At 35.2% G+C, this 72,089-nt stretch overlaps 3 protein-coding genes across 6 annotated transcripts; 1 reads left to right on the top strand and 2 right to left on the bottom strand.

Annotated features, from left to right (window-relative positions):
* Positions 1-9,864: 9,864 nt before the first annotated feature.
* Positions 9,865-30,732, bottom strand: LOC145544460 (killer cell lectin-like receptor subfamily I member 1). 3 transcript variants are annotated; one of them, XM_081587368.1, is made up of 8 exons: positions 30,579-30,732; positions 23,406-23,851; positions 18,958-19,218; positions 15,807-15,905; positions 15,588-15,656; positions 11,586-11,737; positions 11,115-11,218; positions 9,865-10,301 (listed from the first exon to the last, which is right to left on the bottom strand). In XM_081587368.1, exons 3-8 carry the CDS (start codon positions 19,157-19,159, stop codon positions 10,190-10,192), a joined length of 738 nt encoding a protein of 245 aa, XP_081443494.1. In that variant the 5' UTR covers positions 19,160-19,218; positions 23,406-23,851; positions 30,579-30,732; the 3' UTR covers positions 9,865-10,189. The 3 variants fall into 3 exon arrangements, 2 of the variants coding, with proteins under 2 accessions (XP_081443494.1, XP_081443496.1); XR_014081439.1 differs by lacking the exon at positions 23,406-23,851 and having other exon boundaries at positions 15,588-15,686; XM_081587370.1 differs by lacking the exons at positions 23,406-23,851; positions 30,579-30,732 and adding an exon at positions 21,717-21,903.
* A 7,273-nt stretch (positions 30,733-38,005) lies between these two features.
* On the bottom strand, positions 38,006-48,140 carry LOC145544503 (killer cell lectin-like receptor 6). Of its 2 annotated transcripts, XM_081587422.1 has the most exons (10): positions 47,990-48,140; positions 47,480-47,599; positions 45,305-45,403; positions 44,332-44,451; positions 43,161-43,232; positions 42,873-43,024; positions 41,160-41,266; positions 38,444-38,449; positions 38,253-38,412; positions 38,006-38,154 (listed from the first exon to the last, which is right to left on the bottom strand). In XM_081587422.1, the coding sequence occupies exons 1-9, from the start codon at positions 48,021-48,023 to the stop codon at positions 38,289-38,291; spliced, it is 834 nt and encodes a 277-aa protein (XP_081443548.1). In that variant the 5' UTR covers positions 48,024-48,140; the 3' UTR covers positions 38,006-38,154; positions 38,253-38,288. The 2 variants fall into 2 exon arrangements, with proteins under 2 accessions (XP_081443548.1, XP_081443547.1); XM_081587421.1 differs by lacking the exon at positions 38,444-38,449.
* A 10,763-nt stretch (positions 48,141-58,903) lies between these two features.
* On the top strand, positions 58,904-71,869 carry LOC145544504 (killer cell lectin-like receptor 2). The gene is made up of 8 exons (XM_081587423.1): positions 58,904-59,172; positions 60,667-60,738; positions 61,041-61,136; positions 62,179-62,274; positions 65,287-65,385; positions 66,271-66,413; positions 68,970-69,076; positions 69,655-71,869. Exons 2-8 carry the CDS (start codon positions 60,669-60,671, stop codon positions 69,755-69,757), a joined length of 714 nt encoding a protein of 237 aa, XP_081443549.1. The 5' UTR covers positions 58,904-59,172; positions 60,667-60,668; the 3' UTR covers positions 69,758-71,869.
* The last annotated feature ends 220 nt before the right edge of the window (positions 71,870-72,089 follow it).

Genomic DNA, 72,089 nt, shown 5'->3' with positions numbered 1-72,089 from the left:
TGGTTGAGTTGATCTGCTGGCAGATTCCAAACGTATTTAAAGATGTGTGAGTCAGAGATGTCAGGGTTGCCTCCAAGATTTTTTGTCAGTAATTGTAAGAATATTTTTCATTAACTCTGATGGGGCATATTTGGAATTTGGTTTTAGATATGTTAGATAAATGTATTAAACATTTAGCTAGCCACAGGATAATATCACATGATGGTTTTTGTACATGGTTATCAAGTTCAAGTGAGAGGTCTGTACTGGGGATGCAAGTGTAGCATGAATCATTGCAGAGACATTGTCAATACTATGAAGCTGGGAGTGATCTTCAGGAAATCTAAGCCTGAACTTTTGCAGACACAAATGTTTAAGACAATGGGGAGAAGAGGATGATGAGGAGAGACCACTAAGAAGAAGTGGCGAAAGAGACATAAGGAAAACAACGAGGCAGATAGGATCATGGGATAACTTAAATAGAAGTGCTACTGAGATCATTAGCAGAATTTGAAAGTTTGGTGGCTTCATACAGATAATTTTGTTGTTTAAAAGTATTACTCACTATTGGTTAGATTCATGAACATTTAGAGAAAATTAAAATTAAGCAACATTTTATCCTACATATTGCAGCCTCCTCCCCCTAAAATGTAAAATCTATGTTCCCTAATCTCATTGCTCAATCTCACAGAATTTTAGTATTTTCTTTGCTATGAAAGTCTTTAAATTAGTTGCTCAGTCATGTCTGACTCTTTGTGACCCCATGGACTGTAGCCCATCAGGCTCCTCTGTCCTTGGATTCTCCAAGCAAGAATACTGAAGGAGGTAGCCATTCCCTTCTCCAGGGGATCTTCTTGACCCAGGGGTGGAACACAAGTCTCCTACATTGCAGGCAGATTCTTTACCAGGGAAAGAATCTCAGATACTAGGGAAGCCCAAAAGTCCTTAAGGTCAGTAGGAAAAGATTTTACTCTCATTTTAGTTATTTATGTAAAATTTTTATTGAAGTATAGTTGACATACAATAAGTTTCAGGTGTACAACATAGTGACACAACATTTATTTACATTGGGAATTGACCACTATAAATCTAGTAACCATTTGTCACCATACAAAGTTATTGCAATAATATTGACTATATTCCCTATGCTGTATATTATATCCCCCTTGACATATTTATTTTCTTTTTTTTTTTGACATATTTATTTTATAATGGGTAGTATGTACCTTTTAATCCTCTTCATCTATTTCAAACCCCCATTTCCCTCCCCTCTGATGGTCAGTTTGTTCCCTGTATCTGTGAGTCTGTTTCTGCTTTGTTTTGTCTGTTCATTTGTTTTGTTTTTTAGATTACATGTATATGTGAAATTTTATGGTATTTGTTCTTTTTCTGTCTGACTTATTTCAGTGAGCATGAAACCCTCTAGGTCTACCTGTTTTTTCAACAGTGGCAAGATTTTATTCTTTTTGTGGCTAAGTAAGTAAGTAATGGTGACTCAGTCAGTAAAGAATCCACCTACAACGTAGGAGCCCTGGGTTTGATCTCTAGGTCAAGAAGACCCCCTGGAGAAGGAAATGGCAATCCATTCCAGGGTTCTTGCTTGGGAAATCCCATGGACAGAGGAGCCTGTCAGGCTACACTCTAGCAGTGGACTGCGTTCCATGGGGTCACAGAGGCAGACAAGACTTAGTGACTAAATCACCATATGTATAATACATGCATCTCATATCTTCTTTAACCATTCATCTGTCAGTGGAAACAGGTTTCTTCCATAACTTGGCTATTGTAAAAAAAAAAAAAAAATATATATATATATATATATATACAATAAACATAGTGTGTATATACACTTTTAGAATTCTAAATTCTAATTCTTTTAGAATTAGTGCTTTCATTGTCTCGAGATAAATACCTAACAGTAGATATTCTGGATAGTAGGGTAGTTCTATTTTGTATTTTTTTAGGAACCTTCACGTTGTTTTCTATAAAGGCCAAAAGTGCCTGAACATTCCCTTTTCTCCACATCCTCTCCAGCACTTGTCAATTGTTTTGTTTTTGGAAAATGGTAATCTGACAGCTGTGAGGCAATATCTCACTGTGGTTTTGATTTGTATTTCCCTGATGTTCAGTGGCGTTGAGCATCTTTTCATGTGTCTGTTGACCATCTTTCTTCCTTAGAAAAATGTCTATTTGTCTCCTCATTGTGCTTAACTCTCTGTGCTTGTGATAAATCACTCAGTCATATCTGACTGTTTGCAACCCCATGGACTGTTGTTTGCCAGACTTCTCTGTCATGGTACTCTCCAGGCAAGAATACTGGAGCCAGTAGCCATTTCCCACTTCAGGGAATCTTCCCAACTCAGGTATTAAACCCATGTCTCTTGCTTCTCCTACTTGGCAGGAGGATTCTTTATCACTGAACCACCTGGGAAGGAGAAACAGGAATGATGCCAACCAGTGCTGGGTTAGCTAGGTGGATGAAGAGTTAAAAAAAAAAAATATATCACCCACCAATATTTCCATCCCCATAGAAAGTTCTACCATATCCCTGCCCCTTTGGCACAGGCCCTAAAACTACTCAATTGATTTTTTTCTTGTATGACTCTGGTAATTTTCAAGCTTCTGCTGCTGTTCTAGGATCAGAGCAAGTTAGTTTTTGTGTGAGTCCTTCAAAACTAGAGTCTCAGCCTCATACTGAACTCTGGCTCCCTGGGATGTGAAAGCCCCACTAGTTTTCAAAGCCAGTTATTATGGGGCCTCATCTGCCTAGTGCAGGTCCCCTGGTCTGGGGACCCCAGCGAAGAGCTGGACCCCTTGCTTTTCAGGGGTGAACTCTGCAGTTGGGCTCACAGCTCACGGCACTGGGAATGCAGGTTCTGAATCACTATATCTATGCATTGACTGTTTTAAATTTTAGTTTATTTTTGGCTGTGCTGGGTCTTCATTCCTACACGACGATTTCCTCTAGTTGCGGCAAATGGGGGCTACTCCCTAGTTGTGATGCATGGCTTCTCATTGCGGTGGCTTCTCTTGTTGCAAAGCATGGGCGCTGGAACACTGGCTCAGCAGTTGTGGTGCACAGGCTTAGTTACTCCATGGCACGTGTGATATTCCTGTGTGAGAGAGAGAACCCTTGTCTCCTGCATTGGCAGATGGATTCATTACCACTGAGCCACCAGCGAAGCCCCTATGCAGTGTCTTTATATTCTTAGTTATAGAAAATCTGCTCTATTGGTCTTTAAGTCATTCTCAGAGATCATTGTTCTACATACAGTTGTAGTTTTAGTTTGTCTGTGGAAGGAAATGAGCTCAGGATCTCCAACTCAGCTATCTTGCTTTCAAAACATACACTCTTGGGACTTCCCTGGCAGTCCAGCGGTCGAGACTTTGCCTTCCAGTTCAATTCCTAGTTAGGGAACTAAGAGCCCACAAGCCTCATGGCCAAAACACCAAAACATTAAAAAAAAAAAAAAAAGAAAGAAACAATATTGTAACAAATCCAATAAAGACTTTAAAAATGACCAAACTAAAAAAAAAAATTAAAAATATACATTCATTTTTAATGCATATAAGCAATTTCTGCACTCAGAGTGAGGCTAGTATAGTAGATAATTGCTCTCAGCACATTATTCTGAGTCATAGGAAACTGGAAATATTTTTATATCTAATTACAATTGGCAATACTTCTGTTAGTTTTACATATATAGTAACACTTTACAATTTTATAGCTATATATCTGTCACAAGATTTGCATCTGAACATTGAAATAATTACACACATATGTTTTAAATTTGTGATAATCAAATTTTTCCTAAAGAATGACTGCCTAAAATAAATATATTTTCTGTTGTAGGAATTTCCAACAGAATTCACCTGATGGAAAATGTGGATACCTCAAACATTTCTGATGTTTGTATTAGACAGCTTCATTACATTTGTGAAAAGAAGTTTATTTGCCCTGATAACTAAAAGAATTATTGTGTTCAAAGTCAATATTTTCATTCTTTAATAGATATTATGAAAAAAACTTAGGATGTTCATTCAAATTACTCAACTATGCATGATTTATGAAGGATTATGATCACTCAAACATTCCTGAAGGATAAAACAATAAGTTTTATATGTAATAAAATCAAAAGTCCAAAAAATAAATTTAGTTTTTAAAAATTTCAAGAACCAGTAAATAAGAAAGCATCAAACAAATTCATTTAATGGAGTAGATATTTTAAAGTTATCTATCTAAGTCATTATTAAATGTATTTGAAAAGGTTTGAAATTGATACTTTCATAATGTTCAAAATATGAAAGGTGTGAAATAATGAACAAATTCTTCTATTTTTTCCAGTTTCATTCTCAGAGCAAATACTATGTTTGTCTAGATGTTATTCCAGAGATAGTCTAGGAACATAAAATTATATACATGCTATATGCTAAATTAATTGTTATGTAATTATAAACAATAGTCCTGCTTCTTTATTCTTTTATTTAATAACTTTCTTGCAGATTGTTCCTTGTCAACATATAACTTTTTGTAAATAATTGCAAGTATTACAATAAAATTTAACTGCTTACTTGATAAAATATTGTCAGAGAAATGTTAACCTGTCTCATTGCAATTATATATTTTTTCTTTTCCTTTTTATTCCTTCTGATTTTTGCTTTATGTATCTTTGTTTCTTTGCTGTTAAGGTAGCTAATGCTTTATGATGTCTATCTTCTTTGTGAATTGTACTTTTTATCATTAAAAATATTTATCTTTGTCTCATTTGAAACACATTACTTTTAAAAAATTTAACTGTTTATTTCAATGGATATTTAGTTTTGTCCCAGAATTTGGTAATTATAGAAAAATCCTCCAATGAATAGCATGACATACCGTATCATTTGCCATAGAACATATCCATAATATAAATCTCCTGCAGTGCAATTTCTGTGTCAAAAAATATGTAAATTAAGTTTTGATAGATATTTAGTGTTTAATAGAGCTTGTGCACTTAGTATCCCCAAATAGCATCATTCAAAAGATCCCTACATCTTTACCAACAAAGTGTGTTATGAATCTGTTTGATTTTGCCCATAAAGTCTTTATCAATGGAAATAGTTGTCTTGAGTCATTTAAATTTACAATTTCCTATTATTTGTGACACCAAGCACCTCTTTTTGGTATTTCTTTTATTTAAACTATCTGTTCATGTCATTGTGGATTAATAACATGAACATAATTTTGAGCACAAAAAATAAGATACAAAATAGTTTATTCTATAAAATTCCATTTATTTATACAATAACTCTCATTGCTGCTGTTATAAATTAGGACAGAATTTATTTTAGAGGGGATTTATTCCTAGAGGGTATAATAATGGGAATGAATAATAGTTACCATGGTGAGAAGTCATTCCTAGAGACAATGTCCAAGAGGCGTTTCTCAGGTGCTTGTAGTATTGTTTAACACATTATTGACCAGGGGATTTTTGCAGACACTAAGGCCTGTGGTTGGTGATTTGTTACATAAATGAATATTGAAACATCTTCAGCCACTAAAGTTTCAGTAACAAAAGATGTATCAATATGTTTCTGGTCAAAACCGTGTTAATTATCCGGTGCTGATTACTTGGGTGTTGTATTTGTTTCCTAGGGCTTCTGTAACAAAGTAGCACAACTTGAGCATTTTAAAAGAACAGAATTTTTTTTTTTTTTCCCCACAGCTCTGGAAGATAGAAGTTCAAAATAAGGGTGTCAGCAGGTCCTACATATGAGCGTATTCGATTAGGATTCTCTCTAAATAGAGAACTAGCTTTAACTTGATCATATCCACCAAGACCTATTTCAAATAAGTTCATATCCTCAGGTCCTAGGGGATTAGGACCTTAACATATATTTTGAGTTAGGGCCTTAACATATATTCTGGGTTAGGACCTTAACATATATTTATATGTTAGGATCTCAACATATAAATATATAACAAGTATATTTATTTTGTGAAAATTTAACAAGCTCTACATTAATAGTCTGTGCAGTTTTCTGTGTGTTTTATTTACACTATGAATTTGTTTATATAATAGATGATTCCATCTACATTAAGAAAAAATTTATGTACCTAGGAGTATCTGGAGTAAATACCAGAAGATATTCTTTATTTCTATGTAGAAAATTATGAAGTTTACTGAAAATTATTAAAGAAGATGTAAATTACTAGTGATATCTCTTGCCAATTCATTGAAATATTTACTTACATTATAAATATGCAAACTCTGCCTAATCTAAACACTTAGTGTAAATAAAACAAACACCCTATCATTGTTTATTCTAGACCTTAATTAATTATTTCTAAAAATTTATAGTAGGGCAAAGAGCCTAGAATAGATATTTTATTTCTAAAACTGAAGAATGGTAAGAGAGAATTCAGCATGGTAAATAAAAAGCTACATATTATAATATAAAAGCGACCTTAATTTAGATACTTGATAATCAAAATTCTCCAAGCCAGTCTTCAGCAATACGTGAGCCGTGAACTTCCAGATGTTCAAGCTGGTTTTAGAAAAGGCAGAGGAACCAGAGATCAAATGGCCAACATCTGATGGATCATCGAAAAAGCACGAGAGTTCCAGAAAAACATCTATTTCTACTTTATTGACTATGCCAAAGCCTTTGACTGTGTGGATCACAATAAACTGTGGAAAATTCTGAAAGAGATGGGAATACCAGACCTGACCTGCCTCTTGAGAAACCTGTATGCAGGTCAGGAAGCAACAGGTAGAACTGGACATGGAACAACAGACTGGTTCCAAATAGGAAAAGGAGTATGTCAAGGCTGTATATTGTCACCCTGCTTATTTAACTTATATGCAGAGTATATCATGAGAAACGCTGGGCTGGAAGAAGCACAAGCTGGAATCAAGATTGCCAGGAGAAATATCAATATGGCAGAAAGTAAAGAAGAACTAAAGAGCCTCTTGATGAAAGTGAAAGAGGAGAGTGAAAAAGTTGGTTTCAAGCTCAACATTCAGAAAAGTAAGATCATGGCATCTGGTCCCATCACTTCATGGCAAATAAAAAAAATGGGGAAACAGTGGAAAGAGTGAGAGATTTGGGGGGGGGGCTCCAAAATCACTGCAGATGGTGACTGCAGCCATGAAATTAAAAGACGCTTACCCCTTGGAAGGAAAGTTATGACCAACCTAGACAGCATATTTAAAAAGCAGAGACATTAGTCAACAAAGGTCTGTCTAGTCAAGGCTATGGTTTTTCCAGTGGTCATGTATGGATGTGAGAGTTGGACTATAAAGAAAGCTGAGCACCAAAGAACTGATGCTTTTAAACTGTGGTGTTGGAGAAGACTCTTGAGAGTCCTTTGGACTGCAAGGAGATCCAGTCAGTCCATCCTAAAGGAGATCAGTCCTGGGTGTTCATTGGAAGGTCTGATGTTGAAGCTGAAACTAATACTTTGGCCACCTGATGCGAAGAGCTGACTCATTTGAAAAGACCCTGATGCTGGGTAAGATTGAGGGCAGGAGGAGAAGGGGATGACAGAGGATGAGATGGTTAGATGGCATTACCGACTCAATGGACATGAGTTTGGGTGGGCTCTGGGAGTTGGTGTTGGACAGGGAGGCCTGGTGTGCTGCAGCTCATGGGGTCACAAAGAGTCAGACACAACTGAGTGACTGAACTGAACTGAATGAAATAAGCCAGACAGAGACAAATAAATATTACATGATATCACATACATATGGAATCTGAAAAAGCCAAATTCAGAAAATAGAGATAAAAGTGATTGTCACCAGGAACTGGGAGTGGACTGTGGAAATATTAATCAAAGGATATAAATTCCCAGTTTATAAGATTAACAAGTTCTAGGGATCTAATGTACAGTATGATGAATAAGGTAATAATATTGTAGTATATACTTGGAAATTGCTAATAAACTAGATCTTGCAAGTTTTCATCACAAAAAAGAAATGTATGTCTGTGATAAGACAGATGTGCTAGTTAATGTAATGATGATAGTCGTTTTGCAATACAAATGTATCAAATCAACGTGTTTGACTTACACAATGTTGTACATTGATTATATCTCGGTAAAACTGTGGAATAAAGTCTTTGTGTCTATCAAAATGGTACTACTTAAAAAGTAGAAAAAAAAGTGACAACATGGAAAAATGTTTGCTGCAAACGTAACCAACAATGCGGGGACAGCCCCACCTATCAGTGTCCCCATAGTAATCATCCTATGCTGTCCACAGAGTCACCCCTAGAGCATGTGGCTCTGGTGACCAGAAGAGTCTGCTGCTGGCCCCATAGCACATCTCCTACATAAGACCACTTCTCAAAGAACAAGAAACAAGACCGAGTTACCTAATACAGAGAAATAAACACAGAGAATTAGAGGAAATGATAGAGACAAAATGTTCTAAATGAAAGAGCAAGGTAAAATCACAGAAAAAGAAGTAAAATGGATATAATCAATCTACCTGACAGAGTTCAAGAAAGTGATCATAGAGATACTCAATGAACTCAGAAGAAGAAAGGATGAGTACAGTATTTTCAATAAAGAGAAAATTACAGAAGAAACACATAGAGCTGGAGAATTCAATAACTAAAATTTTAAAATATACATGAAGGAATAAACAACAGATTAGATGCCACAGATGAACAGTTCAGTAGTCTGGAAGAGAGAGTAGAGAAAATCACTTACATTGAACAGAAAAAGAAAAAAAGAGAAAAGACTTTTAAAAATCGAGGACAGTTTAAGACACACATTATGCAATATCAAGTGCATGAACAATTGCATCATACAGATCCGCAGTAAGAGATGGAGCAGAAAACTCATATGAAGAAATAGGAGTAGAAAACTTCCCTAACCCAAGAAACAAATATCCCTGTCTGGGAGGAAAGACAGTACAAAAACATATGAACCCAAAGGGGTCCACAAAGAAACACATTATAAAGATGGTGGCAAAAATTAAAAATAAAAAGAGAATATTATTAATAAAATCATCAAGGGAAAGGCAACTGGTATTGTAAAAGGGAGAGATTTCCCTGGTAGCTCAGCTGGTAAAGAATCTGCCCACAATGCAGGAGACCTGGGTTCAGTCCCTGGGTTGAGAAGATCCCCTGGAGAAGGGAAGGGCTATCCACTCCAGTATTCTGGTCTGAAGAATCCCCATGGACAGAGAAGCCTGGCAGGCTACAGTCCATGGGATCGCAAAGAGTCAGACAAGACTGAGTGACTAAGCATAGCACAGCAAAGTACAATGTACAAGGGAACTTCCCCAAGACTATCATTTGGCTTTTCAGCAGAAACTTTGCAGGTCAGAGATAGGAATGCTATATACAAACTGAATAAAGGAAGTTCAGATCAATATAATGGAGTAAAAGGACATAAAGCTCACCTACTCATTCACAACATGTCAAAAATACATCCACATGTGGAACAATTCTCACTGAAACCTAACTGGAAACTGGCAAAAGGACTCGTTTAACCAAGACTGTAAGAAAGATACACAAATAATCAGGTAGAAAGGGAAGAGAAGTGATTGGGTCAGGACTGGTGCATCTTGGAGTAGACTCAGAGGAAAAGGGAGATTATACGGATGGAGACCCTCTCTTGGGATTGAATGGGTCAAGCCATGGATTGGATGTCACAGTCTGGAGTCCTATGTGGCGGAGACAAGTACCTGTGACTGATTGTAAGACTACCAAAACAGATGGAAGGGCTGTGGGAAGCCTGGGCTTTGTTCTTAAGGAGTATGCATGAACATAAGCACACTGGTTTGCCTCCAAGACTGGACAGACAAAGGTTTATAAATCCTGCTATTTCTTGTTTTTCCATTAAACTTCACCAATGTGGTTTACCATTGTAAGCCTCTTGAACAATCTTAAATGTCTGTTTCATGAAGCTCTTTTTATTTTTATATCTCTAATTTTTACAAATTTTTTAGTTCATAAAGGGTGTTTGCTAACTTTATTAAATAAATGATTACTAACATGAGCTCTCATAAGGAGAATACTCACTCCCAAGAAATTTATGGGTGGTAAATTTTCCTCACTTTGAGTACATTTAAAATTTGGACATGTAACTGAAGCATTCTGCATGCAGTAAAAAAAAGTTTAAGTAATAATTTATAAAATTTTATAAAAGCAGCAACATATTTTATGCTCTTCAATTAATTAGGATTCACTAACAACATGTATTAGCAAAATTGAGCTGCTATACAGTAAACTCACACACATAACTTTTCCTAGATGAACAGTTAGCAGCATAAACATAATTTCCTTCAATATATGCACAACCATTGTTCTCCTTTTTCAGGAATTCAAATCTGTAAAAAAATTAAAGCAATAAAATCTTCAAATGCCAATTTTATCTCAAGCTTAAAATTAACAAGACTGACATAATGAAAAAGAATAAAAGAACAAGCTAAACAAATAAAATAAGAACAAAACCCTGAAGATTGACAGTCTTTAAACTAAGTTCAGCAGATAATACTAAACAGTATCTAATCCTATTTGTTTAAATAGAATTATAAGCCAAATGACAATTTATAAGCCAAAGGAAACCAATCTTGAATATTCATTGGAAGAACTGATGCTGAAGCTGAAGCTTTAATACTTTGACCACCTGATGTGAAGAGCTGACTCATTGGAAAAGATCCTGATGTGGGGAGAGATTAAGGGCAAGAGGAGAAGAGGACGATAGAGCAGAGGTGGTTGGATGGCATCCCTGACCCAATGGACATGACTTTGAGCAAACCCAGGGAGTTAGTGAAAGACAGGGAAGACAGTCCATGGGGTCACAGAATCTGAAATGACTTAGCAACTGAACAACAACAAAAGCAAATCACAAATGATAAAACTATGATAGAAATGTTTATAGATTTATAAACTTGCCTAAAACTATGCCCAAATTTCTCCTAAGAGTACAGTAAAGTTAACAATGTAAAGGTTTTAAAGCTGAGATTATTTAGAAAGAACTTGCACTTTTCCCCCAATTAAATCCCACAGATTGATCCTCAAAAAACATAATAATTTCCTTTATCTTGGTTGCTCCTTCTGTTCCCTACACACATAACACACACACACACACAACCACATATAATCTCAGAAAAGTTCAGTTATCAAAACACTGTACTTACAGGTTTTCAATTACTGTGGTGCCATCTTCCCATAACCAGGATTTACTCGTTTCATTGACTTTGAGACCTATCCATCCTTTTACTTCAAGCGTTGATAAAATTTCCTATTTGGAAAAAATCATAAACCATAAATGTGTACATATTATAATTCACTCCTTTCTGACTTGAAGATTATTGGGTTAACTCCCAAGGGCTTGCACATATCCATTTAGTATTAATAAGATTTTTTCTCAAGATATCTCATTTATTAATGTGGTTTTTTCCTAGCATTCAACGTTCAAAAAGTGGAGTTTCTCTAATTTCTCCCTAATAAAACTGAGTCAAAGAAAGAAAATATCATAGACTTTTGAGAACTTCAGTTTTTCCAAATTATAGTATCAATCACTGATGTTTTCAAACCAAATACAGTTACAGTATAACAACAACAACAAAAAACAAACAAATAAACAAAAGCAGAAGTGTCTCCCCTACCAGCTCTCCCTTGATATCAATCTTTAGAAGGTGGGTATTTAGCTCTTCACAGGCAGCATGGCTCTCCACCCAGGTTTTGGTTTTACTCGAAAGATGATAAGAACTACTTCCAAATCCAATCCAGTGAGTTGAACAACGGTCACAGGAACATTCTAGAAAGTAAAAATATGTTTAATGTGTACTCTGTACTATAAGTCACTACTACTAACACAATTCCCATATCTTCGTGTTTGTTATACAGATGGATATTAGGTAGAAAGCAAAACAAACATTTTTTGGTAACATTTCTGGGCAAGTTTTCAACAAAACCACAGCTAACAATAATTAAGATTTAGCTCATGTTTTTAATTTTTCTACTTAAAATTTGTTATAAAATTTTATCTATAGGGAAAATGCATTTCAAATATAAGTTTTTTGATGTGATCAAAATTATACAGGCATATTTAAAAGGCTAGGGTCTCCCCTCATAGTCCAGTGGCTAAGACTCCAAGCCCCCCACGCAGAAGGCCCAGGCTTGATCCCTGGTCAGGGAACTAGATCCCACATATTGCAACTAAGAGTTTGCATGTGGCAACTAGAAATATCCCACACTTCACAAAGAAGATGGAAAATCCCATGTGCTGCAACTAAGACCCAGCACAGTCAAATAAATAAAAGAATAAATAAATGTCATAAACAAAAAGCTAATCAACATATAATCATATGAACACAAAAAGCAACTAATGAGCTATTTCACTTTTGTCAAAATTTTTGCTATTAATTTAAATATTCCTTGCCATTTCCTTCTCCAGGAAATCTACCTGACCCAGGGGTTGAACCTTGGTCTCTGGCATTGCAGGCAGTTTCTTTACCAACTTAACCACCAGGGAAGCAATTTAAGTATACAGAATAAAATTCAGTGAGTAGTTTTTTAAAGCTTATATTTCAACAATTTAGTAATCATGTAATTTGTGTATTTTAATAATTTTTTATAATCATAAAAAATGTAGACTTAGGGAGGGGGAACAAGATGGTGGAGTAGGAGGACATAGAACTCATTTTCCCACAGGCACATCAAAAAATTATCTACGTGTGTAACAATGCTCATGAAAAACTAACTGGAAACTGGTCGAAGGACTCCTATAAAACCAAAACAGCAGGAAATGTGTAACCCGGTAGGATGGGGAAAAAAGGCATCTTTTCAGGACCTGCGCCCCTGGGCGGGATCTGATACGAGGAGAAGGACCTACACCCTAAAGAGCAAGCTGGGTGAGCCACAATCTGGGCATCCCAGTCCTAGGTCCTGTGCACGGGAGACAAGCCCCCTCGTCTGCTGAGACAACTACTGGGACAGATAGAAGTGCTGGAGAAGCCTAGATAGACTCTACTTATGAGGGGTATGCGTGGGCTGGTTTGCCAACAGTCAGGGTGGAGACAGCCTTGGGCTTGTGGCTACTGGATCAACACTCTTTTTAATCCAAAGGGGTGATCACCCCAATCCTGCTCACTCTACACCACAGCCTTGTGTAATATCTGGGACAACCAGGCCCTGGGAAAAGACGGTCTAGCTACACAGAGAGAGACTGGGAGGCCTGGGGAGTGATGGTGGGGAGGGGGTGGTTAGTGGTCACTATCATTGTACACACAGGGTGACAGATGGGGCAGCTATGTGTATAGCTGCTACAGGGGTAGCAGCCCAGGAGTGCTCAGTGGCTTAATGCTGAGTCTCAGGCAGACAGGTATTGGGAGACGACTTGATGTAGCCATGCAGAGACTGCCTGGAGGGGCTGAGGTGTGTCTTGGGTGAGGCAGCAGCAGCCGTTCTCAGCAGGCACAGGAGTATACAGTGGTTCCTCTCCCAGGGAGAGCACCTCAGCTCCACCCGCTCTGTACCATATCTTAGAGGTCCATCTGGGGCAGACTGGTCTCAGGAGGAGAATGCCACAGAGACCATCCACATCTCTATCAGCAGCACTACCTGCGGCCACGATGCCCTGACCCCCAAACCCAGCCTTCTGCACTACAGCCTTGTACTAGATCAGGGATGAACGCAACAGAGGAAGGAATGAGAGCCCAGGTTGCTTCTGAGCCTGGGAAATCCCATGGACAGAGGAACCTGGCAGGCTACAGTCCACTGAGTTATCATTTGCACATTATAAAATACAGTTTTGAAACATACAAGTTGATAAGTTTTGATAAATGAATATTTTTCTGTAACTTCCTCTCCAATCAAATTTTAGAATATTTCCATTAACACAGAAGTTAATTTATGTTACTTCCCAACTAATGTTTCACACCCCTACTTCACCCAAACAACCATGGATCTGATTTACATTATTGCAAATTATTTTTTTTACCTTTTTAAGAAGCTCTTATAAACATAATCCTTCAAGATCAATTCTTTTGCATCTTTTCCCACTCAGCATGTTTTTGAATCTTATCTATTATGTGTATAGAGATTTCAATTTCATTCCTTTTCATTGCTGAGTAGTCCATTATTTACTAACCCACAATTTGTAATCCATTCATCTGGAGGTTTATATTTGGATAGCTTATAATTTTTAGTTATTATAAATAAACTGTCTCTGGATATTTTTGTACATGTCTTATGTGAACATATGCCTTCATTTCTCTTTTTTAAATGTCTAAGATTAGGCTTGTTAAGGGCTTGTGTCAGTACAGTTAACTCCACATCCTTACTAAAGCTTGTTACTGTCAGTCTTTTCAAATTCTAACCATATTGGTGATTGTGTAATGCTAGCTCATTGGGATTATAATTTGCATTTCCTTAATTTCCTGTTCAATTGTTTTTTATTTTCAAATTAAGTGAATGAAAGGAAAACAAAAACACAAGCAATATGAATGGCTAATATTTGACACTGATATATTTTTTTTCTGAGCGACAACAAGCAGTTTCTCAAGTCAATCACTAATTTAAACAAAAAATTAACAACTGATGTGTCTAGTCTCTGTTTATTGCATCTATTGAGATTTTCTCTTTTTACTCAAAGAATTTATTTTTAATTAGACTTGAAATTAGTTCTTTCCATCTTTTTTAATCTTTACTTAGACTTCCTCTTTCATAACGGTTTGGTCCTTTTTAATTTCTTAGGGAGTGTTAAACCAAAATATTTTTATGTCATGCTCAAACTACTCTGTTATTTTTATTATTTTCCTTTTTTTTCTTTCTTTATCCCCCCCTGCTTATAGGAAATGTTCATCAGGAATACTCATGAGGAATGTCTTTGTCCTCAGTGACAAAGGGACCCTACCCTTTTGGTTTTAGTGTACGGAAAAAGAGATACCTTTCTTGGCAAATGCATCTGTGCCGAGAATCTAACACTGTTCTTGAAAAAGGAAAGATTTCCCTGAAAGAAAGTCAGAGGGGAACCATCCTGACTTCCTGAAAAAATAGACTGAGAAACATTCTCTCCCTCTCTCTCACATTCTTTGTCTTTCTTTTAAGTGCTGAATTTACTGCTAGGAATTTGAGTAAACTTGCAATAAGTAAAAAAAAAAGAATTCAAAACAATAACAGTTTTCTATATCATAGCCATTGTATCAATGTATAAATAAAATTAATGCATTTTAATAAAATCAAAATGCTTCTAACTTCATAAATGCTAGAGGAATCATTTCCACCAGGGAAAGCTAGAAACAAAAAAAAAATGTTATTGAGACATAACTCTTTTGCTTTTCATTTGTTTTCTTTTCCTTTTTGCCCTCTTCACCCATTTCTCTTGCTCCCACCTTAATATAATTTATATCCCATTTTTCTCCTAAAAATAATCAAATCACAAACAACACTTACCTATTATACATAATACTTTGGGTCTTCTAGCATTCTCCTATGTCATCTTTCTCATCTTGCCCAATATTAATTGTTTCGTGATAAAAGATTGAACATACCATAAAAGAGGATTTTTCTATCTGATTCACTGAAGTTTTGCGGATGTTAGGAAAACAAACCTTTTAACCCTAATAATCAATATTAGAAGTGGACAAAACAGAGAGAGTACTCACCATCATTTTTAGAAGATAGAGTGGGAACAGGTGATATATTTTGGTTTGGGTCTTCTTTGTTGGAAAATACTATGGCAAAAATCACGGTAATAATTAGTTCTGTTTAGGATAAAATAATTAGGACAATAAAAATTCAGTCTTGATCACAAATCATTGAAACATATTATGTTGTTGATATAATGACTGTACCAAGGACAGATTATTTTCTTAATTACTTACAGTTTGCAAGCAAGACACACACTGTTGTCAACAAGACCACACACAAGATCCCCAGACTCCCAGTTATTACTTGCCAGGTTATAGATCGAGGGTGTAACACTAAAGGAAACAGAAACAATGATGAAGTTTCATCATTTCCCACAAATCATCAAATATGAAATTTAAATCCATTATGTTTCACTCTCAGAGGGCAGTCATTCATTCTCCAATCCTTGTATGAGTTCTTTGATACCCAAATTTCCTCCTTTTTAGCTTTTTCTTGACCTCAATTCTTTCTGATCCTGTTTGAGGCTCCAGGTATGTCACCTGACTCACCAGCATCTTTGAGTATCCCTCACCTAGTCATCTATAGATTATTAACTCTGAGCAATTTGAAAATATGCTCTCAGCTGCTGCTGCTAAGTCGCTTCAGTCGGGTCCAACTCTGTGTGACCCCATAGACGGCAGCCCACCAGGCTCCCCTGTCCCTGGGATTCTCCAGGCAAGAATACTGGAGTGGGTTGCCATTTCCTTCTCCAATGCATGAAAGGGAAAGTGAAGTCGCTCAATCGTGTCTGACTCTTAGCGACCCCATGGACTGCAGCCTACCAGGCTCCTCCATCCATGGGATTTTCCAGGCAAGAGTACTAGAGTAGGGTGCCATTGCCTTCTCCAATACTCTCAGCTAGGAGACTTAAAAATGAAATACACCTAGAGAAAACAATGCTGTCATGCAAAAGAAAATTATTTTCAAAATTCTATGTGAATATTAATATTCACTCATTAGCCAGTCAATCAGTCAAGGGGGAAATAGCAAAACACATTTTTGCTCTTTGTTGAGATAAGAAATAATTATCATAAATTTTACAAAGAAGTACAAGTATGTTCACCAAGTTTTAACCCAGACACATGAGAAAAGGAAATGCATTTATCAAAAAAAAGACATTGCACTGAAAGCTGGAGGAAAGTAAGAGCTAATTATTTCTTGAAGTACGAAAGACATGGAGGAGGTCTTCCACTTGGGGTTGTTGTTTAGTCCCTAAGTCCCGTCTGACTCTTTTGTGACCCTGTGGACTGTAATCTGCCAGGCTCCTCTGTCCATGGGATTCCCTAAGCAACAATACTGGAGTGGGTTGTGATTTCCTGCTCCAGAGGATCTTCCTGACCCAGGGATCAAACTTGAGGAGAGTCATCAATAAACAATTTTAGATGACGGAAAGTTTGATGTATTTATGGAACTGAAATTATAGTCTGACTGGAATTCAGAGAGCAAAGGAGGGAATGGAAGCAGAAAGACAACGTGTAAGACTAAAGGATTGTTATTGTTTTTAACTTTAAGAACAATATGAAATCTTTGCAGGCACCTATTTTAAAAAGATATGACCATTTTGCTTGAAATGTAAGAAAGGATTGAAAAATGTGTAGAGTGGAAGATGAGAGACTTTTAGAGAGTCTGTGTCAGTAGTCTTCGTGAAAGCAGGTAGACATCAATCCAAGAGAGAAGCAGGTTATTTGAACACGTGGCCCTTCAAGATTGCTTGAATGTGTCATAGATGAAAGAGTGTGAGGAGTCAAATTTCCAAGTTTAGAAATTAAACAGTGTGGTGGATAAATATTAGCATGTCCAATCTTCTTAGTTGTGGTCAACTTCTGCCCAAAGTCCCTCTCTGACTACAAAAAAAAAATTATCAAGCCTCAGTAAGACTCTAACTCAAGCACCAAGAAATTTCTTATTTTACAAGGAAGTTGAAACCATGAATTTCCTTACCTTGACCACCTTTCTGTATATATGAACATTCATATATTCTACCTTATTATATGGATATTCATATATTCATACCTTATTATCTTCTTTTCAATTCAGAGGAAAAGCAATTTCTTTATGGCCTAAGTTAAAACCTATTGTATGCCCTAATTACTCCATGCCACCTAGTCTCCTTTAGAACATTTATTTTCTAAGAGAAAGTTTCTCTTTTTTTGTCAGTTTCTTCATCATCTCTTCTATAAATTTTGTCACATTCGTCTATGTATAGGCTCAGACTTCTCAAAATCTAATATAACTCCTTGTTATTCATACAGGTCTTTCACTTATTATCATCATTTCTCTGTTGTTTTTTTCTCAGTGAAAATTGTAAAAATGTTTTCTGGATTTCTTTTATTCCCATAATAAATTTCTTTCAACCTCTTAACCCTTAGTTGTAGCTTATATGCTTTTCTTGGCACTCAAACAGAAATCCCAATTTTTTGGACTTTGCCAAACCCCAGTTTTTTGGACTTTGCTAAGTCCAAAGAAATAATTTTCCACTTGTCATTTATTAGGCATAGTTTATTTTCTCCTTCTGTCTGGACATGCAGTTCATATGTATCCTTCTTGAATCTTCCTCTGCTTAAGTCATATATGTTCTTTTTCTCTATGATAGACTTTTCACCCATATTGTCTCTGTTTGCAATGTTACCTACTAACATAAATCTTTCCTACCCTTTTCCATCCTCTTCTGGGACATCTAGCCTTTAAAATCTAATTTCTTTATGGACATTTTCCTCTGAATTGATCAAGAGACAATTCAAATTCCATATAAGATCTGCCTTTACTAGATTAAACATATTTTTCTTAATGGTGAGTAAGATGATTAACTACTCAGTTATTTAGGTTAGGAACATTATTATTATATTCTACTCATTTTTCAACTTTAACTCCAATATCCAATTAACTATTATTATATTTTTCTATAATCTATCTTTCCTCTAACAAATTCTGTGAGTTTTTTTTGAAGCTAAGTGGTTATTGCAGCTTCATCTCTATAGGTATCATAGGTTTGGATCAGGGCCCCAGTAGAAATTCAAAAACAGTTGTGAGACTGAGTTACATTGAATTGAATTGAAGACTAATAACAAGAATTATTTTTAAAATTATTTTAAAAATAAGCAATAGATTACACAATAATTCTTACAAGTAATACAATTCTATAGGAATATTTTAGAGGAAATGAACATAGTGAAGGATTATTTAAGAGACAAAAAATTTCATGGTAATATCTAAGGAGAGTGCTGAAGATAGGTAATTAGTGTAATGAGGCAATTTTGTTATACAGTGGTTTTGAAAGAAGTAATTTTCTAAACCCAAGAATCAAGATATAGCAAATAACAAAATATAATACATATAATAATGTACCTTTTCCTTTTTTCTGTTTTCTGTGCTGAAGGTGAGATCTGGGAAATTTCAGTTCCACGTAGTCTACTTGCTGTTCTCTTGACTGGACATTACTCTGATTTGTCTTGGATATTTTTTGCTTTTGAGAATTGGAAAATTTTGGTTCTGTGTACATTACCTCTTGCTGGTTTACAATACCTTTGTTTTGCTTACTCTTAAGCATTTTTTCTTCTTTCAAACTTAGACTGCTTCAGCTCAATCTGGGTATCTTTCTGTGTCTCTCTTTAATATCCATGCAGTAGAGAAAAGTGGGGAAAAAGGTTAAGTGGTGATTATATCAAACCAGACCATGAAAAATACATTCATTCTGAAGTACAAGTAAGCTTTTAGGTATAATATTAAAAGGGTAAAACAGGGAGGAAATGAGAGACTAAATCTCCCTCTCATTTGGCAGTCCTTATTCAGAAAAATAGTTTTATTCTCCTTTAATAAGATTAATAAGATGCATTTCATTTCCTCTCTGAATCAGGTTTTCAAAGGAGTAGGTTTAAAGCAGATATGTTTTTCCTTCTCAACTTTCTCTATATAATGAATAATGTCGACAATGTGTGAACTATGGTTAAAACACAGCTACGTTAACAAAGGTTTAACTATTTAAATTTAATATTAAAATTTTTATTTCAAATCATGTTTACATAAAGTTTACTGTGTCACTGAAATCATTAGGCAGTAGATTCTTGACTAATAGAGGGGGAAAATTCTGTCTTTCATGAACTGGATAAATTCTTCATTTACCTAATAACCATGTATCTCTCAATCTGCCAGCCTAACATCATTTTTCTACTTAACTAGATCATATTTATTTACAAGCACACACACACACACAGAGGCAAACAAACAAGCCATCTAAAATTAAGAAACAATACCAATAAATTGCCAAAAAGGGACAAAAGAAATTAAAAGAAATTAAAATTAAAAATTTGTTTTCTCATTAATAAAGAAAGAAATGCAAATGAAAATAATAGAGCACATTTCTATTAGTGTTCTGTGAGAACACTAAATAATTAATACTTTGTTGAATTGGCACATGATTGTGAGTACAAAACTGTCAATATTTATTGAAGCATAAAAAAAGTAGAATTTTAACCAGCAATTCTATCTCAAGCAATTTATCTTACAAAATATTTTTAAATATTCAAAGTTATGCAGAACCTATCTTTTGTTTTTATTTACTAAGAGCTAAATTGGAAAAACAAAGAGCAAAAAGTTATCAACAGAATTCACAATTAAGGAAGGTGTTAAAGCTATGGTACATTTATACCCTAGTATACTATTGTTTAATGTAACAGATGTTATTTTTATACATTATTATATTGAATAATGGAATATATATTATTAAAGCAAAATAATAGATTTCTAATAGGCTGTATTTTCAGTGGTTACTTGTAGGTAGAGTTTTGGCAGGTATGCATTGCTCTCTATTTTATTGAAAATAAAAGAATGCATGTTACAAGCTATTTAAAGATGAAATTTTGAATATTTAGAAGTATTGACTAACAAACAATTTTATTCATAAAGCCTTTTCCATATCTTATATTTACCCTTCTATAGATTTACTAAGAGTAAATTTCAAAAGAACTGGGATAAACTTATTTTCAAATTAAGAATTTTACTCACCTCCTCAAATTGTTTTCTGAAAGTTTTGACCAATTCATTTAGCACCAGCAAAGAATTGATATTTAATTTATGAGTATATTGGCATTGTAAGAATGTTGCTGTTTAAATGTTTAGCACAACTAAACTGCCTTTTTCTTTGTACCAAAAAAGAAAGAAAAATGACTATTGTTTTTGAGAGCTGATAATTAAATAAGCATGATCTAGGACATGGGTTTGGGTAGACTCCGGGAGCTGGTGATGGACAGGGAGGCCTGGCGTGCTGCAGTTCATGGGGTCGCAGAGTCGGACACAACTGAGCGACTGAACTGAACTGAGGAAACGCTAAAAGTGATAGAATCAGATGGAATATTAGTTCAAATTGAAGCAATACATAGATGACTAATTTCACAACATATACTTGAACAAATTTCAGATAAATCAAAATGTTAAATGCAAACCATGAGATGATAAAATTAATAAAACATTCAAAGAAAGTATAAGCAAATAGTTATAAGTTTCTAGCCACACACAGACAAGAAAGAGAGTTAGGCTGAATTATAAAAACATCATGTTATTGCTAATGTAAAGACTTTTTGTCAATAATAACATGAAAAGACTTTTTCTTCATCACTAAACAAAGAAATACAGACTAACATATTAATGATATAGATGTTAACCTACAGAATCAGTAAATCAAATTCAACCACACAGAGTTGGACAACGTGCAGGAAAACAGACATTTGTTTACACAGACTTATGGTTAATTTAAATCTTTCCCTTCTGGAAAATAGTTAGCCAGTATGTATGGAAACCATATAATGAAAACATCAATTGATCCAACATTTTAAAATAATGAGAAAAATATGGGTTATTTAATAAAAGAGGCTAAACAGTTGGAGAAAAAAACAACAGGAAAATTCAAAGAAAATAAAAAAATACAAAAGATAGCTGCATTCATACTCCACACCACTGTTTACAAAATGAGCATGTAACATAATTTTACAGAAATGATTTTTTTCCTAAACTGCAATACATTATGAGTTGATTGTTGATAGTAATGTTAAAAATTACATACAATTTTGACTTCTTGAGAGAAAGAAATAAACAGAAACAATCATACTCACCAACTTGAAGAATAAATTTGAAAATAAACTTTAGGAAAATCAAAGATACTAAACAATATAAAATTGCTGTATGCTGAAAATAAAGTTATATAGTAGATAATCTGTTGTAAGAACGCTCAGGGAAGATTCTCGGTTGAAAAGTAATCTAATAATGACTTATAATCATTTGTTATTCAAAGCATGTGTGAAAAACTACAAAGGAAGTTTTCATGAAACTACTCATTTGTAGTTTACCTCCCCCACAGAATACCAATCAGGAAATAAAAAATACCTGTGCTATTTCGAAAACCATTTCATAAATTACAAATTTTCAATTTAAAATGTATAAGAAAAATGTTACATTTAATGACTGCTTAATAAGAGTATTTTAATATCAAGCCTGAGGCCTTAAAGGAAAAGAAAAATGGACCAATTACATATTGTATAAGAGATTACACGAAATAAGAGTACCATGGGATACGTGGAAAGTATGTAGTTGTGAGAATAGAAATTATGTTTTAGGCTTTACTGGTTAAATTATGATAGATAATCCTTAGTTCTTGGTTACTTTAGTGATAGTTGATATCACCACCCAGAGAATGAAATTTATTTTTACATTGTATTTGTTATTATATTTGTATTTGTTATAGCATATAATATAGTTTATCAGCTTAATATCAGCTTCTTTGATGGCTCATTTGGTAAAGAATCAGCCTTCAATGCAGGAGAGCCCAGTTGGATTTCTCGGGGGGAAGATCCTCTGGAGAAGGGATAGGCTATCCACTCCAGCATTCTCGGGCTTCCCTTGTGGCTCAGCTGGTAAAGAATCTGCCTGCAATGAGGGAGACCTGGATTCAATCCCTGGGTTGGGAAGATACCCTGGAGAAGGGCATGGCAACCTACTCCAGTATTCTGGCCTGGAGAATTCCGTGGACTCTATAGTCCACAGAGTCCTAAAGAGTTGGGCATGACTGAGCCATTTTCACTTTCATAATATAGTTTAATATAGGCATGAGTGTGTGTGTGTGTGTTTGTGTGTGTTAGTTGCTCAGTCATGTCCAACTTTTTGCGACCCCATGGATTGTAGCCTATCAGACTCCTCTGTCCATGGGATTATTCAGGCAAGAATACTGGAATGGTTAGCCATTCCCTTCTACATGGGATCTTCCAAACCCAGAAATCGAATCTGGGTCTTCCAAATTGCAGGCAGATTTTTTAATGTCTGAGCCACTTGGGAAGCTTGGTGTGTTATAATAAATAACTATACATATAATTTGAAAGACTTCCATGATCAGCAGCTTATGGGTAAAAAAGAAAACATTTGAATATAAATTTCCAAATGTGTCTCTTGTTAGTTTGTACCTGATGACTGAGAACCACAGTACAGACACCCTCTTTTTCAAGTCTCTTCCACTTATTTATGACTCTAACATTCATTACCCCTCCTCTCATCATGGCTTATGTGCTCCCAGGCATCCTCATTATTGACCAGGCTGATGAATCACAGTATTCTGATCTATCAATGTCCATATGAACCATCCTCTTATATCCCGATTACACAATTTCTCTGTCTCCTCATCTACAGTAACTTCCTCATTCTGCCACAGCCAAGCCCTCCTATGGGAACACCTTGGTCTTTGACTATCTTTAAGTATTTCATCTCAAAAAATGTCTTATATAAACTTAGCACCCTCCCACAAACACTCTTACCTTTCAAGATTGCTCAATTCTCTCTCTCCAACATGAAAATGCTGTGATCTGATTGATGCCTGCAGCCCATCTGACCTCATTCCACTCTATCAGTATACTTCGTTCTTCACATTCTTTCTTATCAACCTTGATTCTCTTTTGCCAATAACTAACTTCCTTGAATGTTTTCTGGCCCCACTTGTTCAGTAAAATCATCCTATGTATGAGATAAGTTATCTGTTCCTCTCTGTCAACACCTGAGAAGCCAAGTGCTTTTTAGAACAGATCAGATTTAGTGCAATATAAATTCACAGTAACCAACATGAAATTGCTTTAATGCTGCTAGGAGTCCTGTTGCTTTCTTCAAGTCATCATTCTTTCACATTCTCTGAAGTTAATTTTATCACACATTTTCCATTCTTAACAAATCTCTCTTCCACACCTTCTTTTTGTTCTCAGAAAATGATCTATATCACAGAAAAAGAAAAAATACCAGATTACCTCATCTTTCTCCATGTATATGCATGCATCTTATCTTCTCTCCTGTTCAACAGAGGTGATTTTCTTCCTCTTCAATAAAGCCAATTTCAACTACATTTGAATCTACCCAGTCCACTGCCCAAGAATCACACGCTATTTGTCACTCCGCTTTCTTTTTGAATATTCAATATCTTCTTAGTACTATCCTTCACATCAGTTTAAAATTACACACAATTTTCACCATCATTAGACCTCAATCCCAATAAAAAATACTATCTTTGCTCTCTATCACACTTAGAAACATTCTCAAAGTGCCATTGAATTTCATCACTATTTATTATATTTTATTCTCACTACTCAAGCCATTGCATTCTAACTCCTACCTAATGACTCCTCGGCATCAGCACACTGTTAGATCATAAGTGATCTCTGCTTCACTAAATGGATCCTTTATTTCTCTTTTAGTTGAACTTTTAATAGAATTCAATACCATTCACCACTTCTTTCTTCTTAACCATTTCTTCTTTATATTTTCTTGGCCTCTTCATCCAGCGTCCTTGTCTTAATTACTACTTATCACGTGTTTACACATGTGCACATGCTAAGAAGATTTCTTCTTTAGGTTTCAGCTCACTTATTCTTTGTCAGTTAGCACCTCCTCAAGTGTCCCAAATATTAACAACTAAAACTTCATACCTCAAAAATGAAACATAGTAAACAATATCATCATCCCACATATGTTCTTACATTAGTGAAGGCCACCATTTTTCAACTTGTTGAAAGAGTAAGGAATCTGGAATTCCCCCAACTTATTGTCTGTATATTTATGTCAATGACAAGATTTGACCTATTTTAAATAAGAAATTATTCTCAAATTGTCTGCCTCTGCTCTGGCCTTGTCTTTGAAAGCGTTATACACTTTCTTCTATCTTTTTGCTCTTGCCGCATCATTCCTCTCTAATTAAATGAACCATTTTCCCTAACATCACTGAGTCCTCACACATCCTAATATTCTTGCCTAAATCGTTCTTTGTCCTATTCTTTACCTACCTAACTGAAATAATTCAGTTTGTAAAATACCTGTTCCAATCTATACTCCCTTAGATCTCTTCGGGGAACTCAGACATGAGGTCAGTTACCTGTATATTATTTCTCATAGTACCAGGTTGATAATTTACATTTTTTGAGGCAATAATCAATACTTAAAGCTAAAAATAATTTCTGTGGTTATTTGACTGATATATATTTTCTCCAACAATTCTAATTTCCACAAGGATATGTCCATTACTATTTATCATTTTAGGTCTGGACATAGTAGACAACCAGACATGTTACTTAAATGGGTGAATCAGAAAATAAATAATAGAACACTCAATAAATTGTGCTTAAACAACTAGTTGTACACTTTGGAAAATTAAACTTAGCTGCCTATATCAGGCAAATGAAATGCTAAACGTAAGTATATGTATAAGGGAATAAAGGGCTTCCCAGGTTCCACTAGCAGTAAAGAACCTGCCTGCCTAGGCAGGAGACCTAAGAGATGCAGGTTTGATCCCTGGGTCAGGCAGATCCCCTGGAGGAGGGAATGGCAACCCACTCCAGTATTCTTGCCTGGAAAATCCCATGGATTTTCCTACAGTCCATAGGGTCTCAAAGAGTCGGACTCAACTGAAGTGACTTAGCATGTACACACATAAGGGAATAAAACACAGAAAATGTATTTTTAATCTTTAAGAAAGGTAAAAAAAAATAAAATAAAGACAAATTTTTTAAATGACATGCTTTTCCAGATAAAAAGGGAAAAACAAAATATTTTAATTTATATAAAACTCTTTATTAAATATGAAAAATATGTAACCTATATATATTACATAATGTTGTTGTTGTGTTACTAAGTCATGTCTGACTTTTGCCACCCCATGGACTGTAGCCTAACAGGCTCCTCTGTCCATGGAATTTCCCAGGGAAGCATTCTGGAGTGGGCTGCATTTCCTTCCACATGGGATTTTCCCACCTCAGGGGTCAAACTCATGTTTCCTGCATTGCAGGCTGATTCTTGACCCCTGAGCTACCTGGGAAATCCATATTATATAACATGTATATATATATATATATATATATATATATATATATTTAACTATAACATGATGAAGTCTGATAAAAAGACAATATCTTCTTAAAATGGCTAATCAGAAGTTTCTCCTACCACAGACAATATCAATTCAGTTTTGAATCAATGTTTGCTATTTTCTGACAAAAACTTTGATTTAGTTCTTATGCATGCATGCATGCTCAGTTGCTTTAGTCGTGTCCAACTCTGTGAGAGGCTCCTGTATCCATGGGATTTTCCAGGCAAAAATACTGGAGTGGGTTGCTGTGCCCTCCTCCAGGGGATCTTCCCAATCTAGGGACAGTTTTCAGATAAAGATGTGAAAATCTTTTTGACTGCAGCTTGGCATCTTTTCTGTTCAGAAGATCTGCTTTTAAGTATAAAAGATACACCTGTGTTTCTTCTTATTTCCTATGTCTACCTCAAAACAGGGTATAAGTTAGAATCTTTGTGAACTACAGCAGTATAAACCAAATTAATTAAATAGATCAATCTTCACATTCTTTTCATATATAAGTGGCCCTCTGTATCTACGAGTTCCACATCCATAAATTCAACCAACCACTGATGGAAAATATTTGAAAAACAAAATTTCAGAAAGTTCCAAAAAAGCAAAACTTGAATGTACAGCAAACTGGCAACTATTTACGAAGTGTCTACACTGTTCTTGGACTTCCCTTGTGGCTCAGATGGTAAAGAATCTGCCTGCAATGCAAAAGACCCAGGTTCAATCCCTGGGTTGGGAAGATTCCCTGGAGAAGGTAATAGCTACCCACTCCGGTATTCTTGCCTAGAGAATTCCATGGACAGAGAAGCCTGGTAAGCTACGTCCATGGAGTAACAAAGAGTTGGACATGAATGAGTGACTAACACTTTCACTTTCCACATTGTACTTAAACTATTTACACAGCATGTGCATTGAATCAGGTATCATAAGTAATATAGAAATGATTTAAAGTATATGTGGGATGTGCTGAGATTATATGCAAATGCTACACAATTTTATATAAAGGGCTTGAGCATCTGCAGAATTTGGTATCCATGGGGTTCCCAGAACCAGTCCCCCAGGGATGCTGAGGGACAACTGTATGCCCCAATTTAAACCCGCTAAAGTCCTTGGAATATTTCTTGAGGAAAAATAGCAAACAGAAAATTCCTAACAAAAGCTACTTGCAATCTGAGCATTTAGATTAACATAATATTTATTTTTAATGGGCTTCACTAGTGACTCAGTGGTAAATAATCTTCCTGCCAATGTAGGAGTCTAAGGTTCCATCCCTGGGTTGGGAATATCCTCTGGAAAAGGAAATGGTGACCCACTCCAGTATTCTTGTCTGGAGAATCTCATGGATAGAGGAGCCTGGCAGGCTATAGTCCATGGGATCACAAAAAACAGTCAGACATGACTTAGCGACTAAACAACAACACAATATTTATTTTCAGCTCTAAAAATTCTCAGCCCTGTAAGAAAATGTATTTTAATAATGAATATTTTCTTTTTCAATAAGCATCTCTAAGTAAATAAATTTCCAGTAATAAGACTCTCTCCAACTGATAAATCAATACAGCTGATTTTCATTAATTAAATCTCTAATTTTCCTGAGTTCTAACATAGTAATTAAAAGGCATGCAAAAATTTGCTCTACATTTATGAGAGAATAGAATACTTTGCAATTTTATTCTGAACTTATACTGGTATATATTATTCTTTTACATTTTTGAACTTTATTATTAATCTTTGAAAATTCTAAACTTTCCCCAAACTTCGCAAGTTCACACACTCCTATGAACTGAAATCCCAGTGTCTACAATAGTGGATCAGAGGTTTTTTTCTAGAATTTAGCTAGATTTTAAATCACATATTTTTAAAACTTTGCTAGCCCAAACTTTCAGGAATATAGTCTTATATTTTCTATTTCTTTCTCAGTGAATCTGTAGTTGATTTTGGACTTCAAAGACCTTCACTTACCTAAGGCAACAGAAATTTTGACAAATCTGTTTTCAAAAAATTGGAATCAAAACAAAGATCTAAACATTAAATGCAGAATTAAATACAAATATTCAGTAAAGTAAGTAAGCAGCTTTTTTATATACTAATATTCCATAAATCTTATCCTTGTGTGTAAATTTCAAGTTTATTAAATATAATTCTTTGGTCTATAATTGAAATGCTAGTTAAAAACACAAATAATTTTAAAATATATCACTTTCAACCAGAAAAAAAAAGGGGGAGGTAATCCGCTTTCTATGGACTAACAGGCCCTAATATACACACACTGTTTACAATGTTTAGTAACAGTTACAGTTTGAAAGAAGCCATTCCTTGGTGGAATAAGATTTTTAATATTTGCAAGATTCGTAAAGTCACTTTTAGTCATTAACTTGAAATTAGGTTCAAAATTCTTACTGGAATATCTATTTTGTAATACCAAATTTTACATTTGGTAACTCATAATACCAAATTTTCCTTTTGTGCATCTGAATGTAATCCATTAATTCAGGGATATTAATATTATTTCTAGTATTAAAAGGTATGAATTTTGATATGCAATCCATATTAATACAATTCCTATGTTTTAAATTTGCTTTCACATGTGTATGAATGGACAGATTTTGTATGCTTTTAAGTATGAAAGTGTAGTCTTTCTCTTTTCTAGAGTATCTGTGAATATCTTAAGACCAGTCTCACTTTCTCTACTAATGTCTTCACTTTCTTCCCCTGCAAACATCCTCATTTCACCTACTTTGTAGTATTTCCTTTGTTAAGAGATGTTAATATGTTTACAGGGAAAAGGCCATTGTTTCAGCCACATAGCAAACAGCACCTCCACCCATGTTGACCTCACAGGCTGAGCGTCATCTCCTCTGGAAGCCGCAGTGTGCACCACAGCCTCAGCCAAGCTAGAGCTTCTTGCGCAGCTACAGGTGTGAACAGAGTCACCAGCTGCACACTTCACCCACTCACACGCACTCATTTTTCTGTTTTCTGTTACCAGTTTTTATGTGCATTTAATTCTATTGGCCATATATCACTTGTACGTGCTTCCTGAGTGTAGGAGTTATACCACCTCTCATTTCAATTTTTCATAGCATCTAAGAGCCAAGCAATATTTTTTTTGGTATGACGTTACTTGATAGAGCATATGAAAAACATTAACAGAAAATAGTATATCTTTGAACTTGTCCTGTCTTATCTGAAATATACTTAATCCCCTTTCATTTGTTTAATCTTAAATATTACAAAAAAACAAAAACAAACATTTCCACACATACTACATTTTTGTCAGACTATTTTATACACTCTTGATGCACCCCAGGTTCCCCTTAGCCTTCTTTCTTTCTACCCTGCATTGTAATGTTTGTTTTTCTTTCTAACCCTTCATAACATCAGTAAGCAATTTTTATACAGAAATTACAGTCGTGTCAATCTATTATGCATTTTATTGATAAAGAGTAATTCAGTTCAGTTCAGTCACTCAGTTGTGTCTGACACTTTGCAACCCTATGAACTGCAGCACGTCAGGCCTCCCTGTCCATCACCAACTCCCTGAATCCACCCAAGCCCATGTCCATTGAGCTGGTGATGCCATCCAACCATCTCATCCTTTGTCATCCCCTTCTCTTCCTGCCCTCAATCTTTCCCAGCATCAGGGTCTTTTCAAATGAGTCAGCTCTTTGCATCAGGTGGCCAAAGTATTGGACTTTCAGCTTCAAAATCAGTCCTACCAGTGAACAGCCAGAACTGATCTCTTTTAGGATGGACTGGTTGGATTTCCTTGCAGTCCAAGGGACTCTCAAGAGTCTTCTCCAACACCACAGTTCAAAAGCATCAATTCTTCTGCACTCAGCTTTCTTTATAGTCCAACTCTCACATCCATACATGACCACTGGAAAAACCATAGCCTTGACTAGATGGACCTTTGTTGACAAAGTGATGTCTCTGCTTTTTAATATTCTGTCAAGGTTGGTCATAACTTTCCTTCCAAGGAGTAAGCGTCTTTTATTTCATGCCTGCAGTCACCATCTGCAGTGATTTTGGAGCCCAGAAAAATAAAGTCAGCCACTGTTTCCACTGTTTCCTTATCTATTTCCCATGAAGTGATGGGATCAGATGCCATGATCTTAGTTTTCTGAATGTTGAGCTTTACACCAACTTTTTCACTCTCCTCTCTCACTTTCATCAAGAGGCTCCTTAGTTCTTCTTCACTTTCTGCCATAAGGGTGGTGTCATCTGCATATCTGAGGTTATTGATATTTCTGGTATCAGGTGGTCTGGTATTCCCATCTCTTTCAGAATTTTCCACAGTTTATTGTGATCCACACAGTCAAAGGCTTTGGCATAGTCAATAAAGCAGAAATAGATGTTGTTCTGGAACTCTCTTGCTTTTTCGATGATCCAGCGGATGTTGGCAGTTTGATCTCTGGTTCCTCTACCTTTTCGAAAGCCAGCTTGAATATCTGGAAATTCTCGGTTCACGTATTGCTGAAGCCTGGCTTGGAGAATTTCAAGCATTACTTTACTAGCGTGTGAGATGAGTGCAATTGTGCGGTAGTTTGAGCATTCTTTGGCATTGCCCTTCTTTGGGATTGGAATGAAAACTCACCTTTTCCAGTCCTGTGGTCACTGCTGAGTTTGCCAAATTTGCTGACATATTGAATGTAGCACTTTCACAGCATCTTTTTCTGTTCCAAAGCTCTGCTTTTAAATATAAAAGGCAAACCTCTGTTTTTTCTTGTTACCCATGTCTGCCTCAGAACAGACTCTTATTTAGAATCATTGCTAAACGCTGCTGCTGCTACGTCACTTCAATCGTGTCCGACTCTTTGTGACCCCATAGACGGCAGCCCACCAGGCTCCTCTGTCCCCGGGATTCTCCAGGCAAGAATATTGGAGCGGGTTGCCATTTCCCTCTCCCATGCATGCATGCATGCTACGTCGCTTCAGTCGTGTCCGACTCTGTGCGACCCCATGGACAGCAGCCCACCAGGCTCCCCTGTCCATGGAATTCTCTAGGCAAGAATGCTGGAGTGGGTTGCCATTTCCTTCTCCATCATTGCTAAATACATCAGTATAAATTAAAGTGACTAAATGGATCAGTGTTCACAGTAATTTTCATATTCAAATGGCCCTCTATATCCATGAGTTCCACATCCGTAAATTCAACCAGCCACTGGTAGAAAGTATTTGAAAAACAAAATTTAAGAAAGTTCCAAAAAGCAAAACTTGAACGTGCTGCACACTGGCAACAATTTACATAATTTTTATATTGTACTTAAACTATTTGTACAACATTTGCATTGAATCAGGTATCATAAGTAATCGAGAAATGATTTAAAGTATATGTGGAGTCTTGTGGAGTATAAAGGAGGATGTGCTGAGATTATATGCAAATACTATAGATTTTGGTATCCATGGGGCATCCTGAAACCAATCACCCAGGGATGCTGAGGGACAACTGTATACCCCCAACTTTAACCTTGCTAAAATCCTTGGAATATTTCTTGAGGGAAAATAACAAAAAGAAAATTCCAACAAAAACTACGTGCAATCTGAGTATTTAGATTAATATAAAATTTATAATATTTATCTATTTATCAGTCCTGTAACAAAATCTATTTTTATATGAATATTTTCTTTTTCAGTAGGAATCACTAAGTAATAAATTTCCTGGTAATAAGACTATCTTCAATTGAAATAACAATGTATCTCAAATGAACATATTTAATTAATTAAATCTTCCACTTTACTCAGTTCTAACAGACTAATTCCAAGATATGCAAAAGTTTACTCTTTGTGTATGAGAGAGAGGACATTTTCCAATTTTATTCCAAACTTAAAATGGCATATATCCATTCTTTTATATTTTTGTACTGTATTATTTACTAATCTTTTAAAATTCTAAACTTTTCCCAAACTTTCTAACTTCACACACTCCCAAGACTGAAATGCCAATCTCCACAACCTTAGATCAGGGGATTTTTCTAGAATTTAGCTAGAATTTAAATATGTATTTCCATAAACTTTGCCAGCCAGAATATTTAGGAATATAATCTTGTATTTCCTCTTTCATTCTCAGTGAATCTGTAGTTGATTTTGTACCTCAAAGACCTTCACTTACCTAAGGTCATAGACACTTTTACAAATCTATTTTCTAAAAATAGGAACCAAAACAAACAGCTCAACATTAAACACAGAATTAAATACAAATATTCAAAATATTTGCAGAGTGAATAGCTTTTTTATATATGAATCTCCCATAAATCTTACCTTTGTGTGTAAATTTCAAGTTTGTAAAATATAATTCTTTGGTTCTATAATCGAAATGTTAATCAAGAAGACCAAGTACTTTTACTTTTATGTTTTTATTTTTTATTGGAGTATAATTGCTTTAGAATGTTGTGTTAGTTTCTCCTATACAGTGAAGTGAACCAGCTGTATGTATACATATATTCCCACCCTCTTGAAACTCCCTTACACCCAACCCCATTCTACCCCTTTAGTCATCACAGAGCACAAAGCTGAGCTACATGTGCTATACAGCAACTTCCCACTAACTATTTTATACAGGTGGTGTATATGTCAATGCTACTCTCTCAGTTTGACGAATTATTTTTAAAACACATCACTATCAACCAGAAAAAAACAGGAAATGGGGGTGTGTGAAATCTGTAATGTGTGTACAGATAGACCTTATTATACACACATTATTTTGTGTTTATGTTCAGTTACTCAGTCCTGTTTGACTCTTTGCAACCCCATAGACTGCAGCACACCAGGGGGCTGTTCTTCCCTGTCCTTCACAATCTCCCAGTTTTTGCTCAAACTCATGTCCAGCAAGTTGATGATGCCATCCAACCATTTCATCCTCTGTCACCGCCTTCACCTCCTGTTCTCAATCTTTCCCAGTATCAGGGCCTTTCCAAAGAGTTGGCTCTTCCCATTAGGAAGCCAAAGTATTGGAACTGCAGCAACAGTCCTTCCAATGAATATTCGGGGTTGATTTTCTTTAGGATTGACTGGTTTGAGCTCCTTGAAGTCCAAGGGACTCTCAAGAGTCTTCTCCCACAACAGAGTTGGAAAGCATAAATTCTTCAGCACTCAGCCTTCTTTATGGTCCAACTCTCACATCCATACATGACTACTGGAAAAACCATAGCTTTGACTATAGGGACTTTGGAGGCAAAGTGATGTCTCTTCTTTTTAGTATTGTCTAGGCTTGTCATAGCTTTTTTTTCCAAGGAGCAACCGTCTTTTAATTTCATGGCTGCAGTCACCATCTGCAGTGATTTTGGAGCCCAAGAAAATAAACTCTTTCAGTGTTTCCATTGTTTCCCCATCTACTTGCTATGAAGTGATGGGATTGGAAGGCATGATCTTCATTTTTTAAATGTTGAATTTTAAACCAGCTTTTTCTCTCCTCTTTCACCTTCATCAAGAGGCTCTTTGATTCCTCTTCACTTTCTGCCATAAGGGTGGTATCATCTGCATATCTGAGGTTATTGATATTTCTCCCAGCAATTTTGATTCCAACTTGAACTTCATCCATTCTGGCATTTCACATGACGTATTCTGCATATAAGTGAAATAAGTAGGGTGACAATATACAGCCTTGCCATACTCCTTTCCCAATTTGGAACCAGTCCATTGTTCCATGTCTGGTTCTAACTGTTGCTTCTTCATCTGCATACAAGTTTCTCAGAAGACATATAAGGTTGTCTGGTATTCCCATCTCTTTAAGAATTTTCCACAGTTTGTTGCAATCCACACAGTCAAAGGCTTTAGCATAGTCAGTGAAGCAGAAGTAGATGTTTTTCTGGAATTCTCTTGCTTTTTCTATGATCCAGCAGACGTTGGCAATTTGATCCCTGATTCCTCTGCCTTTTCTAAATCTAGCTTGTACATGTGGAAGTTCTTGGTTCACATATTGTTGAAGCTTAGCTTGAAGGATTTTGAGTATTACTTTGTCAGCATGTGCAATGAGTGAATTGTGGAGTAGTTTAAACATTCTTTGACATTGCCCTTCTTTGGGATTGGAACGAAAACTGACCTTTCCAGTCCTGTTGCACCAAATTTGCTGGCATATTCAGTGCAGCACTCTCACAGCATCACCTTTTAGGATTTAACATAGCTCAGCTGGAATTTGATCACCTCAACTAGCTGTTTAATTAAATAATTGAATGGCTTTAAAGAACCATTCCTGAGTCGATTAAGGTATTTAAAATTTTTTCAAGATTTGTAAAGTCCCCTTTAGTCATTAACCTGCAATAACAGATTCAAGTCTTATTTTTGTTTCCATTTCATGACACCAAGTTTTATATTTGTATTACTATGCTAGTAAATGTAATCCATTAATTTGTGGGTATTAATATTACTTCTAATAAGAAGGTATCTGAATTTTGATACAAACCATATCGACATAATCCCTATGCTTTAAATTTGCCTTCACATGAGTATCAGTGGACAGGTTTTGTATGCTGTTATGTATGAGAGCATAGTCTTCCTCTTTTCTAGTGTGTCTGTGAATATCTTGAGAGCAGTCTCACTTTCTCTGCTAGTGTCTTCTGCACTTTATTCCCCTGAAAACGTCCTCATTTCACCCACTTAGTACTATTTCTCTTGTCAAGAAATATTAATACGTTTGCAGGGAAAAGGTCATTGTTTCAGCCACATTGTTTCAGCATCTCCACTCATGTTGTGGAGTCACCACAGGCTTAGTAACATCTCCCCTAGAGGCCACAGTGTCCACCACAGCCTCGGCCAAGCTAGAGCTTCCTGCGTAGCTACAGGTGTGAGCAGAGCTGCCTGCTGCACACTTCACCCGCACACATGCTGTCATCTTTCTGTGTTCTGTTTTCAGTTTTTATGTGCATTTAATTCTATTGGTCGTATTTCACTTGTAAGTGCTTCTGAGTGTAGGAGCTACACCACCTCTCATTTCAGTTCCTCATAGCACCTAAGTTCAGCTCAGTTCAACCATCTCATCCTCCATCGTCCCCTTCTCCTCTTATAATTTCATGACTGCAGTCACCATCTGCAGTGATTTTGGCCAACTGATGTGAAGAGCCAACTCATATGACACTGGGAAAGATTGAAAGCAAAAGAAGAAGGGGACGATAAAGGTCGATATGGTTAGATAGCATCATCAACTCAGTGGACATGATTAGGGGCAAAGAGGGAGGCTCAAAAGGGAGGGTGTATATGTATCAGTTTAATCACTCAGTCATGTATGACTCTTTGCAACCCCATGGACTGCAGCATGCCAGCCCTCCCTGTCCATCACCAACTCCCAAATCTTACTCAAAATCATGTCCATCAAGTCAGTGATGCCATCGAACTGTCCCATATTCTGTCGTGCCCTTCTCCTCCTGCCTTCAATCTTTAATGTATACTTATAGCTGATTCTCTTTCCTGTATAGCAGAAACACAACACTATAAAGCAATTATACTCCAATAATAAAATAAAAAAATAAATTGAAAAAAATATCTGCATTCAAATTCTAGGTCAGTTACTAACTTGTTCTACAACCTTGGAAAGTTAACCAGTTCTCTTTTCTGTAAAACATTGTAATCTATTTCATAGGGTTATCTTGAGAATAAAATTGACTAATGCATGTAAATACTTAGCACTTGACACATAGTAAATTTTAAATATATGCTCAGTATTATTACTTTATCTTAAAATCTCTAGACTGTCAAGGAATATATTTGATTTGGGGCAATTTTTGTTTGTACAGGAAAAATTAGTGAATAATTATAGGAGCTTCTTGCAATTATCAGCCAGCATACATCTCTTCTCCTGAGAGCCTCCCACCCTCCAATACATAGAGCTATGGGCAAGATGATGTGTTTTTTGGGCTTAGCTTTTCCTTAATGTGACATTATTTACTATTTTTTTCTGTTGAAAATAAATGAGAAGAATCTCTCTCATAATACTCATAATAGAAGCTATAAAATAGGGGGCCTGAGAATAGATATTGTCCATATTTTCTATTATATGGAAGAAATCTATATTCATGAAAAAATGTTTTTAAAAACCCACCCTGAGACAGGCAGAGAAAAGCAATGGATCACATTGGTAGAGTTCAAGTTCCAGCTCCAGTTTCCTCTGTGGCTAAGCTACTCCATCTCCTTTCTATGGTTTGTTTATTCAAACTTTCCTTCAATGATAGGGGCTAAGCAAGTATATTTCCAAAAGTTCTCCCTTTTTGCCCACACTAGGTTAAATTCTGTTTCTGTCACTTGTAATTAATAAACTGTACCTGAAGTATAACAAGTAAAAGGAAAGGAAGATAGTAGACAAATAAAAGCGTGTAGGTAATTGAATGAAGAAATAAGGGGAGAGGAAGGAGTGCAAGATATAAAAAAGGGAAGTAGATTTAAAAAGGTTAAAAAGTTAATGTGATGTGTATGGAGAGTGTGCATTCAACCACCATAATGTCTACATTTTCCATCATTATTTATAATAAAAATACCTTTAAACCATACAATGTTTCACAGTTTATAAGAAACTTCAAATTTTCCTCTCATCTGAAATAGTAGCTGACATCTACTGGACACACTCTTGTCATTCTTTTAAATGCCTCAAACAGATGATCCTGCCTAATCCTCAAGCAACTATGAGTTTCAGCTATTATCCCTATCTTGTAAATTAGGAAACTGAGACTCATAGAATAACTGGCAGAATCTTAGGTATACTGATAGTGCAATAGCAGTGTTTGAGTCCAGGTGGCTCAGACGGTAAAGCATCTGCCTGCAATGTTGGAGACCTGGGTTCGATCCCTGGGTTGGGAAGATCCCCTAGAGAAGGAAATGGCAACCAACTCCAGTACCCTTGCCTGGAACGTCCCATGGATGGAGGAGCTAGTAGGCTACAATCCATGGGGTTGCAAAGAGTCAGACAGGACTAAGCGACTTCACTTTCTTTTCTGGTCTATTATCTCTTACAGCAAAGGTCTCTCTACCATACCTGTGACAATAAATCATATGTTATCCTAAATGAAATGAATATTCCTTGATATAAATTTCAAGCTTCAACATTAGGAAGCAATTGAAAAATCCATAAAGAAGACTAAGTGCACGGGACCAGAGTAGTAAGAAGAAAACTAAGAAAGAACAAATGCTGTTAAAAGTAAAATAATATTGTGTCCAAAGATGACAATGCTGATGATGACGATAAAGTTTCAAGAAGAATGAAATAAGCACCCACTGAAATTCTGTTGATAGATCAAATAGCATGAAATAAACTATTTTATCTCAAAAATAACATTTTGAAATAAATTAAATTTATGAATTAAACTTACTGCCTAAAAGAGACACATAAAGAGATTCAAAGTGGGTGAATGAGTGAATAACAAATAGGCAATTAGTGTCAAACAAAAGCAGTACCAACAAAGAGGAGAAAAGAGAAGATGAATAATGACATTCTAAGATGATTGAGAAGTGAGAAAGTACATAATCAGTGTAGAAGTTTTGCTCAAGTACAGTTACTATGAAAAGAAACCTATAGAAGGAGTGATTAGAAGACATGAATATAACAAATAGATAGAGATGTATGGGTATATTTATGGGTTGAAAGTAATGCTCTTTAAGTGGAAGTGGTTGCATGTAGGCAATGGAGGAATTAATGGCGTAGCAACTTGAAACTGTGGGTTTAGGGGAGAACTGACCCAGGTTCTATTTAAAAACAGCCTATGGCAGGAAGTTTAACTTTTCCACTAAGATGAGAAGCAAGAAATTAAAGATGTTAAGTGAAACTGATATATTGAAAATCTGCTAGGAAGACTTTTGCAATCGGTTTTGAGAAACAGATAATTTTAGCAATTTGTTCTAATTAATGTTTGAAAATTTTCTGCCTTTTATTATTATTATTCATATTTCTTTGTATTTTTTACATTTTTGTATGCTATGTTGTAAATCATTTATCACTTATATTCCCCACCATATTTGTTCTACAGGCTTATTTTCATAGGTCATAATTCAAAATAAATAAGTAGATTTTTAAATATAAAAAAGACTCCTAAAGACTAAGTATTTATGACAAATGATACGTTTACTAATTCATTTGTATAATTCTCAAAAAATCAAAAGCTTCTGAGCATCTAAGCTTTCTGTGTCACTCTGATATTTTTCCTTTAACTCTAGACTCTGGATTCTTCTCTCATGAAGTCATTTATCAGTTTCTGCCAAAAAAAAAAGAAAAAGAGTTATGAATAACGTGAAGTGACTAGAATAACGGCAGGCAGTTTGTGAATCTGGAATGTTACTGAGATGTGCAAACCTCATCAGTTTTCTTTTAACCTTCTTCTTCTGAGTTTTAAGCACAGACAGGCTTCTCACACAGGCACGAGGAAGACACGGTGCAGTTATCTATGCCGACAGCGTGCACATCTGCAAACACACAGCTCCCCGGGAAATCCTTACTTGGCTTTGGTAGACGCCTGAGAAATTTAGAAAACACAAGTCACCGGCCACTCACTGTGTTCAAATAAAGTAACATTACTTTAGAACATGACGGGTGAAATTTATTATACCTGGCACTGTTGGGAACTCAGGGGAGTAAAGGGACTCACTCTCCCTCTTTTCAAAGAACTCATACGTTGGTATATACAAAAAGAGATAGGCATATGATAAGTAAGTTTCACAAAATGTGGTAATTATTTTTAAGTATTGGCTTCCCTGATAGCTCAGTTGGTAAAGAATCCACCTGCAATGCAGAAGACCGGGGTTCAGTTTCTGGGTGGGAAAGATCCCCTGTAGAAGGGATAGGACACCCACTCCAATGTTCTTGGGCTTCCCTTGTGGCTCAGCTGGTAAAGAATCAGCCTGTAATGCGGGAGACCTGGATTCGATCCCTGGGTTGGGAAGATTCTCTGGAGATGGGAAAGGCTACCCACTCCAGTATTGTGGCCTGGAGAATTCCATGGACAGTCCATGGGGTCGCAAAGAGTCCGACATGACTGAGTGACTTTCACTTTTACTTTATTGTCCAAATGTTCATTCATTTTTTCCTGTAACAGCTTATGGAAAAATCTGAACAAACTTTTGGCCAACCCAATATTTTATATGTGGGGAAAAGTACACCTGTATAGCGAAGAAGAGACTGGTCCAATTGGGAAAATTATGGCAATAGCAGGAAAGACAGTACATGTGATCTGCGATACAGAATTAAGTTTAAGTAGAGAACAGCACAACTACAATATTGTAAAGTAATTAGCCTCCAATTAAAATAAATTAATTAATTTAAAAAAAGAAAGCACATGCATGTACAGTTGCAGCTGGAATGGGAATATTTTACTTGTAAATACGTTAGCTGTAAAAGCTAGCCAGAATTACTAACAAAATTTAGAATATATATATATATATATATATATATATACACATATATGTATATTTGTGTGTGTATAAGAGAGCATGTGCATGTATGTGTGTACGAATCCTTGAACAACGTGGATTTCAACTACTCAGTTTTATTATATGAAGATTTTTTTCAATAGTAAATACTACAGTATTACAGGATCCACGGCTAGTTTAACATGTAGTTTTAAAGAAGGGCCAATTAAAACTTCTAAGCAGATTTTCTTCTACATGGAGGAGTTGGTGTCCCTAACCCCCTACCCCTGCTCTACATCGTCAAGGATCAACTGTATATGTACTATCCTGGCACAGTTGCTTCTGCTCTGATACATTCATCTTCAATTTATAAAATCACCACCGGTAGAAATGCTAGTGAGTAGATGCTACCAAACATTCTGGTTGAATTTAATCCTTTACTAAAGATCTAGATTATAAAGAATAGTTTAGTTCAATGTCAATAAAATGACTTTTCATCCACTCTAGAATAAAACTGGTTATTTAGTACTATCTGAAAAAAAGGCAAAGCTTATTTACTGAATTGCTAAAGGCATAGTACATTTCTTTTGAAAATACCAAAAGAATGAGAAAGAAATTCTGAACTGTTTTGGGAAAATTAAATTGCCAAAATAGTTCATACATTATTTCATTTATTAATTCAACATATCTATTGAATATTCTATGGTCCAAACATTGTACAAGGTTTGAAGTAGAGGGAACCTTTCAACTCACAAAATTTCAATAATTAAAATGATCAATCATAAAAATTAAAATAGATTAAAAATTTGATGCATTATTGCAGCAATTTCAGGAAAATATTCACATATGTTTACACACAAAATATTCATAAAAACTGTGAAATATTTAAGGGACATATATAATGACTAAAATTATTTAAATATTAAATTTTAGTATATGATGGATGATTCTAAAACCAGTGATAAAAAAAGAATCATTTAAGCAGTGCTCTGACAATTGATTGCCTAGTTGAAATACACATAGAGAGACAGATATAATTACATCTACATTTGTGCATGCCTCAGCTTTCTCCTTCACGCCTTCATATGTTAAGATAAATTTCAAATGAATAAAAAATCTCATTTTATTTAAACGTTAACCATCTGTTCATGTGATAAAAGCAAATAAACTTAAAGAACAAATTATTAAAGGAAAACACTGGAAAGCTGTGCCTGCAAGAGAAGTTACAAACAATATACAAGAAATCTTAAAAGAAATAAAAAGATAAATAGGATAAAACTGTCAAAAGTATTGATATTATAAGTTAGAAGAAAAACAGCCTTACTAAACATCAGAATAATATAACCTAATGGAACAAAGTGAAAATAATTGGCTATCAAGATCATCAATCTTATTCTCTAAGATTGGCACATGGTGATGAAAAAGCTTGAAATATTTTTTCCTCACATAGTTGTCTAATGCAATGTTTCTGAATAACAACTGAACAATATGCTTTTAAAACCAAAAACAAGGCCCAAATTATTTGGATGAGAAATGACAATTCTATACTTGTTCCCAATAAAAATACCAGAGAGGTACTCAGATTCATACGTATGATATTCTTTCCCATAATTATATTTCTTATCTGAAATTGTAATCATTCAGGTCATCTATCAATAAGGATATACTTACACTAATTATAAAATATCTAAATGACTTAATGATTTACAAAATTGCTGACAATATAATTTGAAATAACAAAAGCAAGAAGTAAAGAGGACTAACTTTGGTCCCTAATAATCTCTATTTCCTCAAAACTCTTTAGGCCAGACATTGGAAAAGGAGTAAGGCATTGGATTGTGTAGTAGAAACTTACAGGCCAGAAGAAGGAAGAGAACCATTCTCCCACTTCCATTCATTGTCCTCTTCCTTATAAGACAGGCCAAGCCAAGTGTGGTTTACTGCAAGTAACTTCAGAATACACTGCATGGAAACAGAATGCACAAAGCTATTAACACTAAAAGTCCATGAGACATAAAATTACATAACTTGTGTCTCAGTTCAGTTCAGTCACTCAGTTGTGTCCGACTCTTTGAAACCCCATTGACTGCAGAATGCCACGCTTCCCTGTCCTGTGTCTAAAGAATCATAAAAAAAGAATCTAAAAAACGTGTGTCTAAAGAATCATAAAAAAAATGCAGTATATATATGCCCACTGATAAATGAAACATTGGAAAAATATTTGAGTTTTTCAGTGTCTGTGCATTTTCTCAAGCCAGGAATTAAACACAAAGAAGAAAAAAAAGAAAGCTAGTCATTTTTTTTGTTTTTTAGCTTAGTCCCAGTAATGAAAAGGGTTTTTATTTCTGCATTGTATTTTAGAAATATTTAAGTTGTAAAAAAGAAAGGGCACAGTGTTAACTGTATTTTAATTCATCTATTTTTTTAAACACACACATATTCTAAAATTTATTGCACAAATACATGCACTTGGTTTTAGAAGTCAAGTGATGCTAAATATATATTTATATATATATATATATAGTCATTTCTCCTTCACTAAATGCCTTTCTCCAGAGGCAATTAACTGTTCCTATTTGTCCTACGACTTCCTATTTTATGAAGCCAGAATTTTTAGTCTCATGCTCTATTTTCTCACCTCCTGTCTCCTTTTGATATAGTTACTTCACAATTTTTGGCTTGTGTTTTAATAATTTTACCAGGTTAATATTATTTTATTCTGAGCCAGATAGTAAGTGATGATATAACAGAAAAATTTCTATTGAAGAGGACACCACACCAATATATGAATCACTTTATTATTTGACCATTTATTCAACTCTGTGCCTGTTGTTAGAGCTTGAGATTTATCATTGAACAAAAATGAGAAAAACCCCTGCTCTTGGGGGTTGTGGGCCAGATAGAAGTTAGCAACATACATATAAATGATATGATATATAAGAAGGTGACAAGTGCTATAAAAATTAAAACAGGGTAAGAATGCCTACAAGCGAAGTGGAGTGGTCGAGGGGTGGGATGTGCACTGATACACAGGTTGCAATTTTAAGTAGGGGTGTCAGGGAAGATCTCATTAAGAAGGTGACAAGCGTATAAAACAGTTGAAGGAGATGAAGTAGTTCACCATGGTTGTATCAGAGAGAAGAATATTACACGCAGTGAAGTGAAAGTGTTAGTTGCTCAGTTGTGTCAGACTCTTTGCGACCCCAAGGACTGTAACCTACCAGGTTCCTCTGTCCATGGAATTCTCCAGACAAGAATACTGGAGTGGGTTGCCATTCCCTTCTCCAGGGGATCTTCCCAACCCAGGGACTGAACCTAGGTCTCTTGCACTGCAGGCAGATTCTTTACCTTCTGAGCCACCAGGGAAGAGGGAACGGCAAATGCAATGTTTCTGCAATGAATGCATGCGTGTATGTTAGGAAAGGAAGGCGGAGCGCTGAAGGGAAAGATGAGCAGAAATGCAGCAGGAGAGCGCCCTTTACCCTGATTTCAGAGCTGCAGGTGAGCCCTTCCTTCCGCTGGAGGCTACTACACATTTATATCCCAGAAGAATGAAACACAATCTCACCATCAATCTACTCCTTTCTGTCTTTAAAAATGTAGCATTCAAAGAGACACAAAGGTCTGAACACTTCGACCAAGAAACTGTTTCCACGGTCTGGAAGTAGCAGTGGTCTCTGTGTTGTACCCAGTGACTCAGAGGAGATCCACACCCTTCTCCTAGGAAAGAAAATATAACTCAGAGCCCACAGAACCTCCCAAACAAAGCCTTATGTCTTCACATTCCCCTGCTTAAAAGAATGAGGTGGTTATTAAAAATTATTGTCAACTCAAAATTGTCTCACTTCCAAATTACCTCCTTTTACATTTAGTTCTTGTAGAGCCTCAGTGATACACTCGTTCTGGTTTTGGAGCCTCTCAAGGATTTCTATATAAGACAACGAGACTGAACATTAGAGAAGACCACACATTTCATCTGATTTTGTACTGTTTCAAGAGTCATAATAATAACAATGGTCAAGAGGCACAGTGTACATATGGTTTTAGTCCAGTTCCCTTCCCTACTTAATTAGCTTCATCTCTGCCTGAAGTAATCAGGTGATTAGAAATCAGCCTTTTAAAATGCACAATTTAGTGATTATAGTCAGCAGTACTGTATTACAAGCTCAAAGTTGCTTAAGGAATAGATCTCAATTATTGCCAACACAAAAAATGAAATGATAACTATGTGTCATAATAAAAGCATAAGCTAAGGCTTTTATAGGAACCATATTGTGATATACAAATGTTTCAAAACCAGAGGTTGTACAGCTCAAAATTACACAAAGTCATGTGTTAATCATATTTCAATAAAAAAAAGAAACCAGGCTTTTAACATGATGAATCACTAATGAACTCTCAGATTGTTCATTTAACTATTCGATATAGGTTCAATATCTCAAAGGAAAAAGCTAACATTTTAATGCAAGGCCTTTGTAAAATACTTATTTAGACTATTTTTATATTATAATTTAATTAGCATAAGAGAAGCCTTATGATTATTTATAAACACCCCTTCCTTAGGAAGCACTTAGAAACTGTGAAAATGTTATTGATTTACAGATATTTGTGTTCTTCCATTTTCATGCTCCCTGAACATCTTGCACATACCTCTGCTGTACACTTTGAAACTTTTGTTTATGTTTGGTTTATATGTTTTCTCTGAGCTTCCCAAGGGCAGGGTTCATACTGTATTTATCATTGATTACCAGCCAAGTGGCTGGCACCTGGTGTGCATTGAATAAATGTGAATGCTTAACTGAGTGAACAAGTTAACTAATACAAGAGGATATATTTGGTAAATGTGAGACTCCTGCAGTTTCAGAAGATCAATGAAGAATTAAAAAAAAAACAAACAAGAAGTCATCAAAACCACCATGCTGCTGTATAAACTCCTTTTTTTATCATGCAACAAACCATTTTATGGCTGCAACAAGAAAAGCAATCTAGCATTCTGTAAAGATAATTTGGTCTAGCTCTAAAATTACCTTTATTTTGGTTAAGAACATTTTGAACCTGAAGAAATGTTTCTTCTTTGTTTTGGAAAGATGCAATCTGTTGATTAAGGCTCTTCATCTTGCTCTCTGATTCCTGAACACTTTGAAAGTCTAGAACAAGAATTCCAGATAAGTATAAAACACATGCTCAGTTATGAAATGGTGGAGTATTAGATTGTAAAGCTTAATTTTTATAGTATATCCTTAATAAAGTTCCCAACAAATGTTTTAACAAATATAATATTTAGCTAAATATGTTTTCATTTATCCACTGTTATTTTTAAAGTCTACTCCTAAATCTAAAATATCATCCTAATTCCTTGTAAGATTGCACATATGCTTATATTAACAGAACAATGCTTCAGCTGAATTAAAACAGATGACAACAACAAAAGTCAAGTCTCAAATAAATCTTTTGGCATCATGACTTGATGTAATGTGTAGAATTTCACTTTCTAATCAAATTTTAAAATTCTGAATTTCAAACTAATGTTATCAATGTGAAATCACTATACTTAAATAACTAGTTGTAAACAATTTTAATACTAATTAAAATATTCTGTTGATCTAATTTAGGATGCTAGAGAAATGGGCAGTATGAAGAAACTGTAAAAGAAGTTACTTTTTATATTCAGAGTAAAGACAGTTAAAAATTCATTGAGCTTGATATCTTAGTAAGTTGCAATTTTCAAAATAATACAGAATCAATCACTACTATGAATATCTTTTGCAGTAATTTCAATAATATAATCTCCTTGGAAAAATGTGATTATTGAGAGCTCACAAGGTTAAATTCATTCATAAGGTAAAAAGTTGTAATAGTTTTATGTCATCTTTTTCCTTTTCTCCATTCAGTATGGCAATAAAACGTTTACCAAAAACTGTTATCTGGAAATTATTTAAAGAAACATGACAATCTGACAACCAGTCTATTATTTCTTTTTCCCCAATTAATTGGACTTACACTGGTAACCAAAGAATCCACACAACATCAAAAGCAGCAGGCTGAAGATTCCCAGGATCACAGGAATTATTCCATAGAGAGAGAAGGAAAAACGAGAAGCTAAGAAACAGAGTGAGTGAAAAATCAGAGATAAAGTAAGCTCCTGTTACTTGGAAGATTAATATCATTATTTCAATGTTATTGTTAAAGTGCTGTATATTTTATAAAAAATAATACCAAATGGGTGAATTACTATAAACTATCAGGCTGAATAAGAGAGAAAAAAGTATTTCAGAGGATGTACAGAAAAGAATTAACGTAGCAGACCTGATTTCTATCCTCAAAGGCCCGCTTACAAGGTTGGCCATGGCTGGGATCTGGAAACCTAGATTTCAGTAGAGTTTCCACAACCACTAATTGGCAGGAATGGCTCACCTTGTCTTCTCTGTTTGTACAAACAATGTAGCTTTTGCTTTCCTTCAGGAAATCTAGAATTTTGTTACATGCCAGCCAGATGCTACCTATGGGATTAACACCTTAAAAAACTCTGACCATTGATTTTCTAATGAGTTTCCCTGGTTGTCAACATTTGACACATTGTCATGAATTATTGCTGGGGAAATTCCTGTGACCTGTGTGACTCTACTGGGAGAGGACTCTAGGAAGGTTGAGCCTGGTCTCCCCCACACTTCACTTCATGCACCTTTTCCCTTTGCTGATTATGTTTGTTATTCTTCCATTGTCATAAATCTCAGCAACAAGTATAACTCTATAGGGTCCTGTGAGTTCTCCTAGTGAATCATTAAACCTGAGCATGTCTTTGGGGACTTGCAATGCAGGTAAAAAATTTACATATAGGTATTATTAAAATTGTCCTTAAATACTAGGCATAAACTTTCAGTTCAGACTACATTACCCTCATTAATACAATCAGATTGAGAAATGTTTATCAATATTAAATCTGTGCTATTATTAAGATAGAACTCTTTGTTTTAAACTTGATGACTTGTAGTATATTTCCTTGATGTGTGTGTGCTAAGTCACTTCAGTCGTGTCGGACTCTTTGAGACTGTGTGGACTGTAGCCCATCAGGCTCCTCTGTCCATGAGATTCTCCAGGGAAGAATACCAGAGTGGGTTATCATCCCTCCTCCAAGGAATCTTCCTGACCCAGGGATTGAATCTGAATCTCTTATATCTCCTGCATTGGCAAGCAGGTTCTTTACCACTAGCACCACCTGGGAAGCCCCACTCATAAAGAATTACAGTAAATCTTAGTGACTGTTTTAAAGGGACAATATTTGGTTTTAGATGAAACAGCATCTATAATTTATTCAATTTCACAAAAATATATACTTCATCCTCACATTCTAGAAATTAAACTTTCAGAGATCATTGTTAATAGTCTTTTGTTGGTAAGTTTATTTCCCTCCAAAACAAATATATAAACTCTAGTGTAAAAAAACATATTTCTATTTTTGTACTTCAAAAACAAAGAATTGTACTCCCAAAACAAAATGAAAAGCTGCCATAAAAAAGAATAGTTATTTTCATAACTAATATCCAAATTATTTATTTAACATTCTGTATAATATAACCTGGTGGTTATCAATCAGAGGAATGTTGAACCCCCAGAGGACAATATTAAATGTTTGGTGACATTCTTGATGTGATAATTGAGGGTCAGGTAGTACTGACATCTAGTGCATAGATGTCCAAAAGATGCTAAACATCCTACAGTCACTAACCAATGCCCCATAACCAAGAGTCATCTAGCCCAAAATGTCCTTAGAGCTGAGGTTGAGAAACTCTCCTCTATTAAATGATGTTGGTTAATTATGATCAAAAAGAGGCATGATGTAACAGGGTTTTACCTTTATTTGTCTTTTTTACAAATTTTCTGAGTCTTAAACCTTGATCAAGTTCTCTGTTTCATGTAAGAAAACAATTCTAAATTTGTACCATGGCTTCTTCCATTGTTAACTATGCTCTTTCATATATGAAAACTTCAAATCTCTCTGTCAGAAAATACACTTTTGTGTTATTCCTATATATGTTCTAAACATTTCCATCTCTATATTTTTTCTAAATTTTAAAATTTCCAAATAGTAACAATTGGAGAAACATAAAATGGAAGGTGTACCTAAAGATAACAAAAGAGACCATAAATGAATAAACTCTAGTGTATCTACTTTACCGTCCACATTGGTGCGCTCAGGAATTGGGCCCCATTCATCCTCGGGAGGAGGAGGAGGAGGAAGGGCAAGAGATGGTTCCAAGTCCACAATAGGGATGGTCTCTGTCTGCTCTGTATTTGCTTTGAGCACAGAAAATATATCATAACTTTACAACTTTGTAAAACAAATGAGATTAGAATTTGAGAACCATTACTATTTCCAAAGATCCCTAGAAATACAAACATTATAGAAATAAACTCAAAGATACCCAAATCACATTTCCACTCAACAGCCCATCCAGCTTTCCTAAAAGTATTTAAGCTGGTTGATTACACTTTGAATCGAGTCCAGAAATAAGATAATTATTTTTAAAAATATATTTAAAAGCACTCTTTCAGGTAATCTGGGAAACGTTAACAATATAATGCTCCTAGAATAATCAAAACCAGCAGTTATAACAAACAGAAACAACCAAAGTTGTATTTTCATTAAAATGGCATAGATCATTTAGATTTAAAAAGAAAAAATACCTGGAGGTTGTTCATAGTCTGAAGCATCTGACATTCTAGAGCCTTTTGGATTATTTATTTATCCCAAGTGTGAAGAAGAGCTTACAAAGATGTTGGCAGGTGAATGAAGAGTTATCTCTTCCACTTTCTTCCTAGAGTTGATGAGAAGACCAGACATAGCCTCAGGTGGGGCAGCTACTTACAGTTGTATGAAACTAACTAAATTTGGCAAAAAAACCACAGAGGAAATGTGAATCTATAACTGGATATTTTCTAATAGGTATACAGAAATAAAGTCACCCCTACTTAACTAAATTATATACAACAAGCCTTTAAGTTTCATCTGGTTTGTTTAGGTAATAGTCCATTGCTCCAGAAATTAATTAGGAAAAGCCACTATCATAAATAATATAACTGAGTATACTAGAGTGAAATGTTTCATGAAACTTGAGTATGAAGTAACGGAAAATACAAATATAAGGAAACTAATTAGAAAAAGGAATAACACTGGAAATAACATCTGTTCATCACAGGTAGATTTAAACGACTTCCTATATAAAATGGCACTTGAAGATAGAAATCACATAATAAAATCTATATGTCCAAATAGTGACAGATTGGCTTAAAGTTTTTTGATACTACCCCCACCCAACTTTGTTTCAAAGGAAAAACAAATTCTATTCATATAAATATGGTTGGGTTAGCCACCAGAATCGACCTTTTGCTCTTCACTGCTCAACTGAAAAAAAGTTCAATATTTGCAGTGGGAATAAATAGACATAAGAAAATAGAACAAAAATAGACATAAGATTTTTATCATTGGGTTTATAACCTCATAGAAACTAATGTATGTTCAAGTCTGGTTGACACCACACAAGATACCTCAGATACAGGCAGTGGTCATAAGTTTCCCATCCTCCTATGTCCAGTTCAGATCAAATGGTTTTACAAGTAATCCTAAAAATAGATCACATTTTATCTTTTAATGTATGAAATTCAAGATTGGTTGACTAAAAAGAATATTGTAACCTTACTCTTCAAAGATGTCAGTAAAGCCAGGGATGGAGAAAGCAGAGACTTCATAAAAAATATTCTGCACTGACTTTCTGCCTATATTGTAATTCAATTTTATTTTGTTTACTTTCTAGCTTTAAATTTAAAAATCTGATTGTGTTGCTTTGGGCCAGGATTCAGATAAGTCAGAAAAAAGAAAAAGTATTAATCATTAATGTGTGAATACCACCTATAAGCCAATATGAAAATATTATATGGACATACACAATATACTATTCTTGAGTAGTTCTATTATATTAGCATAAAATAAATTTTATTGTTCCATAGCCCTGTGATATGATTAACCACCTCTCCACTTGGGTGGTTATATATCCATGTGTTCAAAGAGAGAACACTTTAAAAAATAGTTAGAAGGAAGGTTCTAATAAGTTTTGTTATGTTTAGGAGCAAAAACCAAGTAGCAAAGTAGTGGGTACTTGTAATAGCATATAAAACAGGGGAAAAGGAAGAAAAATGAGGGGGAACAATATAAAAAGAAGAATAAAAAAACAAGAAGAAGCAATATATGCAAATGTGTTTAATTCATGTGAATATAGAAAATTATTGACACTAGTGATCACAGGCAAATGGACTGTAGGTAAGAGAAAAAGATAGCCCACATTCATTTAGTAGGCCTCATATTATATTGTATATTTATTTATCATGTTTTAAAAGGCATTCTAATAGATATAGGGAAATAAAAGCAGTATGATTTGGCATTAAAAAATTCATGTTGTGAACAAATTTTCTTAACGAACACTCATGACAGTATTATATATGAGAACCAGAAATATTAAAAAATCTATGTCCATGAACTAGAGATTGGTTAATTCCCTATTAATATAATAAAATACTATACACCTAATATAATCACTATATCGAAATCTTCTTTATGACACAGGCATATGTTAATGTAGGGAAATTAACTGAATTAAAAAGACTCAGTTCAGCTCAGTTCAGTTGCTCAGTCGTGTCCAACTCCTTGTGACCCCATGAATCCCAGCAAGCCAGGCCTCCCTGTCCATCACCAACTCCCGGAGTCCACCCATACCCATGTCCATCTAGTCGGTGATGCCATCTAGCCATCTCATCCTCTGTTGTCCCCTTCTCCTCCTGCCCCCAATCCCTCCCAGCATTAGGGTCTTTTCCAATGAGTCAACTTAAAAAGACTCAGTTCAGTTCAGTTCAGTCACTCAGTCGTGTCTGACTCCTTGCGACCCCATGAATCACAGCACGCCAGGCCTCCCTGTCCATCACCAGCTCCCGGAGTTTACCCAAACCCATGTCCATCGAGTCAGTAATGCCATCCAGCCATCTCATCCTCTGTTGTCCCCTTCTCCTCCTGCCCCCAATCCTTCCCAGCATTAGGGTCTTTTCCAATGAGTCAACTCTTCGCATGAGGTGGCCAAAGTATTGGAGTTTCAGCTTCAACATCAATCCTTCCAGTGAACACCCAGGACTGATCTCCTTTAGGATGGACTGGTTGGATCTTTTTGCAGTCCAAGGGACTCTCAAGAGTCTTCTCCAACACCACAGTTCAAAAGCATCAATTCTTTGGCGCTCAGCTTTCTTAACCATCCGACTCTCACGTCCATACATGACTACTGGAAAACCCATAGCCTTGACTAGACGGACCTTTGCTGGCAAAGTAATGTCTCTGCTTTTAAATATGCTATCTAGGTTGGTCATAACCTTCCTTCCAAGGAGTAAGTGTCTTTTAATTTCATGGCTGCAATCACCATCAGCAGTGATTTTGGAGCCGAAAAAATTAAGTCTAACACTGTTTCCACTGTTTCCCCATATATTTCCCATGAACTGATGGGACCAGATGCCATGATCTTAGTTTTCTGAATGTTGAGCTTTAAGCCAACTTTTTCACTCTTCTCTTTCACTTTCATCAAGAAGCTCTTTAGTTCTTCACTTTCTGCAGTAAGGGTGGTGTCATCTGCATATCTGAGGTTATTGATATTTCTCCTGGCAATCTTGATTCAAGCTTGTGTTTCTTCCAGCCCAGCGTTTCTCATGATGTACTCTGCATAGAAGTTAAATAAGCAGGGTGACAATATACAGCCTTGATGTACTCCTTTACCTATTTGGAACCAGTCTGTTGTTCCATGTCCAGTTCTAACTGTTGCTTCCTGACCTGCATACAAGTTTCTCAAGAGACAGGTCAGATGGTCTGGTATTCCCATCTCTTTCAGAATTTTCCACAGTTTATTGTGATCCACACAGTCAAAGGCTTTGGCATAGTCAATAAAGCAGAAATAGATGTTTTTCTGGAACTCTCTTGGTTTTTCAATGATCCTACATCTAACTAAAAAAATGTCTGCATATCAGGGCAAATAACCAACAAAATGAAAAGAAAACCTCAAAATAGTAGAAAACACTTGCAAATCATATATCTGATAAAAGTTAATATCCAATATAGGTTTCCCAGGTGGCACAATGGTAAAGAATCTGCCTGCCAATGCAGGAGACACAAGACACTTCAATTTGATCCTTGGGTCAGGAAGAATCCCTGGATTAGGAAATGGCAACCCACTCCAGTATTCTTGCCTGGAAAATCCCATGGACAGAGAAACCTGGTGGGCTATAGTCCGTGGAGTCACGGAGAGTCAGATACAACTGAACAACTGAACAAACACATACACAATATCCAAAATACATAAGGAACTCATACAACTGAATACCAAAAAGAAAATCCGATTTTTGAAATGGTCAGAAAAACTGAACAGACATTTTTCCAGAGACATACGGATGACCAACATGGAAAGGTACTCAACATCACTAATAATCAGGGAAATTTAAATCAAAACCACAATGAGATAACACCTCACCACTGTTGGAATGGCTAACATCAAAAAGACAAGAAAGAAGAGGTATTAGTGAAGAAAGGAGAAAAGGAAAACCTTTTGCACTGTTGGTAGGAATAAAAATGGATGTGGCACTATGGAAAACAGTATGGAGATTTCTCAAAATATTAAAAATAGGACTGCTATATGATCCAGAAATTCCACTTCTGGGCATATAACCAAAGGAAGTGAAAACAGGAATATGAACACATATCTTTACTATTATGTTCATTGTAGCATTGTTTATTAACATTAATGGCCAAGATATGGAAAACAGTACAAGTGATATATATTATATATATGTAATGAAATATTGTATAACAAATATGTAAAACTGTATAAGATCCCTTGGTGAAGAGACAGGCTACACACTTCAGTAATCTTCAGCTTCCCTGGTGGCTCAGATGGTAAAGAATCTGCCTATGAAATTGAACCGGGGGCTGATTCCTAAAGAGAAAAGTTGCTTTCAAGAAAAAAAGCATATGGCAAAGAAGAAAAAGCAGATTCATATATTTCACAACACACATTATTAGAAGTACTTTACATATTGATTGCAGCCAAAGGACAGTTGTTCTTTAGGTTTAATTTAATGTCATTATTAAGAAAAAATGAGGTATAATTTCCCATTGTTAGTCCAGGAAATAACCCAGAAAACAGAAAAATTCTCCTATATATACACATAATGTTTTGTTTCAAAGGCATCAATATCTGAGGATAGTTTATCTGAAATTATGAAAAGAATTACCAATAAATATCTATCAGAGTAATGGTACTTTTCCTCCTGAATATACAGAACAATGGAGAAGGGAATGGCAACCTACTCCAATATTCTTGCCTGGAGAATCCCAAGGACAGAGGAGCCTAGTGGACTACAGTTCAAGGGGTCACAAGAGTTGGCCATGACTGAGTGACTAACATACACACACATACAGTACAATTTTTTATTTTCTAATTTTTTGTTGCGATTATTATTCTAACTTTTTAAAGAAATTGCTGAGGAAGTTTTAGAGCTTATTTGAAAACTGTACCACACAATCCTACAATTTTCACCACTTTGCAAAAAAGACAATGGGGAAATAGCTTCAAAATTGCTCTCTTAGATATTAATATAGTTAAGATGGTTATCTATTAACACCCTCTGATGATCAACCAGTGTGTCTTACATTGTCACCTACCACTTGATTGTACCATGAAAAATGGATTCTGCTCTATAAACTAATCAGTTGTTATGCAGATACTGGCAGAGGCCCATAAGATAAACAGAGAAGGCAATGGCACCCCATTCCAGTACTCTTGCCTGGAAAATCCCATGGACATGGACGGAGGAGCCTGGTAGGCTGTAGTCCATGGGGTCGCCAAGAGTCGGACACGACTGAGCGACTTCACTTTCACTTTTTACTTTCATGCATTGGAGAAGGAAATGGCAACCCACTCCAGTGTTCTTGCCTGGAGAATCCCAGGGACAGCGGAGCCTGGTGGGCTGCCGTCTTTGGGATTGCACAGAGTCGGACACGACTGAAGCGACTTAGCAGCAGTAGCAGCAGCATAAGATAAAGATCAAAAATGGGTCAGATTTTAGGGCAATTAATAAAAAAAAACATATTCTTGGAGAAGGAAGGCAAAATTTTATAGTGGTGGTTAAGGAGGAAAAAAGATATCACAATTTCCAGACTCTCAACCCTGCTGATAAGAAGATAATTTAACTGCAGTTGAATGGTTACTAGAGCCCATGTACAGCAGGGCAATTTTCAAAGTGGGAAAGTAGTTATTGAAAAGAATGATTCAGGTATAGATGACCTTATTTGCAAAGCAAAAGTAGAGAGACAGATGTAGAGAATAAATGTATAGTTATCAAGGGAGAAGGGGAGTGGGAGGAATTGGGAGATTGGGATTGACATATTTAAACTATTGATACTATGCATAAAACAGATAACTAATGAGAACCTGCTGTATAGCACAAGGAACTCTGCTCAGTGCTCTGTGGTGACCTGAATGGGAAAGAAATCCAAACAAAAGGGGCTTTATGTATAAATATAGCTGATTCATTTTCCTGTATAGTAGAAACTAACACAACATCATAAAGCAACTGCTTCCTGGGGAAGCAGACACATGACACTATGCATTTGTCAAAGTCCACAGAACTGTGTATCACAAAGAGTGAATTTTGATGCAGACTAAAATAAACAAAAATTCATCAATCAAGATATCAAGGGATCCCAGAATGAGATGCAAATCATGACAAATAACTGTAATATAAATATATGAAACAACCTCACTGAAAGTGATGGGAAAAACAGGAGCTGACTTAAGTGGCTTTGGAAAATGGCATTTTGGTCAGAAATGATAAGGTTGGAAGCAAAAGGAATGTACATAGTGATCTATTTGATCAATTTTTTTCTCATGGTAGATGGGTTAACATTTCTGAAACTGATTTATGTGTACAGATGGAAGCTGGTAGGAGACAGATTTCACACTTTCTGAAAAGCAAGTTACAGACCAAGCAGAAAAGGAAGGTTAGACTAAATATTGTGCCACTAGATTCGAGTCAGAAACATCTGTTTGAACTCATGTTTCACCCAATGTATATACAGATGAAGAAATATACAAACAAATACACATATGTGTGTATACATGGGTTAATACAGTACCTAGGTCTGTCTACTTAAAAAGTCTAGGAGCAGTGAAACCCCAAAAGCAGCAAATATACCCAGTACCCAGATATTGGTTTTTAAATGCTATTCATCAGTAAAAGGAACTAGAGCTCTTTGGAGAAATGACTGATTCTAAAGTTGGCACAGAGAAAATGTATAAGCTGAGAGTATCTTACAATGACAGAAAGTAGAAAGTGCTCAAAAATAAAAATATTAGCACAGGTCAAAGGCACAGAGGAGCTACCTAAAAGATCTCCCAATAGGCAAAAGTGGAACAATTTATGCAACAAAAGTAATAAAGTAGTATTGCATTATAAACCCAAGAATAAAATTAATATCAGTGAGCCCATGCTATTAAAAATAAGTGATTGAATAATTAATAAATGGGAGAGAAAAGACAAATCTTTACAGAAAAATTTCAGACCTTCTTCTGCCCAGGAGGTGTAGTTTAACTCCGACTGAGGGTGGACTGGCTTTGGTGACTTGCTTTCTTCCATAGAACAGAGCTTGGAAAGAAGAAAATGATAACTTCACAGTAGAAAAACCTGGCAAACACAAATTAACCAAGTGATAAGGTTAAGATCACCATTGATACCTTGTGGATAAATGTACCCCTGATAAGACCTGATGATTAGGTTAGTTCACCTTTGTGGTAGTTTTTCTGAAAATCCCATATCTCTAGTCTGAACAAGAGAAAAACATCAGAAGAACAAACAAACTTAAGGGGCATTTGACATGAAACCTGGCTGCAAGAAAAGACTGGAAGTGTTACAGAACAAAGAATACATTATGACTAAATGTCATGTTGTATCCTGAATTCAAATAATACCATTTGCAGCAACATGGTGCTGTTGATCTATCAGTCAGTCGTGCCTGACTCCTTACGACCTCATGGACGGCAGCATGCCGGGCCTTCTTGTCCATGCAACTACATGGATGAACTTAAAGATCAGTCGTTATACTGAGTAAAGTAAGTCAGACAGAGAAGGAGAAATATCATATGACACTCCTTATATGCTGAAGCTAAAAAGCGATGATACAAATGAACTTATTTACAAAGCAGAAACAGATTCTCAGACTTAGAGAACTATGTTTTCAGGAGGGGGAGGAAGGATGTGGGGAAAGGATAGCTAGGGAGTTTCAGATGGGCATGTACCCACTGCCCTATTTAAAGTGGATAACTAACAGGGACCTACCATATAGCACAGGGAACTCATGTGGCAGCCTGGATGGGAGAGGAGTTTAGGGGAGAATGAATACGTGTATGTTTATGGCTGAGTCCCTTTGCTGTCACCTGAAACTATCACAATACTGTTAGCTTTTTCCAATACAGAATAAAATTTTTTGAGAAAAATGAAAAGGCAAAAATAAAAAATTTGAAAAGCACATTAATGGAAGAAGTGATGAAATCCCAAAAATGCTTTTCTTTGACTAATATTTAAATATTTTTTTAGCTTTTTAATTTATTTACTAATTTTTTTATTGAAGGATAATTACTTTACAGAATTTTTGTTGTTTTCTGTCAAACCTCAACATGAATCAGCCATAGGTATACATATATCCCCTCCCTTTTGAACCTCCCTTCCATCTCCCTGAAGAATTTATTTATAGGGCAGCAATGGAGAAACAGACATAGAGAATAGACTTATGGACATGGGGAGAGGGGAGGAGAGGGTGAGATGTATGGAAAGAGTAACATGGAAACTTACATTACCATATGTAAAATAGATAGCCGATGGGAATTTGCTGTATGGCTCAGGAAACTCAAATAGGGGCTCTGACTAATATTTAAATATTTTTGAGCAATTATTGTCTTGTTAAAATTTTGCTTGAACTCTGCTTACATGGTAAATATATTTATGAATACTAATAACTGTGATCTGTTAGCTCATATTATTAAAATACCAAGACAGAAAGCAAAATAAACTTCCAATGTGCTCTGTGTATAAAGAAAGTCAGAAAATACATATTAATTTTTAATTTTTATAATTGGAGAAATAGAGCATGCATAATATTTTGAAAAATGTGATATCACCAAGATTATTTTTAAGAAGTATACTTTGCAGATGGCAAACACTAGGTTTCCAATGCTAACATTTTTTTAACATCATCCTCTTTTCTGTATCTTGAAATTTCAAGTTCTTTGAGTTTGTTTCTTTTGGTGCTAACTAAAGACTGAGGCTTATATGAAATAACAGGCTGTTCAATGTTCTGTGTGAGGTTGTATTATCACCTTGTAAAAAAACTTGATATTTATTTTTCATAAATTTCAAATTCTTTCAGGATTAAATGAGGTAATATCTGCAAAGTGCTTAGCACAGTGCTGTAAAATATTCAGTAATCTAGGTAAATTAAATTTTAAATGTGGAGAAACCAATTTGTAAAGTGAAGCATAATCATAGTAAAGACTAAGAGAACTATGTTAAATATGGAAGATTAAAGAATTAGTGACATTTAGAAATAATGGGGCACATTTTATCATTGGTTAAAAAGAAATTTCTGTAGAGAGGTGTAATATTATAAAGAAAAATGATCAAGAAGTGGATGAGAGAATTGATTTTTTGGTTAAATGGAGAAACTAGTGATCAAGAAGTGATCAGGAAGTGGAAATATTCGATGGACTTGTAAATGTGAGAAGCTAAGCCCTAAGCAAATGTTTTCAGGTTATAATATTACAATTACATGGTGTTGAGTGTTGAGCTTATCAGATCATTGTTTTAGATGAAGTCTATTGCAGTTGAGTAGGAAATGGCAACCCACTCCAATATTCTTGCCTGGGAAATCCCATGGACAGAGGAGCCTGGCAAGCTACAGTTCATTGGGTTGCAAAGAGTCAGACAGGACTGAGCAACTAACACACACACAAATAACAGTTGAAGAGAGCAAGACAAAAATAAGAAGGGACTATCACAAAGCCCCAAAGAACATATAACCAGAACATAAATAACCTTCCTCTTTTACAGCCTATATCGAGTTACTTTTTTATTACACTCATTTGGTTTGAAAATTTTGTAACAAATTGTTTTGATATCAAAATAGATTTTCCTTTTGTTATCATTTCTCCATGCTAGAACTTAATGGAAAACTCTTACAAACGCACCACTCCAAAATGTTTTTTTTTTTTATATATGAATGAAATCCACAATTGAAATGCATTTCTTATTGTGCTTTTTATTATTATTGAATGGTGACAACAGATAAAACTGTCTTTTTCTACTGAGTTGAAACCCATGTACTTAAACTGCATTACCATCGTTATTCATTACACTATTGAAACTGCTACTTTAGACTTTAAGAGGGTGTGTGTGTGTGTGTGTGCTCAGTTGCATCCAACTCGGCAACATAGACTGTAGCCCGTCAGGTTCCTCTGTCCGTGGAATTTTCCAGGCAAGAATGCTGAAGTTGTTGCCGTTTCCTTCTCCAGGGGATCTTCCCGATTCAGGGAAGATCAAACCCACATCTCTTGTGTCTCCTTCATTCGCAAGTGGATTCTTTACCATGAAGAAGGTAAGGTTATCAAACAGTAAAGAATCTGCCTGCAGTGCAGGAGACCAGGGTTTGATCTTCGGGTTGGGAAGATCCCCTGCAGAAGGGAATGGCAACCCTATCTGGTATTCTTGCCTGGAGAATTCCATGGACAGAGGAGCCTGGCAGGCTGCAGTCCATGGACTTGCAAAGAATCAGACACGACTGAACAAATAACACACTTACTTAAGAAGCTAAGCCAATATATTTCTACCCTTTATAATTAGAGTACAGACAGGGAATGAAACCAAAAATCTCAAAACCTGAAACTTATATGTAGAGAGTATATTTAGAGATTATAGAGTATAGTTGTATTGGAATGAATACAGACCATAAAATATTCATGTGCTGGAAAAAATGTTTCAAAGAATAAAGCAATTGAATTTAGGTATATTTTAAGAGAACCAGGGGTTGACTGGCTCTCCAGCTAATAAATCTTAGTATCTTAAAATGTATTATTCAAAATCAGCTTCAGAACAATGTGAAGAAAGATGGACTATTAGCATTCGTATATTTTCACTGAGTTAACACTAGTGTAGTTTAGAAGATGAATTTAAATATATCATTATGTACAGATGCTATTTAAAGCCCAAACTAGTGTCTGAAGCCCAAACTAGTGTTTGATATAGGGATTATATTTAGAATCCTAGCATTTGGTGGTGGTCATAGTGGTGTTGATGACCCCCCCCCCTTTTTTTAAACATGTAGTGTTTGGATTCTGTGCAAAAATAGGTATGGCCCTTTAAATTATTCTCCTCAGTCATCTGCCCTGTTAAAATACCACCTTTCTCTGTAAAAAAAAAAAAAAAAGCAAATGGTAAAGCCTGAAGTTCAAATACAAGCTGCTTTCTTACATTGTCAAAAGGAGTTGGCAAATACTGAAGCTCCTTTGGAGCAAGAACCAGACATATTTAGATCCCAGAAGAATCATCTTTTTTTTTTTTTTAACCTTTTTATTTTGTATTGGAGTACAGGTGATTGGACCTAGAAACTCATACTGAGTGAAGTAAGTCAGACAGAAGAGCCATCCGGAGTCCAGCTCACACATCTGTGCCATTCACCCACCGGGGTTTACCTTTTCTCTTTGGACCGGACTTCAGCAGAAATCACCGAACTAACACAGGTATCACCAACTATACCTATAGCTGTTGCTCTCAGCATATATCATTATAACCAGTGCCACTTGATTGCATATATGGAGCACAAAGAATAGAGATTTTAAAAAGTAATTCATTAAATTTAATCTTGTAGGAAAAAGAGCTAAATCATTCAGATTTAAAAATTACTTTACAAGGTAAATTACCTTATATTTTTTCATGGTTTACCATTGAATACAACCAATAGTGTTGTTAGCCAATATTTCAATATATCACTTGGATTAACTGAGTGGATAGACCAAATGATTACATCAATGAAGGCAAGATATGAGTAATAAAAGAATTATTTAATCAGTGATTAATTGTTCTTGTCTGCATAACAGTGTGTATCTCTGTTTCCCACCTACATCCAGAATTTTCTTATATATGTGATGTAGCTTCCATATTCCTCATATATTCCAAATCTGGTAAAGAATTGTGAAAAGCATTATAAATCTATTTCTGTACAATTGTGCTATCTTATGAGAAGTGATCTTTAGGAAACATTAAATGCTATAAGTGAATATTATGAACACAGAAGCCTATATATTTTAATCATATTATAAAAGATAACAATGGAGCTTAATTCTCTGAGGAAATGAAAATATATAAAAAGTATTTTATTTGATGACATGCTGGCAAACTAGTGAACATAAGAATTTTTAATTTGTTTGTTATCAGAATTCTATTATATAGAATATTGTTGTATTATAAAAATTATATTTAAACTATTTGAAGTAAATTAACTTTTCAAAAATTGCAAATAGTAATATTAATTTAATATAAATATATTAATATAAGTACTTATATATAAATATTAATTTATTTCAAGGAAAATTAGTTGCTTTTAACCTATATCTTCAAATATTATGGACATAATGCCACATACCCTACAGGATTACTTGATTACAAATAAACCAATTTGAATCACAATTGTAGGGCTTTCATTTTTAATAACTTGTTGGAAGAAGTTCTTTTGGAGATAATGGGAAGTAAACTATCTTTAATCATGAAAAAAAATGACGGTAAAAAGATAGAAAAATATCAGGAGAACTGTGGAAAGAGAAATTTTAGAATACATTATGTAGCACTATCTTTACAGTACAAAATGACTCATAAAAATTATATTGGCATTTTTCTGGATAGAGACAGTTTTTAAATGTAGTGTGAATATTTCATATATCATAGCACTGTTACCCTTTTAAAATTGAAGTATATACCACATTTAGAGAATTCCAGGTAATAGGTGAAATGATATCTAAAGAGATGCTAACTGATAATTTTAAGAATGGAAAAGAAAATAATCTGAGATAAAAATTTTTCTTAAAAGAAAATTGCAAAAGTAAAATCATGCATCAGTAATTAAATGGCATGAAATAATGTAATACACAAAGAACCCAGAAAGATAGAACCTGAAAACTTAGTTTAAAAAAAAAACCTGTAGATTTATGTGTCTTAGAATTGTTATTAAAATTTTTTAGAGATGAGCGGAAAACATCCAACATATGCAACGGTGAAACACATTCCTTCCAAAAAGCCGACGCGAAAAGAAAGTGAGTGTTTTTTTTTCTCCCAATCCCTACTGAGTTATGATATTATTCTTTCCCTTGGTAAATAATTTTTATAAGGAATTTCATTTTAATTTAGCATATGACACATTATGTCTAACTCATTCTCAAGAATTTGTCATTTAAAAGATTTACCTAGTGGACTTTACATAGTAAGAAGAAAAAATTACATAAATCTCCTTTATTTGGGAAAAAAAACTTTGTCAACTCTATTCAAACATATTTACAACCTACATGCTTTCTGAGAAATAATGTGACTATTAAAAGATTTCTCTTTTAATCTCCAGAGAAAAAAGAGCAGCTAATTTACACAGAAGTGAAAACAGTCACTTCTCAGTCCAACCAGACAAAAATAACAAGAGCTGAATCACCTGAAGAAAAAGGTAAAGTTTATGTACAGGCCTTGTTGTTGTTCAGTCACTAAGTCATGTAAGACTCTTTTGCGACCCCATGGACTATAGCCCATCAAGTTCCTCTGTCCATGGGATTTCCCAGGCAAGAATACTGGAGTGGGCTGCCATTTCCTTCTCCAGGAGAGCTTCCCAAACCAGGAATCAAACCTGCATCTCCTGCTTGGCAGGTGGATTCTTTGCCACTGACCCACCACGGAAGCCGGACCTGGCTTACGTGTCCTCCAATTGCTCAGTTTACCATGGTACCAAATTACTAAGCCTGCCCAGTTTCATGAGGTTGCTTAAACTGTATCCTATAACCTGAACAAATAAAGTAGTATTGAAAATGAAATGTCCATATTTAGTATATTGCAGATAATTAATGTAGTTTGGGTACTATATACATAAATTCTTAACTGAGCAATCAAGTGGGAAAATTCATTCTTTTCAATTTGTTTGGAAACAATTGTGACTCTCCTGATGTCATTATCCACTTGTTCTATGAAGTTTCAAGAAACAATATGTGATTAACATTATTTGATACATGTTTGGAGTTATAATTTCTTCTACTGCTGAAACTATAGCAAAGTTTCAATGAGAAAATGATGGGTATTTATATATATATACTTTGTATGCATGGAAGCACACAATATTTACAAAATCATAAATATACTCTGATCATGGGTCAGTAAAATTGATTTATACAGATATGTTTTAGAAGTATGTTTGCATTTCAAAAACCAAACAACCATCTTTAATATTTAATTCATAAATCATAGAGAAGAATTAGTGGATTATTTTGATAAAGTTAGAGTAAGTGACTTTCCTAAGAGATACATGTTAACAGAACAGAATAACTCTCAGTTCACTGATGTTTCAAATTGTTCATTATCCCTTTCAATTTATAATTTCAAGTTGAAGACATTCAAGAGTTAGGGTCTTGAATTTATGAAACATCTCCCTCTAAACCCTGTTCTGTAATTCAGTCTTCCCTCTGCTGATCTCCTCAGCCTCTTTTTTTCCCTCTGGATAGGGTCTTCAGTTCCATTTCCTTGGTTTTTCACGGTAGTGATTCTCGGAATCTTCTGTTTCCTTCTCCTTTTAACCACAGGAATCTTAGGATTTATGGGTAAGTTAAACAAGCCCTGTGCCCTGACCCATATGTCTCTTCCCTTGGGAATTACTATTTTTACCAGTCTTATTTTCCTAGCAGTTCCAAAGCTATGATCTCCAGTGCTACCCAAGAAACCTTTCCATCATCACCACTAATGTAATCACTTGGACAATTACCAAGTTCCTCAAAAGTTTCTAATGTCTTCTTTACTGACACAGTCTGGATCATTTTCAGGACACTTCCAGGAAAGACTATATTTCAGATCTTACTGATAACTGATTATACTTTGTGAACATTAATTTCTCAGTACTCTCTGACCTTTTCATAAATGGTCCAATCCTCCTGCAATCTCCATTCTGCAGTTCAAATTTACTTTTTTAAATTGTTCATTCTCACAAACACCTAATACAACCCAACAATGCTTTTTCTCCTATACTATTACAGTCACCTCCTAAAGTCAACAGACTTTCAAAATCCTATTGCAATTGCCAGATAAACTTCTCCAAGTATATCTATGATCATGTCACCAAAATGCCAAGAAACTGTCTCATCCTATACTGAATTATGTTAAAATTTCCCTACTTCTATTTGCTTTTGTGAATCACAGTTTTATTTCAACCAAATGATTTTGAGCTTTCCTCCCTATGTCCAAATTGGCTTCAGATAACTTTAGATCATTTGCTGGTCCCTTCAGGTTCTCTAGGTCTGTCTGCCACAGCACGTTTGTTTATGCCATTCTCTTCATCTGGACAGCCTTCCTCGTGTAGCCTGCTTCTGACTGTGGACATTTTAGACATCCCTCAAGGCCCATCCCATAGGACATGGATGACTTTTCTAAATTATCCATAATGTATTTTCTAATTCCCTAACTTGGCATCAGTTCTCTCTGTCTAAAACTCATTTTGTGACTTTTATTATTATTTTCTATTGGAGTATAATTGCTTTACAAAGTTGTTTTAGGTTCTGCTATACAATGAAGTGAATCAGCTATATGTATACATATATCCCCTCCCTCTTGGACCTCCATCCCATCCCACCCATCTAGGTCATCACAGAGCACCAGGCTAAGCTTTCTATGCTCTATGGCAGGTTATCACTAGCTATTTTATACATGGTAGTGTATATTTGTCAGCCCTAATATCCCAGTTAGTCCAACTCTCCCCTTCTGCTCCATGTCCACACATCCGTTCTCTATGTCTGCATCTCTATTCCTGCCCAGCAAATAGGTTCATCTGTACCATTTTTTTAGATTCCATATATATGCATTAATATGCAATATTTGCTTTTCTGTTTCTGACTTACTTCACTCTGCATAACAGGCTCTCCGTTTGCCTACCTCAGTTTAATTGACTCAAATTCATTCATTTTTATGGCTAAGTAATATTTTAGTGTTTATGTGTACCACAACTTCTTTATCCACTCATCTGTCAGTGGATATCTGCATTGCTTCCATGTTCTGAATATTGCAAATAGTGCTGCAATGAACATTGGGGTACACGTGTCTTTTTGAATTATGCTTTTCTCAGGGTATATTCCCAGTAGTGGGATTGCTGTTTCATATGATAGTTTTATTCCTAGTTTTTTTAAGGACCCTCCATACTATTCTCCATAGAGACTGTATCAATCTACATTCCCACCAATAGTGCAAGAGGGTTCCCTTTTCTCCACATCCTCTGCAGCATTTATTGATAAACCAAACTCTTTGAACTGTATGTCTGTGTGTATACATATAATCATGTATATAACAGATATATATTACTTTTATTAATATATAATTCTCCTACCATATATTCCCCCTTTTACTGTGTAAAATTCAGCGACTTCAAGCATATTCAGAGTTGCACAACCATGAAACAGACTGTTCATCATTCAGTTGTGTCCAATGCTTTGTGACCCCATGAGCTGTGGGCAACCACAGCTTCTGTCCATGGGATTTCCCAGACGAAAATACTGGAGTGGGTTGCCGTTTCCTTCTCCAGGGTATCTTCCCGACCCAAGGATCAAACCCAAGTCTCCCGCATTGCAGGCAGATTCTTTACCTTATGAGCCACCAGTGAAGCCTAACTTTAATCAATATTAGAGTATTTTCCTTACCCCAAAAAGAAATCTCACACTCATTACCTATTGCTTCCCATTTCTCTCAAAATTTTCTAGCCTAAAGCAACCAATAATCTATTTTATATCTCTGTAGATTTTCCTATTCTGGACATTTCTTAAACATGGAATCATATAATACATGGTTTTCTGTGACTGGCTTCTTTCACTTAATACGATGCTTCCAAGGGTCATTCATGATAGGATGTATCAACATGGCATTCCCTCTAATTGCCAAAAAATATTCCACTGCATGGATATAATTAATCTATATATTAATCTTTTATCTGAATATAATTTGTAAATATTTCTCCCATTATTAGTATTACTTGTCACTCTTTTGTAACTTTACATGTGTAAAAGCTTTTAATTTTGATGAAGCCCATTATATTCTTACTTTGATCACTTGTGTTTTTGGTATCGTATCTCAGAAACCATTGCCTAATCCAAGATAACAACTTTCACCTGTGTTATCTAATGTCATAATTTTAACTTCTTCATGTGTGTGCTTGATCCATTTTGAGTTAATTTTCATATGTGACGTAAGGTGAATATGAGATATCTTTCCATTTATTTGTCTTTAATTTTTGATGATTTTCTTTTTAAAGTGCATGCTTTACACATCTTTGTTAAATATATTTCTGAATATTTTATTATTTTTGATGCTATTATAAATGAAACATTTTTCTTAATGTTATTTTCAGATTATCCATTGCTAGTGTTGAGATGACAAGCTTTACCTTAAAAATCCAAATATCTTAGCATTTCTAAAAGCTTTTTTATGATGTAATTTTTGACTTCCTTTATAGTCTTATCTCTCTAAAAAGCACAGGAATAAAACTCTTGAACATTAACTGACATATTAAAATTTAAATTATGCCTTTTAGTCTGCCCCATGTTATGCTTTCCTAGAGCTAATGATGTACAGTAAAGTTTTCCAGGGTCGCTTACCAGAGCCTCCAATGGTAAATGGAACACAAGAAAATTCCACATCTAAAAACATGACTCTCAAAGAGAAAACACTTGACACAGGTATGTAGATATGAAGACTGAGACCGACAAGTTTCTTTGCTTCTCTCAATCACTTGATAACCTACTCAAATTGGATCTTATTTTAGACTCAGCCAATTGTGGAGTCCAACTTTCATTTTACTTAATTGGGAAAAAAATCTCAGTCTTTCCCAGTGGCTAGATTCTTCTGTATACATGATATATTCTTTTAAATCACTGTTTCACAAAATAATACTTTTTCTACCAAAAAGTTGTACCTCTCCATTAGCACATTCTCTAATCATTATTATATGCTCTCTTGTGAATATGAAGATCAGGTACCTGATATACATAAACAGGTACAATGTATCGATGCTGAGTTAAGATCAGCTCTGTACCTATAGATTTTACTCAGTCTAGAGAATGCCTCCCTTGCTTCCCTCGTGGCTCAGCTGGTAAAGAATCCGCCTGCAATGCGGGAGAGCTGGGTTCGATGCCTGGGTTGAGACGATCCCCTGGAGAAGGGAAAGGCTACCCACTCCAGTGTTCTGGCCTGGAGAATTCCATGGACTCTTATAGTTCACGGGGTCGCAAAGAGTCAGACACAGACTAAGCAACTTTCACTTTCTTTCTTTCAGAGAATACAAAGAAGTTGTTTTCCCCTGTGAACTCCTATCTGTAGAGATTGTGAGGAAAAACATCGATTTTCTAAGATATATTTCCTAGAGAATTTCAATAATATTATCATAGATTTGGAGGGATGTAAGTCATCTCCCTAAGGCCAGGAACTTAGAAATGAAGTCCATCCATCTCATGAAATCAATGGTTTTACAAGGACTAGAAAGGATTCCTCAGTAGCTAAATTCCAGAGCATTCCTTTCAAGATACACACTGAACAGTCTCCGGGGATTACCTTTTGTTTTCAAGGAAAGGAATGTAAAAGTAAATGGTCCTGTTGTGGACAGAAATGTTACTATTTTTCGGATGAATTGAAGAACTTTGAAGAAAGTAAAAAAATCTGCAAGGAAATGAACTCCACACTTCTTAAGATAGAAGATAAGGAAGAAATGGTGATGTATTTCTGCTTTCCATCTCACCCTGTATTCATTTTATTCATCTGGCCATCTGGCAATTAGTTGTTGCCTAAATCTTTTTTTTTTTTTTTTAAGCTGTGCTGGGTCTTCTTTGCTACCCTTGGGCTTTCTCTAGCTGCAGTGACAGGGCTTCTTATTGAGGTGACTTCCCTTGTTGTGGAGTATGGGCTCTAAAGCATGGGCTCAGTAGTTGTAGTGCATAGGTTTAGTTGTCTGTTGCATGTGGAATCTTACTGGACTGGGGATCCAAGCTGTGTCCCTGGCATTGGCAGACAGATTCCTAACAACTTGATCACTGGGGAAGTCCTGTTAGCTAAATCTTAATGCTTTAATATTTGAGTGTCCATAGTTTACAGTTGTAAGTTGATTCAGATCTAGACAGTACTCATCTTAAAGTCAGAAATACAAGTAGAAATGAAATTAAAATTTCATTTAATTCGTATAATTCATCCACAGTTAGAACTTTTCCAGTAGAGCAAATGTAAAGGGGGAACATGAAACAATTAGGAAAAAAATTATGCTTAAAATATATCATCTTATCAGAGATAATTGTATTTTTATACTGATAATTTCATGGAAATGTAGCTTCTCTCTGAAAAAAATGGCATTTTACCTCCAACAAAATCAAGAAATACAACAATACCACTGAGTTTAGGGTAAAAGGAAGAACTCAGTATGAATTTAAAATTGAAGATCAATTAATTCCAACTCATATTAAATTTTAACTCATACTAACTTCCAAGAAAATTGAACTAAATATTTCATAATCCTTATCAATATCCTTGATTTGAATAGAGAAATAATTTACTATTATTCTTTCAAAAAATATATATTACATTCCAAGTTAAGGAGAATCTTTTAATATTCTCTCACAGATAAATAGACACTAAGACTCACTCAATTATCTGTAATAGTACAATTACCCATATCCTTGGCTTTTAACAACTCATAAATAGCTATCAAAATATGAACTTGAAAACCATCAAGAAAACAAAGCAAATCTGAACCCGAAAAGAAGACATTTGCAGATCTGAATTAACCTCCTTTTTATTCCAAGGGGCTTCCCTCGTGGCTCAGACAATAAATAATCTGCCTGCAGTGCACAAGATCTGGGTTCGATCCCTGGGTTGGCAAGATCCCCTGGAGAAGGGAATGGCAACCCACTCCAGTATTCTTGCCTTGAGGATTCCATGGACATAGGAGCCTGGTGGGCTCAAAAATTAGTTTTAGAGTCTAGAAGCCCTAATCTTTCATGTAGGATATCTTCATCAAGAAATAAGAGCATCTATGAAAACCATGAAATTGAATGTCAAATCTTATGAATAGATGGTACATAAATCATTTTTTTTCTTGGTAGAGAGACTAAGTTTTTGCCATCTTCTCTATGGTGAAAGAAACAAAGGAAATTAAAAACAAACTAAGGGTAAAAATTAAAGCAGAATAGGGAAATACGGAATTTATAGTCAGAAACTCTCTCTTTAGTTCCCTTTCACACATTACTTTGCTTGTAATAAAACTGGTTATATTTTCTTTCCAACATATTTTAGGAAGATCACATGAGACAGTATATGTGCATTGTTGTTTGTTGTTGTTTATTTGCTAAGTCATGTTGACTCTTTTGTGAACCCATGGACTGTAGCCTGCCACTCTCCTCTGTCCATGGGATTTCCCAGGCAAGAGTACTTGGGTGGGTGGCCATTTCCTTCTCCAAGGAATTTTTCAGAACCAGGGATCAAACCCTCATCTCCTTCATTAGCAGGCAGGTTCTTTACCACTGAGCCACCGAGGAAGTCCCAATATATGTGCATATATGTGGTAAAAATTAAGTTACAAGATGAACATCAGTTACATTTGTACTTATCAAGTAATTTCCAGATACCTGTGTAAACATCTCATCTGGTAGAATAAGGACCACTTCTTCAAGATGCTTACTTCACAAAAAATAAGCACAGTAATTGTGAAACAAAAATTTAAATGACATTGGTAAAAACCTCACATCTATCACACCTGTACCTCAAAATACAAACCAATTTTGCTCAGAATTTGTTCTTGAGCTACAAACGTCAGTTTTGAAAGTAAATTAATATATTTTAGTCTGAAGATTAAATAAGATAAGTACAGGACTTCCCTAGTGGTCCAATGGTTAAGACTTTGCCTTCTAACACACAAGGTACAGATGTGATCCCTGGTTAGGAAGCTAAGAACCCACATGCCTCTTGGCTAAAAATCCAAAGCATAAAACAGAAACAATTTTGCAACACATTCAAAAAAAGCCTTAGAAAATGCTCCACATCCAAAAAATTTTATAAAAAAGATAGGTAAGCTAAGAGAATGTTATTTTATGTCTCATTTATGCCACTATATTTAATAAATATAACTAAGATTCAATTATTTTATCATTTGAACAGAATCAGGATGAAGTTGATCTTGATACTTTTTGTTACTCAAAATAATAAAAATATTAAAAAGATTATTATTTCGTGAATTGTTGAAAGACTTTTTTCTCATAGAATATATCTCTTTTTATTGCAGAACTTCATTCAAAGCCAACTATCCTATTTCTATTGGATTGGGTTATCTCGTAAAGGAACCAGAAATCAAAGGACATGGGAAGATAAGTCAATGCCTTTTCTCAAATTGTAAGTCTCTAGAATAGATAGTAAATAATAAGTTCCATATTCTAGTTTACATTTCAAAAAGTATATAGGGAAATGCACACTTTCAATATATAGACAAATATGCATACATATATGGGCATATACAGCTGGCTCAGTGGTAAAGAATCCACTGGTAATGCAGGAGACACAGGTTTGATCTCTGGATCAGGAAGATCCCCCGGAGAATGGCAACACACTGAAATATTCTTGCCTGGGAAATCCCATGAACAGAGGAGGCTGGCAGGCTGTTGTCCATGGGGTTGTAAAGAATTGGACATGACTTAGTAACTGAGCACACACATGAGCATTGCATGTACCTATAGACATATACATACAAAGAATTTAAGTTCAGAAATAGAGTATATAGAGAGAGGGAGGCTTTTCAGCTTGATTGCTATGATCCTCATAAAGTATGCTTTAGGAAAGGCTAGGGCACCAAGGGATAGTTTCTTGTAAGGAAAGAAAAAATATATATACCTTAACTTTGAACCAATATTTCTTATGTTTGCATTAGTGAATGTTTATTTTACATTATTTATGTGCTTTTATTTTATGTTAAGTGATTGGAAAGAGTCAAACAAAGGAAACTGTGCAAGTATTAAAGCAACGAAGATATCTGCTTCTGACTGTTCCAGATTCATGAACTTCATTTGTGAGAAGTAGAGGGCTTATCTTGCTACCTAATGAAACAACAACCAAAGACACATACAACAACTTTTCCTTATAAAAACTCAGACTCTTGGAAGTCCAGTCTGTATATTACTCATTTCAGAATGCTTTGTTATGGGCTGCACCTATATTCTAGCTTGATAGAGATACATTGTGGACCCTCCACTTCTGCCTCTTTCAAACATAGATCCAAGATCACACCAGTTATGAGCATAGGTTGGTAGAATGAGAAAGTAGCAGTGCTTCTCATGAACCTTAGGACTGTGTAGTCAATTTCTGCAACTCACACAGATTTAGTAACTAATCTTGCAAACTGTTGTCACTGTCATGTACATTTTACCTGGGATTTAATGCCAAGAGTAAGTGAAGTCATTATTCTGTATCAATTGTATATGCATTTGTTTGATTCCTTACTTTTTAGCAGAAAGACAGCATAGTATCAGAAAGAAAATAAATAGATCTGTGTTTGTGACCTATACCACAACAAATAGCTTGAATGCTCTCTGGCAAGTCCAGACTTCTGGGTATAATTCCATATTGCAAAGTGGCTGTACCATTTTGCATTCTATTAGCAGTGTATGAGAATTCCATTTGCTAGTGTCCTACTAACTTTAATATTGAAAAAATTTTAAACTATTTTTAATAAAGGTGTGGTATAATAAAGGTATATTTGTATATCTCTAATGAATAAATGATGTGCACCATCCTTTCCTATGATTTTAATAACCACAGATCTCCTATGGTAAAGATTGATTAAATATTTTGCCTATTTTTATTGGGTTGTTCATTTTCTTATTATTGAGCTCTGAGAGTTCTCTGTTTATATATTTTGGATGTTAATATTTTTTCAGACATGTGTTTTATAAATACTGCCTTCCAGTATACCTGTATTCTCTTAACATTGTGTTTAGAAGTTTAGATGAGCAGAAGTTTAACTTGAAGAAGTGCAATAAATAATTTTTAAACATATGTTTTTATATTTAAGAAGTTTTTAATTAAGAAATCTTAATTAACCTGAACTTGAAAATTTTTCTCCTATGCCTTCTAGAAGCTCTAAGTTTATGTTGAGTTCTGTATTCCATTGCATTAATTTTTGTATATAGTGCAAAGTATGGACTGAATTCTTTTTAAAAATGTTTTGCAAAAAGATGTCTAGTTATTTCAGCACCATTTTTTGGAAACTGTACTCTTCTGTTGAATTATTATGGCACTTTTGTCAAAAATCAAATCAACTTATGCTTGTGTCTGTTTCTAAACTCTCTATCCTATTTCATTGATCTGAATATCTGCCTTCTTTCACCAATAACTTTATTATTGTGAATTTATAGAAAGTTGTGAAGTGATGTGAGTTCTTCTGCATTGTCTTTTTCAAAATTGTTTTAGCTTTTCTTTTTTGCAAAAAAGAAAAAATTAACTTAGTGGCCATTTTTTTTTTATTATAATTCCATTACCCAGTAAATAAAATTTTAGCTACTTGAAAAAAATGGCTGATTCTAAAATAAGGGTAGGAAATATATAAGAAGAGCCTGGAGATTTTTGTAGTTCTAGAAAATGGAGAAGTGCTTAAAACTGTAGGGGTATGTCAACAGGATTAAGGAACTAGGTAAAGGAATTACCAATGGTCAAAGATGGAACAATTTAAGCAGCAAAAATCACAAAAAAGAAATAGTATTAATTATAACCCCAATATAAAATATCTGTCAGTCCACCATAGTATAAAAATGATTGAATACTTAAGCAAATGAAGGAGATGAAACAATCTCCTGTGCAGAAAAATTCTAAATAAATAATGTGGATACTCTTGCCTAAAAGTGATGGGACTCCTTACTCCTTAACTACTTACTGCACATAATGATTTCCTTCCAAAGAAATTATTACAGAGTCATACGGAAGAGGGAAAATAAGAGTAACCTTAGAGTGGAAAACTGACAGACACCACCTCAGTGAGCAAAGGTAGCATCAACAGTGATAAGTCATGTTCACAGTTTGTTCTCTTGATGTGATGTGATAAAATTTGCACTCTGTGGTCCTACCCAAATTTACAACCCCAATCTCCTCATGAGAAAAATGTCAGACATATCTCAATAAAGGATATTCTAAAATATACCTACCTGGCACTTTTCATAACTATCAAGATCATCAAACACAAGGAAAGTCTGTAATAGCCAAGGGGAGCCTAAAGAGACATGACATCTAAATGTCATGTGGTAACCTGGATGGGATCCTGGAATAGAAAAAGGACATAGGTAAAGAAAATTACAGAAGCATGAATAAACTATGGATTTTAGTTACCAAAAATACATTGATATTGGTTTATTAATTACAA

The sequence above is a fragment of the Giraffa tippelskirchi genome, chromosome 4 (assembly GCF_054371585.1).
Source record: "Giraffa tippelskirchi isolate mGirTip1 chromosome 4, T2T-mGirTip1v1.2.pri, whole genome shotgun sequence".
NCBI lineage: Eukaryota > Metazoa > Chordata > Mammalia > Artiodactyla > Giraffidae > Giraffa > Giraffa tippelskirchi.
Note: the sequence above shows the minus strand (reverse complement) of the source record. Positions and strands in the feature narration are given on the sequence as shown.

Bases quoted from the DNA above. Each gene is read 5' to 3' on its own strand.
- LOC145544504 (XM_081587423.1), top strand. From the start codon at position 60,669: ATGAGCGGAAAACATCCAACATATGCAACGGTGAAACACATTCCTTCC. The intron at 60,739-61,040 runs GTGAGTGTTTTT...TTTAATCTCCAG, and splicing joins AAAGCCGACGCGAAAAGAAA to AGAAAAAAGAGCAGCTAATT. The intron at 62,275-65,286 runs GTAAGTTAAACA...TGTACAGTAAAG, and splicing joins AGGAATCTTAGGATTTATGG to TTTTCCAGGGTCGCTTACCA.
- LOC145544460 (XM_081587368.1), bottom strand. From the start codon at position 19,159: ATGCTTAAGAGTAAGCAAAACAAAGGTATTGTAAACCAGCAAGAGGTA. The intron at 15,657-15,806 runs GTAAGTAATTAA...TTTTTGCCATAG, and splicing joins GTGTGTCTTGCTTGCAAACT to TATTTTCCAACAAAGAAGAC. The intron at 10,302-11,114 runs GTAAGTACAGTG...ATTTTTTTACAG, and splicing joins ACCACAGTAATTGAAAACCT to ATTTGAATTCCTGAAAAAGG.
- LOC145544503 (XM_081587422.1), bottom strand. From the start codon at position 48,023: ATGTCAGATGCTTCAGACTATGAACAACCTCCAG. The intron at 45,404-47,479 runs GTAAAGTAGATA...TCTGTTTCTTAG, and splicing joins TGAGCGCACCAATGTGGACG to CTTCTCGTTTTTCCTTCTCT. The intron at 41,267-42,872 runs GTGAGATTGTGT...GTTTCCATGCAG, and splicing joins CAGAAAGGAGTAGATTGATG to TGTATTCTGAAGTTACTTGC.